The sequence below is a fragment of the Cherax quadricarinatus genome, chromosome 1 (assembly GCF_038502225.1).
Source record: "Cherax quadricarinatus isolate ZL_2023a chromosome 1, ASM3850222v1, whole genome shotgun sequence".
NCBI classification, from domain to species: domain Eukaryota; kingdom Metazoa; phylum Arthropoda; class Malacostraca; order Decapoda; family Parastacidae; genus Cherax; species Cherax quadricarinatus.
In genome coordinates, this window is record NC_091292.1 from 7,610,992 (window position 1) to 7,683,080 (window position 72,089).

A 72,089-nucleotide genomic window follows, 5' to 3' on the forward strand; every position below is an offset into this window, starting at 1 on the left:
GTTCCAGAGCTAAGGGGAATGTCCTATGAAGAAAGATTAAGGGAAATCGGCCTGACGACACTGGAGGACAGGAGGGTCAGGGGAGACATGATAACGACATATAAAATACTGCGTGGAATAGACAAGGTGGACAAAGACAGGATGTTCCAGGGAGGGGACACAGAAACAAGAGGCCACAATTGGAAGTTGAAGACACAAATGAGTCAGAGAGATATTAGGAAGTATTTCTTCAGTCATAGAGTTGTAAGGCAGTGGAATAGCCTAGAAAATGACGTAGTGGAGGCAGGAACCATACACAGTTTTAAGACGAGGTTTGATAAAGCTCATGGAGCGGGGAGAGAGAGGGCCCAGTAGCAACCGGTGAAGAGGCGGGGCCAGGAACTAAGACTCGACCCCTGCAACCACAAATAGGTGAGTACAAATAGGTGAGTACACACACACACACACACACACACACACACACACATACACCAAATTTACATTTTAAAAATGTTTATATGATCATAAACAATTTTCACAACGTAATGAAAATTTTTTTTTAGCGCGTCCTCATATACAATAATAATAATAATAATAATAATAATAATAATAATAATAATAATAATAATAATAATAATAATAATAATAATAATGAAAGATCAACAGAATAAAACCCAAACCTAATTGTAAGTTTTAAAATCGAGTAAAGTGATATGATGACATAATTTTTCCCAGTTGCTGTTTCACCAGGAATTTCAGAAGAAAATTTTGACGGATGGCTGGGAACATAAGTATTGACAGTTCTGAACTGCAATTAGCTGACAAGAGTTATCAGAAACAATAATAAAGAAAAATCAGAGCTTAAGCTGCCCCATAGCAACATCAGAAGCAAAATGATAAAAAACGATCAGGTTATCACCTAAACAGAAGAATGATAACACTCACAGGTACCAGAGATGAAGAGGATAATGAAAAAATAATTAAGTATCGGGGTGGCTGTGGTCAGTTGGTAGAGCGGTGGACTGTAGTTGGCATAATGCAACAGACATCCATAGGTCAGTGGTTCGAATCCGGGTCGAAGGAAATGATTTCCATCTGTTATCGGGGCCAGGAGCTGTGAATCGATCCGTGCAACCACAACTAGGTGAGTACAACCTGATAAAGTATCACCGTAGATACTGAAGACGGCTCGGTGCTATGTAAGCCATCTACATCTGCCTGCTGTTACTACATGCCAGTGATTTCATCGTGGTAGTAATATATAATATCGGATTGTAGTACTGTGACCACAAGCTAAATGGCTATACCCATGTCAGGCAGTATTATCAGACATTCTCGCTTCCCTTGTCACTGTTTATCTACTCCTCCAACCTAAACCGTTAAACTGAAATAATATATATATATATATATATATATATATATATATATATATATATATATATATATATATATATATATATATATATATATATTGTATGATTGATAACAGAAATATGCAAAGACAAAACTTAATATGTTTAAATGAATCAGTGATGCCTCAAAGTGCTTTCAACACTACCTGGGGATATGGGCATAAATTTTAAAGGTTCAGTTCATCGTGTCACTTGATGCCATTAAAACTGTGTTAGGACGCGAAATCACTTGAAACCTGCAAGTTAAACTGTGTGGATAACATACATAATTCATGTTAAGCGCTAAACTCATGTGGGTCGTTCAGCGCAAGACATTGTGAACGCTTGATCCTCCGTCTGCTGAGCGCAGACAGTCGCGTTTCCTATTAGCACCTGACTCACGAAATCATAATGACATCAATAACTACAGCAGTATTATAGCAGAGGAACTTCAGCGCAGCAAGAAGGCTGCCCCGAGGACTTCCTCCTGGTATAAACTCTACAACACAACATTACAGTTATATTACCGTGGCTTTCACATATCGCAGCAACGTCAGTGTTCAGGTGATCAATACCAACCGATCATTGCTTGGCATTGATCCCGGCGACATGTTAGGATAAGAAAAGCTCTTAGAGGTTGCAGTAAGACATTAGAATCACTTAGATGCCTTAGTAAACACAATAGAATAATTTGAAAGCTTCAGTAAGACTAAAATAATTTAGAATCACTCAGACACTTTACTCTGACATCACAATAACAGTATAGAGATTACAGCTCTAAAAATATGAAAATCAATTAAAGGTTGGCAATATAAACACCGATCTGGATTTTGAACAAACGAACAACAACAATCTTGACTCGGAACAAAGAAATAACAGCAATTTGGACTCTGAACAAAAAACAACAACCTGGACGCAGAAGGAAAAATCTGGAGGGTGAACAAATAATAATCAGGTCGCTGAACAGAGAAACAAAATCTAGACGCTGAACAATGAAAACAATAATCTGGACGCTGAACAGAAACAAGTCTGGACGATGAACAGACAATAGTAATCTGGACGCTGAACAAAGAAAGAACAATAATGTGGACGCTGGCTGTAGCATAAGAGGTGATGATAGTAACTGAGTGGTCATACACGACAGTCACGGAAGACGGTCACAGAAGACGGGAAATGTTTGTTGATACTCCAGTTCAATGATATTCCAGAGGTCAACGTCCATTAAAGAATCTCTTCAACATAACTGAATCTTCGTCATTCTGTAGACTGAAGTCTTGTATGTTTATATACGGAGAGAGAGAGAGAGAGAGAGAGAGAGAGAGAGAGAGAGAGAGAGAGAGAGAGAGAGAGAGAGAGAGAGAGAGAGAGAGAGAGAGAGAGAGAGAGAGATGGTCTCTAGGCACCATGATGGTAATGCTGGTGCAGTAGTAAGGATGAAAGGGAGGGTGTTGGCACCTGGAGAAGAAGTTGATATCCTTGGGGTGAAATTTGACTCCAAACTAACCATGAAGAACCATGTTGTAAATCTTGCAAACAAGGCAGCCAGGAAGCTTACAGCACTTCGCCGTATCTCGCATCTGCTTGACAGTAGGGGCTGCAAGATTCTGTGCGAGGCACAAGTACGCTCACACCTTGAGTATGCTCCACTTTCTTGGTTTGCCTGCCCCAATCCCTCTCATCTGCGACTGCTTGACAGAGTAGAGAACAGAGCAAGACGTCTCATCTCTCGCCTGGACCCATCCTGGATAGATCTGTCATTTCAGCAGAGCCTTCAACACAGGAGGGATGTGGCTGGCCTTACTGTTATGTACAAGGCCAATATTGTCAAAGTACCACACTTGGATCCACTTCGAGCACAGCGTGAAACAAGCTTTTATGCCACAAGACGGGCAGAAAGCAGCAACTTCACTCTGGCTGTACCCTTCTCCAGAACATCACTCCATCTGAGATCATATATACCCAGGATGACTCGAGTATGGAACACATTCGTACAGCATAATGATGTCAACGAGATAAAGTCAGTTGATCAAATGAAAATGCTGGCCCACAGATGGCTCCAACTTCATCCTGTTCCCTACTTGTATGTCTCATAACAATAAAAATGCTTTCGAATGAGCTGATGTAGGTAACAGCTCTTAGCTTGCCAATAAAGTTAGGAATCCTTAACCTGTAAATAGCTTGTCAATAAAGCTAGGGATCCTTCAAGGGAGGTAGGTGCTTTGCTGTCATTCAGAAGCTCTTAATCCAAGGAACTGAACCTTCTCTTGATCTAACCTGAATGCTTCTCATTCCCCAGGAGCTGTATAACAATAAATACTAGAACACGCTATTCTTCGTGAACTTCAACATGATTTTCTCTCTCTCAATTTTTTTTCTTTACACAGGGTTTGACAAGGTTAAGGCGTCCAGTAACTACAACCAGCTCCCACAATGCATAAGTCGTTGTCCAGCTAATAAATCCTTCAACCACATCTGTGTTGCACTTCTTGCCTCAGAGTTTCATGCCACTGTTCTCGTTATTCCACCACTTTGCACTTTAAACATTTTCGAAATTTTGAGTTCGAATAGTTTTGCAGAATTTTAAATATCTGAATATAGAACAAACAGAGAAGTCTCCTTACTCTACTGCTCGTCTCAAAAAAACACATGAAAATAACAAGAAACACAAACATTGCTATACTACTGTAAATGATATATATTATTATTATTATGTAGGTATGTACTAATTATATATATATATATATATATATATATATATATATATTTATATATATATATATATATATATATATATATATATATATATATATATGTGCAAGACAAGCCACGGGGGGGTGGAAATCTTTAGCTCAAGTACTTTCACACTTCTCAGTGCGTCATCAGGAGCTATGCATTGTCGCATTGTTAAGATCACCTGTCTGCGATTGTTTGAATATATATCATGACTAAATACACGTACATCCACACTCATATACATGCACACAGTATCGTGATATATACATGCACACAGTATATCACGATACTTTTCAAAACGGCTCGGCAAAAGCCTTTCAAAATCATTAACGATTCTTCATCAGTGTCAAACTTGAGAAAAAATGGAAGGTCTTAAGTTGAGGCAGCAGCTCCGAGTAATGTGGGTTCACTAGTTGTTACTTTTGACAAATATCTCGCAATGCAGTTAATTATCGCTATTAATAACACACAAACTCGGAAATTCCTTATATAAATCGTCCAATAATAAGCGTTGTACTTACCATTGTGTTGTGTGAAGGTTACCACTGCTTGGACTGACACGGTGATGGGTAACCTTAGCTAGCACAGGTATGTGCGTGTGTGAGCGAACAACTCTGTGGAGACAGTACGACTGAGCTAGGCGCAGGCACCCACCTTCAGGAGAGTATACCACTTTCTTGGCCCCACGCATGCGCACTGCCATGCATCCCCCTCTTTTTTTTCTTTTTTTTTTAGCAGAATGATATACATCAGCAATATGTTGGTCCCCTTATTCTGCATGGTAGTTACGTAGTGGGAACAGAAACTCGCTTTTTCCCTGTCATATTCCACCACAAAGGATGATTTACACAGTGATAAAATCGACTCCAGACTGAGAGACTGATTACCTCAAACTCCTTCTGATCTTCAACTATTCTTCTCTGTATTGGACTGAGGAAGCCACAGGTTGTCGAAATGTTTCTGCAATAAAGATACGCAATTATTGCACAAGTGTCTAATTCATCAGGAATAAATTGCGCTGCATACTAGAGGTCATCGCTAATTACCACCTCCTAGTCTCTTCCTTCTTTTATCTCGTCCAGTGGGTTACTAAACCTCTCATATTTGTCTTCAACATTGTTGTAGAGAGAGTTTGTCACTTTACATTTCTCTTCCGACCACAGCACCAACCTATTCAGGTCCATATAAACGCTTCCATAACCGGCTACAGATACCTGGAGACGGTCCGGGGGGGTCAACGCCCCCGTGGTCCGGTCTGCGGCTTTTTTTTTTATAAATTGGTGTCACAGTTGAAACTTGCGATTTTTTTATGTTTAAGATCATTTATGTAAATTATGAAGTTATATTGGGGACCTGGGTGTTATTCGGCTGGTGGGGGTCGCATCCTGGGACAAAATTGACCTGATTTGCCCGAAATGCTCTGCTTAACAAGCGGCTTTCTATATAGTGGTATGTCATTGATGTCAGCTAGGACTGTATACCTTGTACAAGTACTTGTAGAAATAAAATTATTATTATTACTATTATTATAATTAGAGAGAGAGAGAGAGAGAGAGAGAGAGAGAGAGAGAGAGAGAGAGAGAGAGAGAGAGGACTTCGAGGACAGCGTGAAGCTAGCTTTTATGCCACAAGACGAGCAGAAAGCAGCAACTTCACTCTGGATGTACCCTTCTCCAGAACATCACTCCATCTGAGATCATATATACCCAGGATGACTCGAGTATGGAACACATTCATACAGCATAATGATGTCAACGAGATAAAGTCAGTTGATCAAATGAAAATACTGGCCCACAGATGGCTCCAACTTCATCCTGTTCCCTACTTGTATGTCTCATAACAATAAAAATGCTTTCAAATGAGCTGATGTAGCTAACAGCTCTTAGCTTGCCAATAAAGTTAGGAATCCTTAACCTGTAAATAGCTTGTCAATAAAGCTAGGGATCCTTAACCTTGTCAAACCCTGTGTACAAAAAAAAAAGAGAGAAAGAGAGAGAGAGAGAGAGAGAGAATGAACTAAGTGGGCCACAGGAAAAACAAACAGCCAGAGAATCTTAAGTACTGCAAATAATGCTAATCACCTGTACAAAATGTCTGGAAAACCGCTAATTGAGACAGATGTGTGTGTGTGTGTGTGTGTGTGTGTGTGTGTGTGTGAGAGAGAGAGAGAGAGAGAGAGAGAGAGAGAGAGAGAGAGAGAGAGAGAGACCAGAATCCTCATTAACAATGACCTGGACTGCACACTCTACATAACACTGGTGAAGACGCAGGCTTAATAAAAGATGAGAGTCGCCTGTAGAGTCAGAGTAGAAAACAGCAACTCACTTGATAACTTCCGTAAGAAATAAACTCCATAAAGGAAAAAAATGAGGAATTAAATATATTTTCTCTTAAGAATAAAAGTTACAAGAAGATCTATACTGTCATTTTGTGTGACGTTGAAAAGGATGTGCAGGGTGATTTAGGAATGGGAAATGGTGTTATTACCTTCAGATGGATGACTTATTAGGTTAAAGCCAATCAGGTACACGAAAGTCATTAAGGCTGCATAACATGGATTAATAACTCAATTTATATATATATATATATATATATATATATATATATATATATATATATATATATATATATATATATATATATATATATATATATATATATATATATATATATATATATATATATATATACATATACCCTCTGTGTATAGATATTACTGCTCCCAGTGGATACACACCAAGAGAGTTATACTCCTCAGATCCTCAGAATATATACAATGTGAAATTTAGATTAAGGTCCCATATGTATTCTGTAAAGAATATATTTTTCCCACAGAGAGGTTAAGTAATGGAGTAAATTTTCGAGTTTTTGTAAGCACGGATACAATACATACATTTTAAAAACAAACTTTATTCTAAATATAAAAATTAATATATATACAAATTGTCTGTTTTTGTTTCCACATAATATATCTTTGGGAGCGTCCTCTCCCAGAACCAACAATGGTTGTTCCGTGACGTCTCTCATAACGGCTCACATACGTAACAATTGCAGCGATGCAAGGGGCTAACCAGTTTATTATGATTGTTCATGCTGTAAAACGCTAACTAGCTATTTGTAAATTAAATGGTTAACCTAACCATAATTTTTAAAGGGGTAGATCGGTAAGCCAGCGGAAGGCCTCAGTCAGATGACCTAAAATTCCAGCTGCGGGTTTTCATATAACTCGGACCCCATCAGGAAACACTTGTCCTCTTTCCTGACAAATCTTCCCCTACCCTTGTGGTTCTCTAGGATACAAGGTTGTTTTTGATGTGATGTTGCAAACTGAATATAGTCCACCATACAAGCTCCCCCCCCCCCTCAAAAAAAATGATCATAACTGAGGTCTGCCTTAATAAAATCACCCACTCACTAAATAATAAAATACAAAAATATGGGCACTAAAAACTTGTTTAGGTAAGACACATATGCAACAGTTAGGTATCTTTATTTCGAAACGTTTCGCCTACACAGTAGGCTTCTTCAGTCGAGTACAGAAAAGTTGATAGAAGCAGAAGAGACTTGAAGACGATGTAATCAGTCCATCACCCTTAAAGTTTTGAGGTGGTCAGTCCCTCAGTCCACCTCAAAACTTTAAGGGTGATGGACTGATTACATCGTCTTCAAGTCTCTTCTGCTTCTATCAACTTTTCTGTACTCGACTGAAGAAGCCTACTGTGTAGGCGAAACGTTTCGAAATAAAGATACCTAACTGTTGCATATGTGTCTTACCTAAACAACCTGTCGGTATTTTATACCATTTTATTGTTCACTAAAAACTTTATTTATTTGAATACAATACAAATAATTGTATCAGCAGCAGCAGCAGCAGCAGCAGCAGCAGCAGCAGCAGCAGCAGCAGCAGCAACAGCAGCAGCAGCAGCAGCAGCAGCAGCAGCAGCAGCAGCAGCAGCAGCAGCAACAGCAGCAGCAGCAGCAGCAGCAGCAGCAGCAGCAGCAGCAGCAGCAGCAGCAGCAGCAGCAGCAGCAGCAGCAGCAGCAGCAGCAGCAGCAGCAACAGCAGCAGCAGCAGCAGCAGCAGCAGCAGCAGCAGCAGCAGCAGCAGCAGCAGCAGCAACAGCAGCAGCAGCAGCAGCAGCAGCAGCAGCAGCAGCAGCAGTAGTAGTAGTAGTAGTAGTAGTAGTAGTAGTAGTGCAGCAGCAGTATTAATAGCAGTATCCGGTGGAGCGTTATCTCTTGTGCACGTTTTAGTTTCCTGAAGACAGCATCAGTGTGTGACCGAAATACAGAATACTCGTTATTTCCTGTTTTGTTGTCTCCCTGTGTAGTTGTGTGTTCCATACCAGTTATGTTCCATTTCTTCCCCTTTCCTGTTCAGTTTCCATGCACGCTTCTCGATACGGTATGGTGGTTCTGAACCCACTTCCTGTTCACAGTATTGAACCGGGTTGAATTATGACCGATTGTTTAGGCAAAATATGTAGAGAGGAAAATCCTGCTGCTAGGTCTGATGCCGTGCTCCTTCATTAATTAAGTGGAAGTGACCTGACTAGGTGGGTCACCGGGATAATCCGGGGGGACACATGGACCTGCTTCGCAAGGGCCAGTAGGCCTGCTGCAGTGTTCCTTCTTTCTTATGTTCCATTCCATCACTCTCCTATCAAACCCTCACTCTTGAGATGACCCGGGCAAGGACCCGTTCTGGCGAACCTAACTATACCTGTACCCTCTCTCTTCTTCCTTACTTCGTTCCACCATCTGTCTCCTCCCTCCCTCTCTCTTCCCACTCCTTGTCAACAAACACTCAAATCATACATGTTACGGTGCTTTGCGGTTTATAAATCATTCCTGTCACCTCTAGGTTTCCTGAGTATATCTCGGAGCCCAAAGGAACACTCCAGCTGTCGCGAGAGAAGTTTGCATGTCGTCGGTTTACGAATGTGTACTCCAGATGACGCTAACAAGGCATGCGTGCCGTATGCTCACGAACGAGCGTTTTTGCTGTCGCAAAAGAGGCTTGTGTGGCGTCGGCTCACGGACGAGCACTCCAGCTATGGCAAACAAGGCTTGCGTGACGTCGGCTCACGGATGATCACTCCAGCTCATTCAAACGAATTGAACTCTCGATAAAATATCCAACCCTCACCTAACCTAACGGTAATCTAGCACGTGATACCTAGTGTCTAACAACCACCGCAACACCTGACGCCCTAGCTGGCCCGTAACACTTCTTACTGAAGAAGTGCATGGGCCAGGAGCCAACTTGCAGGTGCTGTGAGCAGGGCCGCGGGAAGAGTCAACAGGACCTTCCGGGGAATGCTGAGCTCACATCCGTTTTCTTTTTAAACGAATACAAACGGGAAATGGTAACCTTTCCCATGAATGTCCTAAATATTTCGCTCCTAGAAGGTATCTTCATATTTCTCGTAAACTATCACAGATCTATTTTTTATTAATGTTAAAGCCTTCTTCACACAAGTAAATCATTAGATTGCATTTTCAGAAGGCGTTTTAACCAAATTTGGAGGCTGGGCGGTCCGAGGAAGGTATCCCCAGAATCCCATAACCCCAGCCCACTCTACCTCAATATACGTTAAGGAAGCCTCAGGCTCAGACTGCGAGAACAGAATAAACATTAAATCTAACAAGTATGCTGCCATCATAGGAACTGCAGTTCAACTCTTGACGCCAGTGAAAGTCTCCTGATTCAAGGAATTGGAGCTACCCTCCACTTCCATAATCAAGCCTGATTACCTACCTTTCCCTAGGCGATGTGACCCCCAATTAGCCAATCCTACACGATTTAAAGCCTTTCGACCACACAGTGGTCACTAAGGCTCCAAGAAACCTCTTTACTCACCTTATGGGCCCGACTTGCTTCACTAGTGGGCCCCGCCCACATGTGACGATATCTTCAATTGCTGCACCTCTCTTCTTCCACTGGCTCCAGCATAAAAGTCTTAGTCCTCGCTCCTGTTTTTGACTAATAAAGCCTGTTGTGCAGCGAAGAATCTCTCAGTAAAGATGCCTAGGTGGTGGTCGTATTATACCACTGATCTAATGGTAATTTCTGTTGCATGGAACGAGAGCCGTTTTCACCCAAAGAGTAGAGAATATCAGTGAAAGTGAATGGGGAAAGTAACTTTACTTTTCCCTCACGTGTATCAGTGGAAGTGTAATAATCACAGGGAAGCACCAGAGCATAGAGGAGCAATTCTCAAAGATGACTCAAGTATTAAGAATCTCTCCAGATAGTGAGGGTTTCTGGACCATCTATTATCCTTCACAGGGGAAAAGGTAGCCTTCAAGTGAGCAACCCATCCATCGAACCTCTACATATCAACACTAACCGATAACTCAGGTTTGGAAATTAGATTCTTCAATGATATATACCCCGAGAGGTGTTTGCCTCAGTGTATATACACTGAGATTTTGTTTTAATCCCAGTTCCAGGTATTAAAGCATCCTTAACTGGTGGTGCACAGGTGACATACAACCTTAAGAACCCTACTGGAATTATATAATAATAATAATAATAATAATAATAATAATAATAATAATAATAATAATAATAATCTTTATTCCTACAAATACATGTACAACGTATACAGTCCTAGCTGACATCAGTGACATACTACTATACAGCCGCTTGTTATGCAGAACATATAGGGCAAATTAGGTTAATTTTATTCCATGAGCTCCAACGGCGGCTCATCATCATCCATCGACACCATGCCTAACCCTTCTAGGGTAGGGTAGGTGCCTGAGCCGGAGCCTTTAGCTCATAAGACTGTCATTCCCATTTGCCCCCTTGGGGCGGGGATGGCAGACCAGAGAGGCCTAGCTTGTGGCTAGGCCTGGGGACAGTTGGTCCCAAAGATGAGGAGGTACTTGTGCCTCCTCCCATGGGAGACTTAGGTCTCAGACACTCCCTAAAGAGGGAGCCAAGGCCGGGCCACCACTTGGAAAAGGCCCGGGCCGGGAGAATACCGGCGAATCTTTAATAATAATATAATAATTTTATTCGACCCACATCAGTCGACTAACACCCAGGTGCCCATTTTACTGATGGGGAACATAGACAACAGGTGTAAGGAAACACGCCCAATGTTTCCACCCTCGCAGGAAATCGAACTCGAACCCTCGGCTTGTGAAGCAAGAGCTTCTGCCACCAATCTACGGGGCTTTAAAATTATATATGCATCCTTCAGTGGGATTTTAGCTAAGTTTCAAGAGAATCCAAAGAGGTTGGTTAGTAGCTTAAAAGGGTTGTAATCCTATCTACTACACGAGGGTTATTAAAGCTTTACGTAACCTATTCGTCATCAGTAAAGAATACTTTAAATCCTTAAATAGGGATTAATATAACCTCTCTATATTCATCGAGAGGTACACACCACTTGGTATATCCGTGACACAGAGGGTGTTGGGGGCCACTGATTCACCAGTGGCACACTGGGATTCGCACCACACATGAGAGAACACGGAGCTCGGAAAAGTGCTTCAGAACTCGAAGCTCCGTAAACCGTGAAGGTTCAACATGCATGTCTGATGTGTCTATGTTTGATCTGTCGCAGATTTACATCAGAAAGTGTTGCACTGAGTCTAATATACAGGTATTACTGGGAATACTGCTACTACTACCACTAATGTGCCTTCTATTTCTGCCTTTTATTGATCTTTCAACAACCCGGCCTTATCCCACCGAGGCAGGGTGACCCAAAAGGAAAAACGATGGTTTCTCCTTTTAAATTTAGTAATATATACAGGAGAAGGGGTTACTAGCGCCTTGCTCCAGACATTTTAGTCACCTTTCTTCTTGTAATAATATTGGTAGAATTACCGACAATAGGTAAAGTAAAAGGACACAAGTGCAACTAATGTGACATTTTATTGTGGCAACGTTTCGCTCTCCAGGAGCTTTGTCAAGCCGTTACAAACAGTACATGGACACAGAGGGTATATATAGGCTCAGAGTGAGGTGCAGTACTACTACTACTACTACTAGCAGTAGTAGTAGTAGTAGTAGTAATATAAGTTATAGCAGTAGTAGTTATTATTATTATTATAATAAAAAGAGAAGCGCTAAGCCACAAGGGCTATACAGCATAGTAGTAGTAGAAGTAGTAATACAATATGCTGAAACAATTAACTTGCACATGAGTAAATAGCTTTTATATCCTTTTACTCATGTACAAGTTAATTGTTCCACCATATTGTGTTACTACTGCTACTACAACTTATATCACTACTACTACTACTATCAGAGTTACATAGACAATAGGAATTTGGGACACCTAGGTCGCAAAAATGTCCCCCTTCGATACCAACAACTGTCATATCCACAAGTTGCTCTAGACCTATTAATTACAAATGAAATATATATCACCAGGAATGCTGGTAAATATATAAATTTGTGGACTGTATATTAAAATTAATAAGTGATTATATATACACACATTTACATAACAGAAAGAGAATATATCTTAATATCACACACCAATTTGACTGGAGATTAAAGTGTATCATACTCAGAAAACCTCACTAACTAAATTTATGAAAATAATACTGGCCAGAATTATAACACAAATCTATATAGCTTATCTGAGGTTCCTGGAGCTGTCTTGTCCAGTCGTCTGATATCTCAAGTTATACAGGAATGCACATCCAACAATTTCGGCTCCTATTTGAGAGGTGTCAGCCCAATTTTAACCTCTAGAGCATGAAAATTCTTCCCATTATTCACTAATGTCTGTTACTCAATTCAAACAAAAATGGTGAGTCTCCTCTGCATAGGCGCAGCTTCCCATTTTTTATAACATAATTTTTATTAAATACAGTATGGCCATCTATTTACATATAACTACTGTATTTCTGGAAAATACATACAGTATTTTCCACAACTACTACCACTAGTATTACACCTCACTGTAAGCCTATATATACCCTCTGTGTCCATGTACTGTTTGTAACGGCTTGACAAAGCTCCTGGAGAGCGAAACGTTGCCACAATAAAATGTCACATTAGTTGCACTTGTGTCCTTCTACTTTACATATTATTATTGTTAACATAAGCAACAGCAGCACAGAATAACATTAATAAAGCCTAGCAGGAAAAGATCGCAGAACCCATCAGAAACTTACGTTTTTTTTCAGCACCGAGTTAGTTCCAGGGAGAGCAGGAAGAAATAGATATACAAACAGAAACCAAAAAATAGGAAGCAAGAAAACCGCAAAGCCAGACAAATATTTGTAAATGGAAATTTCATTGGCATCCACAGAAGACAGGACGACCCTCCAAGATGATGTGCCAAGTCTTCCAGTGGGCTACTGACAACAATATGAGGTTCAATGAGGACAGATTTCATTTACTACAGTACGGAGGGAGTCGGGAAATAAAAGCAGAATCGGAGTACAAGACAAACTCAAATCACTCAGTAGAGTGCAAGTCTAATGTGAGAGACCTGGGAGAGATAATATCAGATCTCACATTCAAGGAACACAGCAATGTCATTATTGCAACTGCAAGAAAAATGATAGGTTGGATAACTAGTATTTTCAAATCAAGAGATTATTAATACTATTATTAGTATGATTATCACTATTATACAGTGCTAAACTCGTAGGGTTATAGAGGGCCTGTTGGGGAAGGGATGGAGGCATTCATGTTTAATTCAGGGAACTGGAGCACAGATCCGATTCCCTAGATCAACAGCTCTTCACCGGCATCAAGGAACCTTCCCTGAGAGGAAATCAAGAGATGTCAAGCCAATGATGATACTCATCAAGTTAATTGTTCTCTCTTGTCTGGACTATTGCAGTGTACTAACGGCCCCTGTAAAACATTTCTTCAACAACCTTTCTTTACGCAAAAGGGGGATTACGAGCTAATCTCCTGGCTGCCCATAAGAAGGAACTCAATACACAAATAACCCGCACATAAAAGAGAGAAGCTTACGACGACGTTTCGGTCCGACTTGGACCATTATTTGTGTATCGTTCCAGTCACGGTATTGTGCCTTTTTGTTATTTAAGGAACTCAATAAATTCCTCAAATAAGTTCCTGATCAGTAGGGCTGTAGTGCGTACGTTGTACTGCGGGCGGAGGCACAAATAACCTGATCAATTAGGCCAGTAACAAGGAGGTCTGATCTGGGACCAGGTCGCGGTCGGAAGCGACTGTAGAAAACGTACCGGCTACAGTTAACGCCACAAGAAAGTAAAGACAAAAATGAAAACAGAAATCCCACAAAATGAAACGAGAGAGAGAGAGAGAGAGAGAGAGAGAGAGAGAGAGAGAGAGAGAGAGAGAGAGAGAGAGAGAGAGAGAGAGAGAGAGAGAGAGAGAGAGAGAGAGAGAGAGAGAGAGAGAGAGAGAGAGAGAGAGAGAGAGAGAGAGAGAGGTGCACTTAATGCCTCTGGTTGATCACAAGACACCAAGTCCACGGAAAAACTTTCTCAAATAACAACACACCAGCACAACAGATCCTCGTAGGACAGTGATCCACTTGGCAGCAAACCACTTGATAGTGAAACTCAAGAGATGGTGTATCAGTGCGATGTGTAAACAACATTAATCCCCAATCTGGAAAGATATTCGACTGAAGAAACCTGGCAAAGGGCGGTGAAGGCGAGCTTTCTCGATTTTCCACTGGGCGCGAAGTCGTGAAAGTTGACACATCCGGATCTCTTGAGCTCTCCAGGAAAACATGCTAAATGAAGAGCTGACAAATGAGTCTAAGGTCCGGGACCATGCTAATGCGTGTCACTTGTATTTACCCGAAATGAATGAGGGCCCAGCATCCATTAACCTTGTGTGTAAGGAACCTGGGACGTGCTTGGAGAGAGGTAGGTGAAGAGGGGGGTAGGAATAAGAGAAAAGGGGATGAGTCCTACTCTAGTATTATTATTATTATAATCAAGGGGGAAGCGCTAAACCCGGAGGATTATACAGCGCCTGGGGGGGGGGGGGATGTGGAAGGCATTCAGGCTTAATTCGGGGAACTGGAGCACAGATCCAATTCCCTAAATCAAGAGCCCCTCACCAACATCAATCCTACTCTAGTAGTAGTTGCAACAGTCGGTAAACTATACTACAAGTCATCCGTGATAAATGAACATCTGGCATTAATTGCAGTCTGTGTCAAAAATTTAGGTCCAGCTCTTGCATTACTTTTTTTTTTTTAAATTCCGGTTGTACATGAGAGTTTAACATATATCTTTTGTGTTCTTTATCATGTATACCTCATGTATGCCTCTCAAGAGGCAGTAGTCCTGGGAACTCTCAAGAGGCAGTAGTCCTGGGAACTCTCAAGAGGCAGTAGTCCTGGGAACTCTCAAGAGGCAGTAGTCCTGGGAACTCTCAAGAGGCAGTAGTCCTGGGAACTCTCAAGAGGCAGTAGTCCTGGGAACTCTCAAGAGGCAGTAGTCCTGGGAACTCTCAAGAGGCAGTAGTCCTGGGAACTCTCAAGAGGCAGTAGTCCTGGGAACTCTCAAGAGGCAGTAGTCCTGGGAACTCTCAAGAGGCAGTAGTCCTGGGAACTCTCAAGAGGCAGTAGTCCTGGGAACTCTCAAGAGGCAGTAGTCCTGGGAACTCTCAAGAGGCAGTAGTCCTGGGAACTCTCAAGAGGCAGTAGTCCTGGGAACTCTCAAGAGGCAGTAGTCCTGGGAACTCTCAAGAGGCAGTAGTCCTGGGAACTCTCAAGAGGCAGTAGTCCTGGGAACTCTCAAGAGGCAGTAGTCCTGGGAACTCTCAAGAGGCAGTAGTCCTGGGAACTCTCAAGAGGCAGTAGTCCTGGGAACTCTCAAGAGGCAGTAGTCCTGGGAACTCTCAAAAGGCAGTAGCTCTGGGAACTCTCAAGAGGCAGTAGCTCTGGGAGCTCTCAAGAGGCAGTAGGCCTGGGAACTCTCAAGAGGCAGTAGTCCTGGGAACTCTCAAGAGGCAGTAGTCCTGGGAACTCTCAAGAGGCAGTAGTCCTGGGAACTCTCAAAAGGCAGTAGCTCTGGGAACTCTCAAGAGGCAGTAGGCCTGGGAACTCTCAAGAGGCAGTAGCTCTGGGAACTCTCAAGAGGCAGTAGGCCTGGGAACTCTCAAGAGGCAGTAGCTCTGGGAACTCTCAAGAGGCAGTAGGCCTGGGAACTGTCAAGGGGCAGTAGCTCTGGGAACTCTCAAGAGGCAGTAGCTTTGGGAACTCTCAAGAGGCAGTAAGCCTGGGAACTGTCAAGGGGCAGTAGGCCTGGGAACTCTCAAGAGGCAGTAGCTCTGGGAACTCTCAAGAGGCAGTAGGCCTGAGTGAGTTAAACATGTTAAGAAAGCATAGGGAATGAATGGATTTGTCACTTAAAAACAGAGTAGGGGAGTTAGTAGATGGGGAGATGGAGGTATTGGGTAGATGGCGAGAATATTTTGAGGAACTTTTAAATGTCGACGAAGAAAGGGAGGCGATAATTTCATGCACTGGCCAGGGAGGTATACCATCTTTTAGGAGTGAAGAAGAGCTGGAACTGATGGGATCATGACAGAAATGTTAAAAGCAGGGGGGGATATAGTGTTGGAGCGATTGGTATTTTTGTTTAATAAATGTATGAAAGAGGGAAAGGTACCTAGGGATTGGTGGAGAGCATGTATAGTCCCTTTATATAAAGGGAAGGGGGATAAAAGAGAGTGTAAAAATTATAAAGGAATAAGTTTACTGATCATACCAGTTAAAGTGTATGGTAGGGTTATTATTGAAAGAATTAGAGGTAAGACAGAATGTAGGATTGCGGATGAGCAAGGAGGTTTTAGAGTGGGTAGGGGATGTGTAGATCAAGTGTTTACATTGAAGCATATATGTGAACAATATTTAGATAAAGGTAGGGAAGTTTTTATTGCATTTATGGATTTAGAAAAGGCATATGATAGAGTGGATAGGGGAGCAATGTGGCAGATGCTGCAAGTATATGGAATAGGCAGTAAGTTACTAAATGCTGTAAAGAGTTTTTATGAGGACAGTGAGGCTCAGGTTAGGGGGTGTAGAAGAGAGGGAGACTACTTCCCGGTAAAAGTAGGTCTTAGACAGGGATGGGTAATGTCACCATGGTTGTTTAATATATTTATAGATGGGGTTGTAAAAGAAGTAACTGCTAGGGTGTTCAGGAGAGGGGTGGGATTAAATTGTGGGGAATCAAATACAAAATGGGAATTGACACAGTTACTTTTTACTGATGATACTGTGTTTATGGGAGATTCTAAAGAAAAATTGCAAAGGTTAGTGGATGAGTTTGGGAGTGTGTGTAAAGGTAGAAAGTTGAAAGTGAACATAGAAAAGAGTAAGGTGATGAGGGAATCAAATGATTTAGATAAAGAAAAATTGGATATCAAATTGGGGAGTATGGAAGAAGTGAATGTTTTCAGATACGTATTTGGGAGCTGACGTGTCAGCGGATGGATTTATGAAGGATGAGGTTAATCATAGAACTGATGAAGGAAAAAAGGCGAGTGGTGCGTTGAGATATATGTAGAGACAAAAAACGTTATCTATGGAGGCAAAGAAGGGAATGTACGGAAGTATAGTATAGCTTGGGTTGTAAATGCTGCAGCAAGGAGGCGGTTGGAGGCAATGGAGATGTCCTGTCTAAGGGCAATGTGTGGTGTAAATATTATGCAGAAAATTCGGAATGTGGAAAATAGGAGAAGGTGTGGAGTTAATAAAAGTATTAGTCAGAGGGCTGAAGAGGGGTTGTTGAGAAGGTTTGGTCATAGAGAGAATGGATCAAAGTAGAATGACATGGAGAGCATATAAATCTGTAGGGGAAGGAAGGCAGGGTAGGGATCATCCTCGAAAAGGTTGGAGGGCGGGGGTAAAGGAGGTTTTGCGGGCAAGGGGCTTGAACTTCCAGCAAGTGTGTGTGAGCATGTTAGATAAGAGTGAATGGAGACGAATGTTATTTGGGACGTGATGAGCTGTTTGAGTGTGAGCAGGGTAATATTTAGTGAAGGGATTCAGGGAAACCGGTTATTTTTATATAGCCGGACTTGAGTCCTGGAAATGGGAAGTACAATGCCTGCACTTTAAAGGAGGGGTTTGGGATACTGGCAGTTTGGAGGGATATGTTATGTATCTTCATACGTATATAAAGATGTAAAACTGTGGTTTTACATGCAAGCTGGGGTGTATGGAACTTCATAATACCTAACTCCAAAGTGGTGCAGTGAAATGATTTATTCAAGTAAGTGAATTGCCTGGAGCAAGTGCTGAAGATTTTTGCAATGCAGAGAATAATTAACAGACACGGTACATATGAAGCAGGAATTTGAAGGTGCTCAGCCTTGATAGTAGTGCAGTTTTTATGAATCTAAAGTAGATCTACCAATCTGATAGTAATGAGTCAAACAGCATTTGGTAATTTAACAGAATGTGAAGCTAAATTCAGGATGTCATCAGAGTCTCTTCTACGGGGATCCTCTTATCCTTTTTCCCAGGATGCAACTTGTACACAATATTTCACTTTGGGAAGATTATTATTCCTACCTGTCATGGGAGGTGCTAAACCTGCAAGGGTCAAATGGCAAAATCTCAGTTTAATGGACCCTGATTTAATAGATTTTGGGTTTAACTGACAAAATCTGTAGCTGGATAATATCCACAAATAATGGAATAAGTTCATAAAATCCAGAAGTGTTGGTTATTTTTGCAGCCTGCTGGGTAAATTTATTTTGAATTTAATGGACAGTCTAAATCCAGGAATGTCTATTATTGATATATTTTTTTCTTTAACACACAGGCTGTCTCCCACCAAGGTAAGGTAGGATTTTATCTGGCCACAAATTTTGTTGGTTAAGCCCAAAATCTGTTAAATCAGGGTCCATTAAACTGAGTTTTCACTGTACTTGCAGGAGAGGACAGGTCCACTTCCTTGGATCAAAGGCCCCTCACTGACATCAAGGCACATCCCATGAAAAAAGACTCTTGATAAGCTTAATAAATCATGATTTGACAAAGGTCTACCTTTATAATACAAGTTTGCTGTATGCCAAGCATCTTTTTAGCTCTTTTCTTGGCAAGATCTGCTATCCTACACACCTTAAGTCACAAGTATTACCATGTAAAGGAGGGCCCCACTTTACAGCACTTTGCTTTACAGTGTTTTGCTAATACAACAGTTTTCAATTACACTCACTCATCATTTATTCAGGCTACCTATAATAAATATAATCACCAATCACTATAAGCACATGTGTACTGTACATGCTCACTACAGTGGAGCATAACGATGAATATATGTTTATTTAGGTAAGTAACGTTTGTATGTGTATGTGACTAATCTACTTCACAATATTTCTTATGGGAACAAATTCTGTACATGAACATACTCATCATTAACTGTATATGATAAGTGTAAACATGTTATCAGACTTTTATATGCATTTGAAAGTGGAAAAAAGGCTTTGTTTCAGTTTAAAGTGATTTTCACTTTACAGCAGTAGTCCAGAACCTAACCGGCTGGGGTCTGCCTGTATTTAATACTTTTTTATACAGAACAGGAAAACAAAAAAGGAAGTTTTATGGTTTTTAATTTGCTAAAATATGCATAAAATTACCTCATTTACATTGCCATTGATTAATACAGTAGCTATAAGATGCTTTTTTTAAATATTATTTGCCAAAATATACAGTAATAATAATGAAAATGCTTAAAAATGAATCTTGCAAAAACAAAAAATGAATCTTTCATATAAAGATAATACAATAATAGATTTTATACATTCATAATAAATGGTGCTATTTACAATGCCTGCACTTTGAGAGGTTTGGGATATTGGCAGTTTGGAGGGATATGTTGTGTATCTTTATACGTATATGCTTCTAAACTGCTGTATTCTGAGCACCTCTGCAAAAACAGTGATTATGTGTGGGGTGAAAGTGTTGAATGATGATGAAAGTATTTTCTTTTGGGATTTTCTTTCTTTTTTTGGATCACCCTGCCTCAGTGGGAGACGGCCAACTTGTTGGATGATAAAAAAAAAAAAAAAAAAAAAAAAAAAATTAGTCCTTACTAGATTATCATGTAACTTTTTTTAACACATCAGCCATCTCCCACTGAGGCAGAGTGATGCAAAAAAAGAAGAAATATTTTCACCATCACTCACACTAAGCACTCTCTAGCCAGAGGCACACTGATACTATAAATCAGATGCCCCTCCATACTGCAAATATCCCCACCCCTCCATCAGTGTGCAGGTACTGTATTACAGTAAATAATGTATGTGTAGTTAAAATCTTGTTTTCAATAAAAAATTATAATTTTCATTCATAAGCTTATACTATATGGTATATATAGATTTTGACATTTAAATTTTATTGCAATATTTCTTTGGACCAAAATGGTGAAAATGTGAAAATGTGTCTCTGTGATAAAGCAAAGTTTCAGTGTAAGTTTGTTATATCTTTGGTGTTTAACATCTCTCTATCTTGGTGTTGAACACCTCTAAATCTTGGTGCTGAACACCTCTATATCCTAGTGTTGAACATCTCTATATCTTGGTGTTGAACAACTCTATATCCTGGTGTTGAACACCTCTATAACTTGGTGTTTGACAACTTTACATTTGGTGTTGGAAACCTCTATATCTCTGTGTTAGATGATACTACATCCCGGTGTTGGACGGCACTACATCCTGGTGTTGGACGGAACTATATCCTGGTGATGGGCAACACTACATCCTGGTGTTGGACGACACTACATCCTGGTGTTGGATGGAACTACATCCTGGTGTTGGACGGAACTATATCCTGATGGACAACACTACATCCTGGTGCTGGACGGAACTATATCCTGATGGTCAACACCACATCCTGGTGTTGGAAACGACTATATCTATGTGTTGGACAACACTACATTCTGGTGTTAGAAACGACTATATCTATGTGTTGGACGACACTACATCCTGGTGTTGGACGGCACTACATCCTGGTGTTCGAAACCTCTATATCTATAAGTTGGACGACAGTGCATCTTAATGTTGGACGACACTTCTTCCTGGTGTTGGATGACACTACATCCTTGTGTTAGATAACACTACATCTTGGTGTTAGACGCCTCTATATCATCCACATTATTCATGACCGGATTGTCATACCCATCGCTCCTGACAATGGGCTCATCCGCTGAGGAAAGATGACGAAGATGACAACAATATTAAATATATTAATAATTATAAAAACCTAAAAAACTATAAGTAATATTATTACTGCAGTAACCATCACAGTAATGGTCAGGGGTGGTGCCAGAATTTCTGTACTGGTGGAGATTAGGGGTGGCTGTCATGATGGATGAGGGCACTGGGAGACTTCTTTGGAAACAGCTGTATTATTACTATTTTCATCTGGTAATTTTAGAGAGGCTATAGGAATTTTGGGAGGGATGAAGCTACCCCCTTTCCCTTGGTGCCACCAATTCAAATTCAAAGTTTATTCTCTATAAGGATTACAATGCTGAGTTTACAGAATTTGGTTATTGTGTGGTTTACAAGTAGTAAAATAATAATTACAGAGTGTACCACTAGAACACCTAGCATGGCTAGGCATTTCGGGCAGACTTAGTTTAATTCTTAAATTTAAAATATTACAAATTATGAGGTAAGTTGGTATTATGGCTAATAGTATAAATGGTAATAGTATAAACTATAATAATACGAAATAATAATAACAATAAAAGTAGTAATAACATTTTGTTTAAAACATTTGATGTCTTTCACTGAGGTAGGATGACCTGAAAAAGAGGAAACACTTTCACCATCCCTCACCCTTATTACTGTCTTTCCAGAGGTGTATGTACATTACAGCTCAAATGTCTATCCAAACTGCAATATCCCCATTCCTCCAAAGGAGGGGTGATGCTGAATTTCAGAAGCACATTTGAATTGTGATGTAAGCACACTTCAGGCAAAACAGCTACTGAGTGAATAACGGTGAATGTGTTTCCTTTTTTCTGGGGTTACCCTACCTCAGTAGGAGACTGCTGGTGTGTTAAAAATAATAAAAATTATAATAATAATAATAATTGAAAGATAATAATACAATATTCAGATCTGATAGTAATGAGCCAGAGAATTTGATAATTTAACAATGTAGAACTGGATACATGTATTTCTAAGTATACTAGCAATATTATAAGTTCGTGTATTTTGAGGCAGAAAGCAGTAACATAATTCACACATAAAAAATCTCAATTTTTTTTTTTTTTTTTTTTTTGCAATTTTTAGGGAGAAAGGGAACTTACACAGCATTTCCCTTGCCAAAGCTCTTGGTATGTGCTTTTTCAATCAGAAATAAAAAAAAAATGTTCCAGTCCACTTACCATTATCTTGGACTTTAGGTCTCCACTGATTCTTGTAGACAAAGCAGCCTAGAGTGAAGCCAGCAGCGATGACAAGGGCAGCGATTAGACCCGTTATGAACTGAGTCTGTGAGAAGGAAAGAGAAGAAAGGACAGGAAAGAAAAGGGAAGAGTGGGGAAAAAGAATAAGATTTCTTTCAATTTAAACAACTTCAGCAAAGAAATAAAGTGTCTTGCAACTGCCGATGAAACCTGTAAACTTTCAAAGAATTAAGTGGGAAAGAACAAATACAAAGAATTAACAGTAACAATAAATTTGATGAATCAGAAGTAGAAATTACTGAGATATTTAGTAGAATATTTTTACAAATATTTTTAAAAGAAAATATTTTAAATTTAATAAAAGACTACTACAGTATACAGATGATATATAAGAAGAAATATATAATCTTATGAATATGTTAGTGGATGAAAAAATTAAGAAAAACACCTTACAAAAATTATAAGTAAATTATTAAAAGACACATGCAACTGTAGAGGAATCTCAGAAAAGATTCGTCATCCACTGTAACAGTATGGTAAATAAATTTATTCAGGTACAGTTACATACAAGTACAATTATCATACATAGTAACATATAAGTACTTAACGATTATGCGACCAGTGCGTTTGTACGTGTATGTTTGGGGGTCTGAAATGGACTAATCTACTTCACAATACATCAGTATGGCACCTGAACATACTACCACCGGGGGTCCAGTGTATATAAATTACCAAGGATAACCCCCAAAAAAGTGGTGGCTAAAAACATTTCAAGTGTCTTTGCTAAGTGAAATCATAGAGCAACCACCAGCACTATAATGAGGCACATAATTGGAAGGAAGCCTATGACTTTTACTGAAGCCAAACCTGGAGTTTATGTAATACCATATGGAGTATGTGAGAAAATATATATAGGAGAAACAGCTGGGGGACATACACACCCATGTCCACGAACATATATGTAATCTGCCTACCATACAGACAATGTGGAGTAGCCACGACCACTTGACAAGGTGAAATGAAGCAAGACTTATCATTAAGAAAGAAAATTTGTGAAGAGTCTACAGTCATCTGCATTACCAATACAACTGTACAGAACACAGGAAGATTTAATAATTCCAAATTATTAGCCAAATTGATTTTAGGCCATCAGGTCACAGACATCAGATGTCGCTGAAGATTTTGTGCATCCTTTCTATACTACGCCTGACCTGTACGCTACTAGATATATTGGTAATTTATTTTTCTGTATCAGATTTATAAAGTCCCTGGTTGGCAAAACATTTCCACAGTTAAGTGACCTCACACCACATAAGTGTCTTTAAACATCTGTTTCATATTGACACTCATAAGAAAGTATGAGTACATTTTGAAGGAAATCCTATGGCTATTTTTCAATTTATTGGTCATGTGCTAAAGCAACAATTTAGGGGTTGTATGCCAAGTACAATAACAACAGGCACAAAATAAATGTAAATAATCAATGTTATTCACTAAGTGGCTTGAAGCAAAAACTTTGTATAAGTGAATTATGCAAATCATCAAGTATGTGGATTACAGGATTTAACTGTACAGTAAAATGCTTACAAAACTTCAGGAATACTTTTCATTATATTGATGGAAAATGCTAACAATTCATGACATAATTTAGACTTAGAATGGCATATAATGTTCGAATTTGGTGTTCATACTTAAAGACACACAAACAAAATAGAATCACTCCATGAACATGCAACAAAATGGATTCTAGAGTAAAGAAATACAAAGTACAAAGATTGAAGGTATCATAAATTATTTTATTAGAGGACATATAAGTCATTAAAAGGATATGAAAAAAAATAGTGAGGAATTTCTAAAAATAGTACACTATAGAGAATACAAGGCCACAATTACAAATTATAAAGAATGTGATGTAGAAATGACAATATAAAGTACAGTATTGTACCTATTCACAGGCTCTAAAAAGAGTTTAGTAAGTGCCACAGCCATGTGAAATGTAAAATACAGTACTGTATATACAGTGGACCCTCGACCAATGATATTAATCCGTTTCAGAGAGCTTGCTCTTAGCCGAATTTATCGTTAGCCGATTTAATTTTCCCCATAAGAAATAATGGAAATCCAATTAATCCGTTCCAGACAGCCAAAAGTATTAAAAAAAATTTTTTTTTTTACATGAAATATATATTTCCCTACAAAGAAAACAATGAGACATGCACAATTAATATATAAATAAATAATAAAATGACACTTACCTTTATTGAAGAGTACTATTGATCAGTGACAAGACAGTTTTTCTTGAACACTCTGGGATTTTCAGAGTGATACATGAGTAAAGGCTTCACTTTGCAATCCCCACTAGCATTACAACAAAACATGAGAGTTAGCCTGTCTTTCATAGGCTTGTGTCCTGGTGTTTAATGAGATTGTTTGGTGATGCTGCAAGCGGGGTGTGAATTATAAACGTCTTCGGAGGCTTCTTACTTTATTGAAAAGTCGTGGTGGGTGCACAGGCTTGTGTGTTGTGCCCATGGCCCGGGCAGGGCCATCCCACAAGAGAGAGCTAGTAGGCCTTGTGCCTTCCTGCTAGGCCGCTGTGTGAGAGAGTGAGAGCGTGTGGGACCAGCTTCCCACAGACCTGGAGCAGGCCCAGAGGGCAGCACCTTAGTGGCGCAAAATATGAACTAAGCTGGCAGACAGCATAGACTGTCTGTGCAGACAGTACAGGCTGTCTACACTGGGAGTGCCTTTTCCTCCTGAGTAATGTAGGTCCTGTTTGGCATTTTCTTCCAGAACAGGCCTGTTTCGTCACAATTGAACACTTGTTGGGGTTGGAATTCTTCAGCTTCGCCATGTCTTATCACACTATGTATGCCACTACGATTCTTAAATCTCTCAAACCAACCTTTGCTGGCCTTAAATTCACCAATATGAGCACTAGTTACAGGCATTTTTTCCTGTTCACTTGGGTGTTAGTCGACTGGTGTGGGTCGCATCCTGGGGGAGAAGATTAAGGACCCCAGTGAAAATAAGTTAGACAGTCCTCGGTGACGCACAGACTTTCTTGGGTTATTCTGAGTGGCTAACCCTCTGGGGTTTATTGTTTCTCGGATAATTGTTTCTCCTTAAGCCACACCAACAACACTCTCTCCACATCTTCGAGTAGTACAGCTGATGGTGGTGCAGCAGCAGCTGATGGTGGTGCAGCAGCAGCTGACGGTGGTGCAGCAACAGCAGACGGTGGTACAGCAGCAGCTGATGGTGGTGCAGCAACAGCAGCAGCTGACGGTGATATAGCAGCAGCTGACGGTAGTGCAGCAACAGCAGCAGCTGATGGTGGTGCAGCAGCAGCAGACCGTGGTACAGCAGCAGCAGACCGTGGTACAGCAGCAGCTGACTGTGGTACAGCAGCAGCTGATGGTGGTGCAGCAACAGCTGACCATGGTATGATAGTATTTTAATAGTATTTCTCACCCTTTTTACCACAGGGTTGGCACTAGAAGCTTTCTTTGGGCCCATGGTAGCTAATTTAGCAGTTACAAGCACTAAAAACAATGGAATAATACATACAAAATATATCGCATGCATGCGTGAAACCGTCCTCCCTGGCTTGTAAACAATGGCACACTAGCTGAAGGCAGGGCAGCTGAGGCGCTCAGGCTGGACGGAAAGGTGGACACGTTCGGGATGAATGTCCTTACCTGAGTTTTTCACTGTTGGTCGAGCCAATATTTTTACGCAGAAACACATCGTTAGGCGATTTTATCGTTAGACGATGCCAGCGTTGGTTGAGAGTCCACTGTACATGTAAAATACAGTGGTACCTCGAGTTTCGTACAGCTCCCAGTTGAACAATTATGCAAGTGTACTATTGTGTTTTTGCAAGTGTATTTTTGGGGGTCAGAAATGGACTAATCTAATTTACATTATTCCTTATGGGAACAAATTCGTTCGGTAATGGCACTCGAACAGCCTTCTGGAACGAATTATGGCCGAAACTCGGGGTACCACTGTAAACTGTTATAAGATGAGGATACATCAGAAGCAAATTTATACAGCCTCTCCTCACTTAACGACAGAGTTCCGTTCCTGAGACTACGTCGTTAAACAAATTTGTTGCTAAGTAAGGAGCATATTACAATAGTAGTGAGTTTGTGTCAACCATCTTTGATATTGTTTTAATGTCACCTTTGCACCATTTATAACATTTCTGGTATATTTTTAAATGTTTATACAATAGTGTACTGTATATTGATAAAAAACAGAATAGAAGAAATCAGCTCTAATATACAGAGAGCCCGTTGCAAGTCTTAGGCATCAGTAAATGAATATGTCGCTCAGTGAGAAGAGGCTGTATTCATGTAACAAAATAACAGGTAATTGCGTACACAAATAGGCACACTTTTAAAAATTTATAAAGGCTTGCCTTGAAATAGCATGGGCTATAAGGAAAGACTAGAGGAGCTGAATGTCACATCAATGGAGGAGAGATTAATAAGATATATGGTCACAATACAGAAGATACTGTCATTAAAGTACAGCCAGAGTACATGTGATAGATACATTCTTTAAATGTTAGGGACCAGAATAAGGAGGTTAATACACAAATGAACCATACTGACAGTAGGAAGATCTTTATCAGTGTGACAGCAGTGGAAAAGTTGGAATGCAATACAGCACAAAGCACTGGAGGCAAAATCCATACATGTATGCAGTTGTAAATGTAAATTCTAAATGAGAGAACTGAATGAGTTAGAGAAATACTACTACTACACTCAAATAACAGTTATGAGGCAAGACTCATATAAATTTATATGCCCACATATACAGACTACTCTACCTCTATGAATTCACCTACAGTATAATTATATAGTACTATAAGCATACCTCACATTTTATAGTATACTACAATACATCACTCTCCTTTAATACATTAGAAATCATTCTTGCTTATAACCCCTAACATGTGCAATTAAGACATAAACATGAAGATAGTACATGTAGAAAGAAACTAGGTATGCAAAAGTAGTAAGGTAACATATGTACATATTACTAGAAATGTAAAAGTACAGTATTCTGTTAGGAGAACATATAAATACATGTATACTGTATGTAAGATAACACACAGACTGCTTTTAAGAGCAGTGGAACCAACTATCCTCCCAAAAATTTGGCTTTTACACAACTTACTCGATAGACTTCACTCCAGAGGTCAGTAGGAGGAAGGGGGCGGACACGTACGGAGACGGGGTGGCCGAACATGCTTCCGTTTTGTTTTCTCATGCACAGGTGAGTCCCCTCGTGGTGCACCTTGATAGACTGTAAGGCACTGATGTTGTCAGTCAATAGTAAGAATAATGATAACTAGAGCAATATTAATAATAATAATAATAATAATAATAATAATAATAATAATAATAATAATAATAATAATTTTTTTTTTTATCACACTGGCCGATTCCCACCAAGGCAGGGTGGCCCGAAAAAGAAAAACTTTCACCATCATTCACTCCATCACTGTCTTGCCAGAAGGGTGCTTTACACTACAGTTTTTAAACTGCAATATTAACACCCCTCCTTCAGAGTGCAGGCACTGTACTTCCCATCTCCAGGACTCAAGTCCGGCCTGCCGGTTTCCCTGAATCCCTTCATAAATGTTACTTTGCTCACACTCCAACAGCACGTCAAGTATTAAAAACCATTTGTCTCCATTCACTCCTATCAAACACGCTCACGCATGCCTGCTGGAAGTCCAAGCCCCTCGCACACAAAACCTCCTTTACCCCCTCCCTCCAACCTTTCCTAGGCCGACCCCTACCCCGCCTTCCTTCCACTACAGACTGATACACTCTTGAAGTCATTCTGTTTCGCTCCATTCTCTCTACATGTCCGAACCACCTCAACAACCCTTCCTCAGCCCTGTGGACAACAGTTTTGGTAATCCCGCACCTCCTCCTAACTTCCAAACTACGAATTCTCTGCATTATATTCACACCACACATTGCCCTCAGACATGACATCTCCACTGCCTCCAGCCTTCTCCTCGCTGCAACATTCATCACCCATGCTTCACACCCATATAAGAGCGTTGGTAAAACTATACTCTCATACATTCCCCTCTTTGCCTCCAAGGACAAAGTTCTTTGTCTCCACAGACTCCTAAGTGCACCACTCACTCTTTTTCCCTCATCAATTCTATGATTCACCTCATCTTTCATAGACCCATCTGCTGACACGTCCACTCCCAAATATCTGAATACGTTCACCTCCTCCATACTCTCTCCCTCCAATCTGATATTCAATCTTTCATCACCTAATCTTTTTGTTATCCTCATAACCTTACTCTTTCCTGTATTCACCTTTAATTTTCTTCTTTTGCACACCCTACCAAATTCATCCACCAATCTCTGCAACTTCTCTTCAGAATCTCCCAAGAGCACAGTGTCATCAGCAAAGAGCAGCTGTGACAACTCCCACTTTGTGTGTGATTCTTTATCTTTTAACTCCACGCCTCTTGCCAAGACCCTCGCATTTACTTCTCTTACAACCCCATCTATAAATATATTAAACAACCACGGTGACATCACACATCCTTGTCTAAGGCCTACTTTTACTGGGAAAAAATTTCCCTCTTTCCTACATACTCTAACTTGAGCCTCACTATCCTCGTAAAAACTCTTCACTGCTTTCAGTAACCTACCTCCTACACCATACACTTGCAACATCTGCCACATTGCCCCCCTATCCACCCTGTCATACGCCTTTTCCAAATCCATAAATGCCACAAAGACCTCTTTAGCCTTATCTAAATACTGTTCACTTATATGTTTCACTGTAAACACCTGGTCCACACACCCCCTACCTTTCCTAAAGCCTCCTTGTTCATCTGCTATCCTATTTTCCGTCTTACTCTTAATTCTTTCAATTATAACTCTACCATACACTTTACCAGGTATACTCAACAGACTTATCCCCCTATAATTTTTGCACTCTCTTTTATCCCCTTTGCCTTTATACAAAGGAACTATGCATGCTCTCTGCCAATCCCTAGGTACCTTACCCTCTTCCATACATTTATTAAATAATTGCACCAACCACTCCAAAACTATATCCCCACCTGCTTTTAACATTTCTATCTTTATCCCATCAATCCCAGCTGCCTTACCCCCTTTCATTTTACCTACTGCCTCACGAACTTCCCCCACACTCACAACTGGCTCTTCCTCACTCCTACAAGATGTTATTCCTCCTTGCCCTATACACGAAATCACAGCTTCCCTATCTTCATCAACATTTAACAATTCCTCAAAATATTCCCTCCATCTTCCCAATACCTCTAACTCTCCATTTAATAACTCTCCTCTCCTATTTTTAACTGACAAATCCATTTGTTCTCTAGGCTTTCTTAACTTGTTAATCTCACTCCAAAACTTTTTCTTATTTTCAACAAAATTTGTTGATAACATCTCACCCACTCTCTCATTTGCTCTCTTTTTACATTGCTTCACCACTCTCTTAACCTCTCTCTTTTTCTCCATATACTCTTCCCTCCTTGCATCACTTCTACTTTGTAAAAACTTCTCATATGCTAACTTTTTCTCCCTTACTACTCTCTTTACATCATCATTCCACCAATCGCTCCTCTTCCCTCCTGCACCCACTTTCCTGTAACCACAAACTTCTGATGAACACTCTAACACTACATTTTTAAACCTACCCCATACCTCTTCGACCCCATTGCCTATGCTCTCATTAGCCCATCTATCCTCCAATAGCTGTTTATATCTTACCCTAACTGCCTCCTCTTTTAGTTTATAAACCTTCACCTCTCTCTTCCCTGATGCTTCTATTCTCCTTGTATCCCATCTACCTTTTACTCTCAGTGTAGCTACAACTAGAAAGTGATCTGATATATCTGTGGCCCCTCTATAAACATGTACATCCTGAAGTCTACTCAACAGTCTTTTATCTACCAATACATAATCCAACAAACTACTGTCATTTCGCCCTACATCATATCTTGTATACTTATTTATCCTCTTTTTCTTAAAATATGTATTACCTATAACTAAACCCCTTTCTATACAAAGTTCAATCAAAGGGCTTCCATTATCATTTACACCTGGCACCCCAAACTTACCTACCACACCCTCTCTAAAAGTTTCTCCTACTTTAGCATTCAGGTCCCCTACCACAATTACTCTCTCACTTGGTTCAAAGGCTCGTATACATTCACTTAACATCTCCCAAAATCTCTCTCTCTCCTCTGCATTCCTCTCTTCTCCAGGTGCATACACGCTTATTATGACCCACTTCTCACATCCAACCTTTACTTTAATCCACATAATTCTTGAATTTACACATTCATATTCTCTTTTCTCCTTCCATAACTGATCATTTAACATTACTGCTACCCCTTCCTTTGCTCTAACTCTCTCAGATACTCCAGATTTAATCCCATTTATTTCCCCCCACTGAAACTCTCCTACCCCCTTCAGCTTTGTTTCGCTTAGGGCCAGGACATCCAACTTCTTTTCATTCATAACATCAGCAATCATCTGTTTCTTGTCATCTGCACTACATCCACGCACATTTAAGCATCCCAGTTTTATAAAGTTTTTCTTCTTCTCTTTTTTAGTAAACGTCTACAGGAGAAGGGGTTACTAGCCCATTGCTCCCGGCATTTTAGTCGCCTCATACGACACGCATGGCTTACGGAGGAAAGATTCTTTTCCACTTCCCCATGGACACTAGAAGAAATAAAGAAGAACAAGAGCTATTTAGAAAAAGGAGAAAAACCTAGATGTATGTATATATATATGCATGTGCGTGTCTGTGAAGTGTGACCAAAGTGTAAGTAGGAGTAGCAAGATATCCCTGTTATCTAGCATGTTTATGAGACAGAAAAAGAAACCAGCAATCCTACCATCATGCAAAACAGTTACAGGTTTTTGTTTCACAGTCATCTGGCAGGATGGTAGTACTTCCCTGGGTGGTTGCTGTCTACCAACCTACTACCTATAATAATAATAATAATAATAATAATAATAATAATAATAATACAGGTCCCTCACTTACAACGCTAGTGAGTTCCTGCAATTTTTTTTAACCTGAAAATTTGGAACCTGTAGTTTAGTTCCTCATTTATATCCATGTTAAAATTTAAGATGTATTCCCAAGCCAAAATATACAATATCTAATTTCATATTTTTAACTAAAAAAATTTCCCCAACTTTTAACATTCCTTTTCAACTGAAAATAATATCAAGCAATGTTTTAATAATGTGTACATGTTAATTAACAAAACAGAGGTTCAAGACAGTATGCAGTACAGTATTTACAGTGAATACCGTTAATGTCTTGCTCACTAGAAGTTATATTTTCACAGCAATAAGAAGTTTCACCATTTGTAAAGGTGAGTATGTTTGTAATTATGTACTTGGTTCCAAAATGCTAATATTGTATGTTTGGATCATCATTTATTGGGGACCTTCTGTGAATCATAATCATAATCATAATAATAATAGTAATAATAATCATAATAATAATAGTAATAATAATAATAATAATAATAATAATAATAATAATAAAATGCTGTAATTACAATTACTCCTATAACTATAGCTGCTGCTACTAATAAAAATTATCAATAATTTTATTAAAATTCTCAAAAAAATAATTTTGATGTAAGGAAATGGATTTGATTTTCAACAAGAGCTTGCATCTATTACAAAGAAAGGTACCAGCTATTTGAAAAGCCACTAATTATTCAGTCCACTGGTTACTATGTAACAGCCAGTTAGTTATCAAAGTTACCATTAAAGAGCTACAAACCTGAAAAATCTACACATCAATTACTGTGTGTTTGCAGTAGCAAGTTTAAAATGCAGTGAAATCTCATATTAATGGACTAACATGGAGGATAGAGGTCTCCTGTAATGCTTAAATCCAAATGATGAGGTTGTTTTCCGTGCCTGTAACTAGAGGGGAATATTATGGAAATAAAGGACAAAGGATTTTTGTCTGTTAAATCTGAAATCCTTATGTGCTAAAGTTAAAATATTTAGATATGGAACTGACTTAAAGAACACAGCCTCAATATATATGTACAGTACAGTAAAACACCTGTTTCTGCAGATTCGGTTTCAATCATGCACAATTTACCGTGGTCTAAAAATAACCCTTAATTTTGCTTAACCCGTAAACGGTCCAAACGTATATATACGTTTTTTCAACATTTGAAAGTATGTAAAAAAAGTAGATCTTTTTTCTTTTTTTACATTTGAAAACATGTAAAAAAAACTTTGATCTACATTTTTTTTTGTTATATTTAAAAATACGAAAAAAAAAATGTAATCTACTTTTGGAGCACTACGCATATGAGCGTAGATCTGCTTGGACCGTTTTTTTTTTATTATTATCACACCGGCCGATTCCCACCAAGGCAGGGTGGCCCGAAAAAGAAAAACTTTCACCATCATTCACTCCATCACTGTCTTGCCAGAAGGGTGCTTTACACTACAGTTTTTAAACTGCAACATTAACACCCCTCCTTCAGAGTGCAGGCACTGTACTTCCCATCTCCAGGACTCAAGTCCGGCCTGCCGGTTTCCCTGAATCCCTTCATAAATGTTACTTTGCTCACACTCCAACAGCACGTCAAGTATTAAAAACCATTTGTCTCCATTCACTCCTATCAAACACGCTCACGCATGCCTGCTGGAAGTCCAAGCCCCTCGCACACAAAACCTCCTTTACCCCCTCCCTCCAACCCTTCCTAGGCCGACCCCTACCCCGCCTTCCTTCCACTACAGACTGATACACTCTTGAAGTCATTCTGTTTCGCTCCATTCTCTCTACATGTCCGAACCACCTCAACAACCCTTCCTCAGCCCTCTGGACAACAGTTTTGGTAATCCCGCACCTCCTCCTAACTTCCAAACTACGAATTCTCTGCATTATATTCACACCACACATTGCCCTCAGACATGACATCTCCACTGCCTCCAGCCTTCTCCTCGCTGCAACATTCATCACCCACGCTTCACACCCATATAAGAGCGTTGGTAAAACTATACTCTCATACATTCCCCTCTTTGCCTCCAAGGACAAAGTTCTTTGTCTCCACAGACTCCTAAGTGCACCACTCACTCTTTTTCCCTCATCAATTCTATGATTCACCTCATCTTTCATAGACCCATCCGCTGACACGTCCACTCCCAAATATCTGAATACGTTCACCTCCTCCATACTCTCTCCCTCCAATCTGATATTCAATCTTTCATCACCTAATCTTTTTGTTATCCTCATAACCTTACTCTTTCCTGTATTCACCTTTAATTTTCTTCTTTTGCACACCCTACCAAATTCATCCACCAATCTCTGCAACTTCTCTTCAGAATCTCCCAAGAGCACAGTGTCATCAGCAAAGAGCAGCTGTGACAACTCCCACTTTGTGTGTGATTCTTTATCTTTTAACTCCACGCCTCTTGCCAAGACCCTCGCATTTACTTCTCTTACAACCCCATCTATAAATATATTAAACAACCACGGTGACATCACACATCCTTGTCTAAGGCCTACTTTTACTGGGAAAAAATTTCCCTCTTTCCTACATACTCTAACTTGAGCCTCACTATCCTCGTAAAAACTCTTCACTGCTTTCAGTAACCTACCTCCTACACCATACACTTGCAACATCTGCCACATTGCCCCCCTATCCACCCTGTCATACGCCTTTTCCAAATCCATAAATGCCACAAAGACCTCTTTAGCCTTATCTAAATACTGTTCACTTATATGTTTCACTGTAAACACCTGGTCCACACACCCCCTACCTTTCCTAAAGCCTCCTTGTTCATCTGCTATCCTATTCTCCGTCTTACTCTTAATTCTTTCAATTATAACTCTACCATACACTTTACCAGGTACACTCAACAGACTTATCCCCCTATAATTTTTGCACTCTCTTTTATCCCCTTTGCCTTTATACAAAGGAACTATGCATGCTCTCTGCCAATCCCTAGGTACCTTACCCTCTTCCATACATTTATTAAATAATTGCACCAACCACTCCAAAACTACATCCCCACCTGCTTTTAACATTTCTATCTTTATCCCATCAATCCCGGCTGCCTTACCCCCTTTCATTTTACCTACTGCCTCACGAACTTCCCCCACACTCACAACTGGCTCTTCCTCACTCCTACAAGATGTTATTCCTCCTTGCCCTATACACGAAATCACAGCTTCCCTATCTTCATCAACATTTAACAATTCCTCAAAATATTCCTTCCATCTTCCCAATACCTCTAACTCTCCATTTAATAACTCTCCTCTCCTATTTTTAACAGACAAATCCATTTGTTCTCTAGGCTTTCTTAACTTGTTAATCTCACTCCAAAACTTTTTCTTATTTTCAACAAAATTTGTTGATAACATCTCACCCACTCTCTCATTTGCTCTCTTTTTACATTGCTTCACCACTCTCTTAACTTCTCTCTTTTTCTCCATATACTCTTCCCTCCTTGCATCACTTCTACTTTGTAAAAATTTCTCATATGCTAACTTTTTCTCCCTTACTACTCTCTTTACATCATCATTCCACCAATCGCTCCTCTTCCCTCCTGCACCCACTTTCCTGTAACCACAAACTTCTGCTGAACACTCTAACACTACATTTTTAAACCTACCCCATACCTCTTCGACCCCATTGCCTATGCTCTCATTAGCCCATCTATCCTCCAATAGCTGTTTATATCTTACCCTAACTGCCTCCTCTTTTAGTTTATAAACCTTTACCTCTCTCTTCCCTGATGCTTCTATTCTCCTTGTATCCCATCTACCTTTTACTCTCAGTGTAGCTACAACTAGAAAGTGATCTGATATATCTGTGGCCCCTCTATAAACATGTACATCCTGAAGTCTACTCAACAGTCTTTTATCTACCAATACATAATCCAACAAACTACTGTCATTTCGCCCTACATCATATCGTGTATACTTATTTATCCTCTTTTTCTTAAAATATGTATTACCTATAACTAAACCCCTTTCTATACAAAGTTCAATCAAAGGGCTCCCATTATCATTTACACCTGGCACCCCAAACTTACCTACCACACCCTCTCTAAAAGTTTCTCCTACTTTAGCATTCAAGTCCCCTACCACAATTACTCTCTCACTTGGTTCAAAGGCTCCTATACATTCACTTAACATCTCCCAAAATCTCTCTCTCTCCTCTGCATTCCTCTCTTCTCCAGGTGCATACACGCTTATTATGACCCACTTCTCGCATCCAACCTTTACTTTAATCCACATAATTCTTGAATTTACACATTAATAATTTACACATTAATAATGATGCCAAGGCACAATAGTAGTGATGATGGTGGTGCTTTAGAGCCTAAGAGAAGCTGCAATGTGCTTCCCATCAGTGAAAAAGTGCTAATTCCCCACTAATTGTGCATAATTTATCAACTGAACTTTATCATAGGTAAGTTTGAAAATGAAAAATTGCTTATATAGGGTTTGCTACTATAGCAATTATGGGTATCAATGGTAGGTCTTGGAATGTATCAGCTGTGGATACAGGGGGACTACCGTATATGTATATCAACAGGATAAATGCATACTAGACTGAAAGTAAATTTATATGACCAATTTTGAAATACTGACTCAAAAACTAAAAAATTTTTAAAGCTCAACCTCACTGTCTTTCCAGTAGGTAAGTGTCTTAACCCTTTCAGTATCAAGACCCCTGATCCTTAACTCACTCTCAGTTTTGAAAAATTTAAAAAAAATAATCTCATAAAAAAAAAGATTTTTTTTCTTATGAAATGATAATCTTTTTCCGATGGTAATGACCCCAAAAGTACAAAATTTGATGGAAAACTTATGAAATTATGCTCTCGTGACGTTAGTGCTCTCGGTGATACTTACGTATCGGTGATTTCCTCCACTTTGAGCCCTATTTTCAGCCAATTCCATTGTTCCAGTCAACTAAAATCATACCTATTTCATTAGAACTCCATTTGTTCTACCGATTGAGTACAAGATACTGCCCATTTACTGATTTCGGTTACCCAATAGTGGTCAGAAATTGGCATTTTGGCCAATTTCACACAAATTTCAAAAGATGCCAATTTCAAAATAGGGTCCAGAATAAACAAGGCAGACATTCCTGGTACTAAAATAACATTTTCTCTGTTCATTAGTCACGGTTCCAGGCCCCTCTTATATTACTCTTGCTTTCTATTTTGAATTTTTATTCTCACAAAAAATAGAAGATTTACTGTTATGCAGACTACTGCATTATTATAATAATTGTATAAATAATGTCAACCCATTCGTGAATGCATATTACACTAGCCAGTTGGACACGTATTGGACAGTGATGTCATTTATTTACTCTAGAACATCGGCAACAATCGAACATTTCCGCTACTTTGAGGTCAATTTCAAGGTGCTTTTCATCGTGAAACCAATCAAAACCATCTTCGTTTCTGTAATGTATTTTCCAGTCTATCAAATGAGACAAAGAAAATGAGAATACAACCATAAATTATATTTTTTTATTATCACACTGGCCGATTCCCACCAAGGCAGGGTGGCCCGAAAAAGAAAAACTTTCACCATCATTCGCTCCATCACTGTCTTGCCAGAAGGGTGCTTTACACTACAGTTTTTAAACTGCAACATTAACACCCCTCCTTCAGAGTGCAAGCACTGTACTTCCCATCTCCAGGACTTAAGTCCGGCCTGCCGGTTTCCCTGAACCCCTTCATAAATGTTACTTTGCTCACACTCCAACAGCACGTCAAGTATTAAAAACCATTTGTCTCCATTCACTCCTATCAAACACGCTCACGCATGCCTGCTGGAAGTCCAAGCCCCTCGCACACAAAACCTCCTTTACCCCCTCCCTCCAACCTTTCCTAGGCCGACCCCTACCCCGCCTTCCTTCCACTACAGACTGATACACTCTTGAAGTCATTCTGTGTGTATCAGTCTGTAGTGGAAGGAAGGCGGGGTAGGGGTCGGCCTAGGAAAGGTTGGAGGGAGGGGGTATAGGAGGTTTTGTGTGCGAGAGGCTTGGACTTCCAGCATAATACACAGGAAATTCGTGGTTTTAAACCAAAAACATGGTGAGAGTTTTTTTATTTATTATGCACTGTATTCTGCAGGATTTTTTTTATACTGCACACACTGACCACGCAGACCCATTCTTTCATATGTAGGCCTACCAGATTTGAAGGCACAAGAATTTTGGTGTAGTACTACGGGACTGACACTGGCTCTCAAGCTGCGGTACTAAGGGACCGACACTGAAAGGGTTAATATTAAATTAAGTTAATGCCACAAATAATGCACAACAGTGCCAAGGAAAGGTACTTAAACGAGCTAAAACAGGCTAGCTGTATGTAACTGGCATACAACACTGATAAGATGAAGAATTAGACACATATGCAACATCTGGGTATCTTTATTTGTAGACTTTTTGCCAACCAGTGGCTTTATCAGTATAAGGACATAATGTGAAGCCTTATATACGAAAGATGAGGTAATCAGTTTCTCAGCCTAGGAGTTAGTGAAAAGCACCATAGTCTTGAAGGAAGTGAAGCACAGTACATATAGTATAAGCCTGATGCTTATGTACTGGCGAGAGATGAAGGATGTGTAGCAGATGAAATCATTGTCACTGGTAGGCTGGATTCCCCAGTGGAAGTAGTTTATACCCAAGGAATGGGCAAGCAGTAAACAAGAAGGTTGTGTAGATATCCCCTGTATAGTTAGCCCTCCACTCTCGCAAGTTCCACTTATGCAAGCTTCAAACATTCGTGAATGCCCAGCTGCATTATTTATTGAACCATGACATGTATATACGATATTTTACGATGTTTTCATGTGTTTTATGGTTGTTCGTGGTTCAATAGGTTAATGAAGCAGTACTGTTAGGCTAAGTAAATGCTATTATTATATTTCCCTACACCATATTTGCGCAACAAACATTCGCGAATTTTCGAGATTTGTGTGGTTCTTGATCCCCTAACCCTCCCGAATGTGGAGGGCCTCCTGTACCAAGAATCCATGATGTTGCAATGTTTGACAAGTTGTACATAAATGGTGTAATATAAGCCTTCACATTATGTCCTTATAGTGTACTGATAAAGCCACTGGTTGGCAAAACGTCTACAAATAAAGATACCCAGATGTTGCACGTGTCTAATTCTTCATCATGTTGGTATTGTATACCATTTACGAGCAACTTATCAAACACTGATGACTGAAAAAAACGGACACTAAGTATCAGTACCTTAAATATAATGCTGCCATTGGGGAAGACGGCAAGTTCTTCATTGGTGTAGAAGACAGGCAGAGCATTTTTCACCCCATGCAGCAAGAAATAGGCCATGTCACCACCTCCTGGGCAGTCCAGCTGGTACTGTAAAGGCAAGAGAGGTTGTAAGTAGCTCTAACGTGGTGACAGCCAGGGTAAGATTTTTTTAGTAAATCTATTCATGGGGTTTGCTCAAAACTGCATTAAATGGTGTGAAGAGGTTTGGATGAAATATGTATACAGTAATACTCTGAATATGACTTCCACTACTGTTACCATTATTGCTGCTACTACTACTACTGACATACTGACAAAACCTTCATTATGTTTGGGAACAGAACAGGCATTGCCCAGCAGAACATAATGATTGACAACACTCTAATTGCTAAACGTAATGAGGGCAAATTCCTGGCCTTCCACCTTGACACCAACCTGAAATTCAGCACCCATATCCTGGAGTTTACCTGGAGAGAGTTCCAGGGGTCAATGCCCCCGTGGCCCAGTCTGTGACCAGGCCTCCTGGTGGATCAGAGCCTGATCAACTAGGCTGTTACTGCTGGCTGCACGCAATCCAACGTACGAGCCACAGCCCGGCTGGTCAGGTACCGACTTTAGGTGCTTGCTTGAAGACAGCCAGGGGTCTACTGGTAATCCCCCTTTTTTTCCATGTGTATATAATCATGTATCTCTCCCGCCTGGGTTCCAGGGAGTACAGGTTCAGGAACTTCAAGCGCTCCAAGTAATTGAGGTGTTTTATCTCCGTTATGCGCGCCGTGAAGGTTCTCTGTACATTTTCTAGGTCAGCAATTTCATCTGCCTCGAAAGGTGCTGTTAGTGTGCAGCAATATAACTAATAACAAAAAACATATCCAAAACAGTTGGGATCCTCTCCAAGATACATTACTACATACCACAATCAACCCTACTCACACTATACTATTCACTCATCTATCCCTACCTCACCTATGCTATTTATGCCTGGGGATCAACAGCAGCAATTCGCCTAAAGCCGATAATAACCCAACAGAAAGCCGCAGTAAAAATGATCACACAATCTAATGCTAGACTAGAGAGAGATATATCAAAAGAGATATATCATAATCTACACTTGGAAAATTCTGGAAGGAATGGTCCCGAATCTGCACACAGGAATCACTCCCTACGAAAGTAAAAGACTGGGCAGGTGATGCAAAATACCCCCAATTAAAAGTAGGGGCGCCATTGGTACACTAAGAGAAAACACCCTAAGTGTCCGGGGCCCAAGACTGTTCAACAGCCTCCCATCAAGCATTAGGGGAATTAATAAAAAAAAACCCTGGCTGCCTTCAAGAGAGAGCTGGACAAATACCTAAAGTCAGTGCCGAATCAGCTGGGCTGTGGCTCGTACGTTGGACTGCGTGTGGCCAGCAGTAACAGCCTGGTTGATCAGGTCCTGATCCACTGGGAGGCCTGGTCATGGACCGGACCGCGGGGGCGTTGATCCCCGGAATAACCTCCAGGTAACCTCCAGGTAGACAACCCCCCCACCACTCTTCAAAGACCTAAACCTGCTCACTATACAGAATATTCACACCTACTACTGTGCAACCTACATCTACAGAACCATAAATTTTAATATTAACCCTGAACTAAAACACTTTCTTGATAGTTGCAACAGGACCCATAGGAGGGTCAGGGGAGACATGATAACGACATATAAAATACTGCATGGAATAGACAAGGTGGACAAAGACAGGATGTTCCAGGGAAGGGACACAGAAACACGAGGTCACAATTGGAAGCTGAAGACACAGACGAGTCAGAGAGATATTAGGAAGTATTTCTTCAGTCATAAAGTTGTCAGGCAGTGGAATAGCCTAGAAAGTGACGTAGTGGAGGCAGGAACCATACATAGTTTTAAGACGAGGTATGATAAAGCTCATGGAGCAGGGAGAGGACCCAGTAGCAACCGGTGAAGAGGCGGGGCCAGGAGCTAAGACTCGACCCCTGCAACCACAAATAGGCGTGCACACAATACCAGACACAAAAATCTCCATAACATTCCTCGTGTCCGGCTAAACCTCTACAAAAATTTGATGTACATAAAAGGACTTAGAATCTGGAACTCTACCTGAAAACTCTAGAACCACAAACTCGACTGTGAAAATTTGTCTGGGCTGCCTCCAAGTGAGTCGCCTACCCTGGCAAACTCTGTTGACACCGAGCTCTGAGATGGGTACCTCAGCCTCACAAGTGGCTTATAGGACAGATTTTTTCACAAATGATTGGTATTGCAAGAAACCTCGCCTGCATGCACGTATAAAGGACTAACTTACTTGGTGTTGCAGCATATATCCTGATCTTCAACTTCCTAAGCCTAGCTTTAGCCCCCTTGGACTTCCCCTTGGGAACCACGTGCAACCGGGAGCATTAATTCCTGCAATATTCAATCGTTATTAGTGTCCTGCCTGCACCTCAGAAATTCCTATATCCAAGAGGGTATGTATCCCCTAGTATAACTATGCAGACTCAGACGCTAGCTTCAGACGACTCTGAGACGCTGGTACTTACTGGGCATACTCTCTCTGTAGCACGCCGAGCCCTCAGATAACTCAACTCACGATCTCCTAAGTCACTGGCCAGATCCTACGGGAAAGGGTGAATATCTCGTCTTACTGTATGGGCTGATGGAGGAGATCATCTACGGTACATCGAGGTGTCTCTACCAGATTTCCCCAGGTCTCAGATGTGAAGACACGTGGGGGCGCCGCCTGATGTTCACGGCACGTCTTGTCCAGTCGAAGTCTATCGTAAGAAGGACGCTATTCTGTCTTTGTGACCTGCGCCCCGCCATTCAAGCTAGGGCTGCCAGTTCTCCCTAGCTAACTTATCCTAATGTTTGCCTACATTATCGGCCTATTACTACCTATGTTAAGGTCTTAGGTCTACTCTATCATTATCTACAGATGCCTTAGTAAACCTAATATTAGTGTATTACCAGTAAACCTACCTACTCCTTCCCTGAAGAGTAAATCTATAAATTAAATAAGCTTACCAACCGCCAACCAGAGAATGCCTTGCTTGTTTGGGAGGGTTTAAGGGTCGCTCGGCTCAGACGACCAGACGCTCATGCTGGATCTGAGCTGTGGAACTATTTGGACCAAATAAATTTCCACATCCTCCCGCCGGCGAAGGTAGGCGCTAAGTCTAGATCAAGTCTGCCTCCCGCAGGCCCCCCCAGTGGGCCCTGGACTCGAGCGCCGTTCGACGGGTCGACCGGCCGCTCAGCTCACTCAACCTCTGGTCTGATTTCTCATGTCCCGGTCCCACCGTGTGGACCTCGAGAGGCAAAAGCCTGTTGATGGGTCTTATAGTCTCGACACCGTTCATTCTCACTTTCACCATTCTCAACCGCCCAGCCTTGTCTGGGTGGGTTGACACTACCAGGCCAAGAGGCCAGTATGCCCTCGGCGCCTCGGATTCTACCAGCACCAGGTCCCCTTCACTTAGCATCATCTTATTCGCCTCGGGGTCGGCACCATAGAAATGTTCCCGCAAGGTTGTCAAGTAATCCCTGCGCCACACCTGGTTCCATTTGTCCAGGATGTTCACCAGTCTGTTGTGACTCCTGTGCAGTTCTTCATTGATGGGGGGACCATCTGGCCCATAATAATCCAGCTCCTTGGAAGACTGACTCAAAATTGCGGGGAAGGGCTCAATCCTTCTTCCAAACAGCATGTGATTGGGGGTGAGAGCTTCTTGCTCGTCAATCCCATTTTGTACGTAGGTCAGAGGCCTGTTATTAACTCTTGCCTCTATCTCAACTAACACTGTCCTCAGTTCATCACAGCTCACCCTCCTGCCGTGCAAGACCTTCCGAATGCACCTTTTGACTGTGCCCACCATGCGTTCATAGAATCCCCCTTGCCAGGGTGCCCTGGGAGCTATGAACCTCCACTCGCACTCTATTCTCTTCAGGTGTTCTCGTACTTCTCCGTTGTCCCTAAGATTCCTGAAAACTTTATCGGCCGCCCTAAAGCTTGTGCCATTGTCCGAGATAATCAATCGCGGGCACGAGAATCTGGCAGTAAACCTCCTGAACAACTTCACGAAAGTCTCTGTCGTCATATCTTCTGCCAACTCCAAATGCACCGCTCGAGTAGTGGCACAGGTAAACAGGCAGACATATACTTTCTGAGGGCCCTCCTTAACATCTCCTGGGTTCTTCAATGTGATAGCCCCCGTATAGTCTATTCCTACAGTCTCAAAGGGCCTGTCACTATGTACCCGCTCCTGAGGCAGCGGTGGTGGACCTGGGTAGGGTAGGGTCCTCCCATCGTACCGCCGGCAGACCGTGCAACTCTTTAGCACCCTTTTGACGGCAGCTCGACCCTTCAGTACCCAGTAATTCTGACGTAGGCAGGTGAGGGTATCTCCAAACCCCCCATGTAAGGTCCTCTGATGGGCATCTTGTATCAATAGCTCTGTCGCCCATCCCTCCTTTCCCAGCAGCACGGGATGTTTGGCCCCATAGCTGAGCTCAGAGTTTTGTATTCTTCCCCTGCATCTTATTAGCCCCGCATGATCTAGGAACAATCCCAATGAGTGAACCAATTTGCTGTTCCCTGAGTCGTCATCGTTGGACACGCGTCCTGACGCCATAACCTGCTGCCGGGTCGCAAGTACTTCCAGCACTCCTGGAAACCTCCCCCTTTGGTACTGCCTTATCCAATATTCTCTGGGACCCACTAGAGACAACTGTCGACCCTGGCTTACCTTGTCATGCAGCTTCCTCACGAATCGAAATACCATTTCCGTGACTCCTATAAGTTTTCTCCACGAGGAGTAGCGCCTGGGGTCAAATAATTCAGTGTCGTGTTCCCCCGCGAAATGTACTATGCTGCTGATTGTCTCCACGAATTTCTGCTCCGGCCAGCAATCCCTTGCCGGTAACCAGTCTGGGCCTTTGAACCAAAGCTCGCTTTTACTCAACTTTCTGTGTGTCACCCCTCGGCTTATCAGGTCGGCTGGGTTTTGATCTGTAGGCACATACAGAATTGTTGATGTTGACTGTAGTTCCCGTATCTCCTTTACCCGATTCCTGACATAGGGGAGCTTAGACCTGTCATTCTGGACCCACTGTAAGGCCACCTCCGAGTCTGTCCATACATAGGTGTGTGTCACCCTCAGATTACTTAACACCTCCTCTACGTACTTACCCAGTCTTGCTCCCAGCAACATCGCCGTGAGCTCTAGCTTTGGGATCGAGCAATCCTTCAGGGGTGTCACCCGCGCACGACTGGTGACCAGATTGACTTGGTCCCCGGCCACCAAATACGCTACTGCCCCATAGGCCCTGGAGGAGGCATCACAGAAGACGTGCAAGTCATAATCCCGCCCGGTGCACCCGATGGACCTGGGGAATGTGAACTCGTGCAATTCCGCTAGGTCTTTGTTAACCAGATCCCACTCCTGGCAGACTGTTTCTGGCAGTGGGTCGTCCCAACCTAGGTTCAGCTCCCAGGTCTGTTGTACTAGCATCCTCCCTCGAATGGTGATGGGTGTCAACAAACCCAAAGGATCGAAGGCAGTCTGCACTTTGCTCAGCAAAGACCTCCTGGTCAGCTTCCCTTCCCCATCAGGCTTCCTCTTTAGCCTAAGTCTGTCTTCCTTGACTTCCCACTCTAGTCCCAACACCGATGTTACCTCAGGCACTGAGTAGCCAGTATAGTCATGTTCCACCATGCCCCGCAACGTTGGATTGTTTGTCACCCATTCTCTCAATGGCATGTTAGCTGAGAGCATCTCCTGATTAGACTCTCGGTAAATATCCATCAACAGCCTTTCATCTGAGGTGGTACCCTGCATGTTGTCTACATAAAATAGGGTCTTCAGTAATTCTTTAAGCGGGCTGTTACAGTTCACAAGGTGGTAGTCTATGGTAGCCTGTAATAGGAATGGTGAACTAGTGGCACCAAACAACACTGCCCTGAATCTATAGGTATCATACCCTTGCTTGGGCATCTCCCTGTTAGCCAGCCACAAGAACCTTGTGTAGTCCCTATCCTGTGGCTGCAACCCAATACGTAGGAAGGCTTTGCTAATGTCTGCCGCATAGGCGTACTGTTCCGTCCTGAATCTCAACAACACATCTGCTAATTTCTGCGTCAGGGAGGGCCCTGTGAGCAGACAGTCGTTCAACGATGGCTCTCGGGGACTCGCCTGCGAGCTGCAGTTGAAGACTACTCTGATGGGAGTGGTTACCGACTCCTTGGTGACTGCCATGTGTGGAAGATAATGGGTGTTTTCCCCAGGGCTGGCATTGGGCACTTTCTCGATGAACCCAAGGGCCAGCTGTTCCTTAATAATATCATCATATTTCCCCACCAGACCCTTCCTGGTCAGGCTGTTCACCAATGAATTCAACTGACCACGTGCCCTCTTGAAATTAGTGGGCAGCGTTGGGTGGCCCGGTTTCCATGGGAGTCGCACCCAATACTGCCCGTCCCTGAACTGCACATGGTTCAAGTAATCTCGATACGTCTCTTCGTGTTCGGGGGGCGGCTGGTCACCTTTAATCCCTACTACATCCAGGTCCCATAGTTTATGGACCGGCTCACTGTCGGATATGCCAACTTGCGCCTCTGACAGGCCTTCGTGCACACCAATCTGCATCACCAGTACAGCCTCAGTCGCTGTAATACCAGAGCCCTCCTTTCCCGGGGTCGCAGGGAAGTGAGCTGGTATTCTGCCTCCTACGATGTACCCCGCTGGAGTCCTGTACAGGCCCACACCTTCCTTGATAACCCTTCTCGTAGACACGAACTCGTCTAGGTAATCCCCTCCTACCAATATGCCTACATTACTAACATTGTCTGTAGCAATGTCTGGTTCTGCTAGCTTCACACCCAACTCCCTCAAACGTTTGACTGCTTCAGCCAGTCCCCTAGTGGTAATGATATTGGGCAGCCTCTTCACCATCAAGGCTGAAATTTCCCGTCGATGCCCGGCTAACCTGACCGTCACATTGACTACTGGATAAGACCTGCGTGGGACTTCCCCACCAAACCCTTCCACCTTCATGTCAACTTTACCAACTGTCTCCAGCTTCAACCTAGTGGCTAGACTCTCCGCTATGAAGGATCTCTGTGCCCCACTGTCGAAGAACAAACGGGTTGTTTCAGACTTCTTCCCGTTCGCGACCACCGCCATTATGGTGGGCAAGGCCACCGAGCCTTGAAACTGCTCACCAGAACAAATTCTCGGTGCCGTACTCACCACACTCATCGTTACTTCTGACTTGTTCTTGCTCTCCGCCCTTTCTTGCGGTTTGCTCTCCTTAACTTGTGCTAATCCGGCATCATTAGGACACAGTGCACTGTGGTGCTTTCCCTTCCGGCAGCCCCGACACTCCCTGAGCATGGTGTTACAGTCCCTGGCAAAATGTTCTCCACAACACTTGAAACAAAGTCTCAACTCTCTTAGCCGTTGAACCCTTTGGTTATAGGTGGTGAAGCTTGAACACCCTGAACTAGCGTGTTCTTCATCACAAAACACGCACCGTCTCATACTGGCCGCTTTAGTGGCTTCTCCCTTGGCCCTGTGGGTGGAGGGTTCGCCCTGGGCATAATACGTGCCTACTTTAGTGGGAGGTGGTTTAGGTCTATCTCTCGAATGTCTGGGGAAGTCGACCGACTTCTCCTTGGTAGGTAATTTCTCCCCCTGACCTATGCTCAGGTGAGATATGAGATCCCCTAACCCTTCAATAATTTGGCTTATCGTGAACCTATTCGTCCGATATTTTAAGTGTAACTCATGCACTGTCGTGCTAGCCAGTTTCCTCTGAATCACCTGGCTAAGGACCCATTTTGAATCATTCTCACCATGCAGATCTCTGAAACTATTGGTCAAGCTCATAATCTCAATACGGAACTTCTCTAGACTTTGACGGTCATGTCGGCAAGCCTCTAGATCCAACAACCGATAAAGTATAGCTACCTTTATCTCCTCAGTGTTGCCAAACATGTCTTCTAATTGGTCTTTGGCATGTTGGTAATTAGCGTCAGTAATCGGGTAGTGCCGGACCAGATCTAAGGCTTTACCCTTGAGTTGCGACCGCAAATACTGCAACTTGACGGCATCTGACAAATCATTTCTGTCATCTATCTGGGCTCTAAACTGATCCCAGAAACCAATGTACTCTGTTAAGGTTCCGTCAAACGTTGGTAAATTCAGCTGGGGCAACTTGGGCAACATATTGACAGGTGTGTGGTTGTTTGGGGTACCTGCGGTGTTCAACACCATCCTTGGAATACTAGCCTTTAATGTACTTAACTTATCTCTGTACATATTCATCTCCTGGTGACAATCTACATCATCCTTAGTGAATTCGTCCATAGCCTGCTGAAGACTTCCCTGGGATTCCTCATCCTCAATAGCCTGTAGCTCATATGCTGAGAATGCTTGTTCATAGGCTTCCCACTTTTCCCCCAAACTCTTCAAGCAGTTCTGCAAATCATCGCAGTCTACATTACTGCGTTGGCAAGTAGCCTTGCACCTGTTACGCGTTCTGTTCAGATGCCCTTTGTATGCTGCTACTGATCGTTTTAATTTTGTTAGCACTGAACCAGACTCTCCTGAACCCCCATCTGCCATTGTCGAAGTTTAATGAGGAGTGTGACACTAATTGTACTTTACCCAGTCCACCCCACAGCACGTCACGGTGTTAGGTGAGAATGAACGAGTCTTAAGGCTTCTCAACAAGCTTAACAATTCCCTTTGTTATATTGACTCTACTATGAATCAAAAATGTACACTGTTAGCTCTCAAATCCCAATCAAAATGTGTATCGATGTGAAAGCTTAATCTAGCACTCAACTGTACAATGCCAGCAAATAATTACAGGACTTAACCTAGTCTCAGGTATAATTCACAAATCCCACATTAACATGAATCAAAGACAATGAAAATCACACACTAATAGGGCAGTATACAAATTAAAATCACTTGGTTAACACAAGCAAATTCAACAATTCAACTTGTGAAACAGTAAATAAATAATGTATGTAAACAGCTTGGCCTAACTGTGCCCAGCTTACTCTGTTTAGCGTGGATGGTTGGATAAGGTAAATCCTAACCTAGCTAGTGTGCTATAACTTAAACCTGGCTTTATAACTCCCTGTAAATAATAACTAGGTTAAATCTGTCCTAGCTACTATAACCTTTTGTAAATATTGCACAAGCCTAGCCTAACTGTGGCTACCTTGCAAATCCACTGTAAGTAATTAACACACAAGTCTCCTACTCTGGATTACTTGTAATCACTGTAAATAATTAAATTCACAAGCTTCTCTAGCCTACCTGGCCTGCCTGTAAATTACTGCAAATAACAACTTCTGTGTATAGTCAGCTTGGCCTAGCCTCTGAGTAACTTTGACCTAGGTGTGCTAACTTAAACCTAACTTTTTTAAACTGGTTCCTAACTGTGGCCTAGCTATGATAGCTTAACCTGTGGCCTAGCTATGATAGCTTAACCTAACTTTGTTAAACTGGTTCTTAACTGTAGCCTAGCTATGATAGCTTAACCTAACTGTGGCCTAGCTATGATAGCTTAACCTAACTCTGTAAAACTGGTTCCTAACTGTGGCCTAGCTATGATAGCTTAACCTAGCTATTCCACATCCGGTTTTCGAAGGACCACTTTTGTGAAAATTTGTCTGGGCTGCCTCCAAGTGAGTCGCCTACCCTGGCAAACTCTGTTGACACCGAGCTCTGAGATGGGTACCTCAGCCTCACAAGTGGCTTATAGGACAGATTTTTTCACAAATGATTGGTATTGCAAGAAACCTCGCCTGCATGCACGTATAAAGGACTAACTTACTTGGTGTTGCAGCATATATCCTGATCTTCAACTTCCTAAGCCTAGCTTTAGCCCCCTTGGACTTCCCCTTGGGAACCACGTGCAACCGGGAGCATTAATTCCTGCAATATTCAATCGTTATTAGTGTCCTGCCTGCACCTCAGAAATTCCTATATCCAAGAGGGTATGTATCCCCTAGTATAACTATGCAGACTCAGACGCTAGCTTCAGACGACTCTGAGACGCTGGTACTTACTGGGCATACTCTCTCTGTAGCACGCCGAGCCCTCAGATAACTCAACTCACGATCTCCTAAGTCACTGGCCAGATCCTACGGGAAAGGGTGAATATCTCGTCTTACTGTATGGGCTGATGGAGGAGATCATCTACGGTACATCGAGGTGTCTCTACCAGATTTCCCCAGGTCTCAGATGTGAAGACACGTGGGGGCGCCGCCTGATGTTCACGGCACGTCTTGTCCAGTCGAAGTCTATCGTAAGAAGGACGCTATTCTGTCTTTGTGACCTGCGCCCCGCCATTCAAGCTAGGGCTGCCAGTTCTCCCTAGCTAACTTATCCTAATGTTTGCCTACATTATCGGCCTATTACTACCTATGTTAAGGTCTTAGGTCTACTCTATCATTATCTACAGATGCCTTAGTAAACCTAATATTAGTGTATTACCAGTAAACCTACCTACTCCTTCCCTGAAGAGTAAATCTATAAATTAAATAAGCTTACCAACCGCCAACCAGAGAATGCCTTGCTTGTTTGGGAGGGTTTAAGGGTCGCTCGGCTCAGACGACCAGACGCTCATGCTGGATCTGAGCTGTGGAACTATTTGGACCAAATAAATTTCCACATCGACCATCATTTTCAAAACTACCGTTAAAAAACGTCATATCTCCTTAACACACCCCATCATCAGCTAACCAAATGAAAAACCACCTAATTCTCATATTTTTCATCATGAACACATCCAAAACAATATAGTCTTACTCTCGTTATCTGTAATTCCCCCTATTTACACATACACTCACCCAAATGATTGTAAAGAAAAAATTCTTAATATACAGCTATTGCATATTAAATCTAAAGTTAGTGCTAAATTTGCCTAATATACTCTTCCAATATAGGAACTATAATAGAAACAGTGTATCATGCCAAGACAAATCCAATCCCATTACTGAATAAACTTACTAACTTTACCATTTGTAATACTACCTCACTATGTAAGTCTAATTATGTATGTATCTTATAATGTATGTTCAAATGTAATGCTTCATAACCTATGTCAATATAGAGTACGAATTAGTATTAGTCTGCCCGAAATTCCTAGGCATGTTAGTGGCCTTCTTTGTAATTAATATTTTATAGCATGTAAACCATACACTGTAAGCTTTACAAGGAAATAAACATTGTTACTGTCATTATTAATACTGTTACTACTACTTTTACTACTGTACTATTACTACTACAGTATTATTATTGCAACTGCTACTATTACTAGTAATACTAATAATAATATTGATGGTTGTGATAATAATAACAATAATAATATTATTATTATTATTTTTATCGTGTTAAACGTCATAATGGTAAATGCTTACAAAGGTGTTCTCTTGGGTCATGAAAGTGGCCCGGGCAGAGGGTGCCAGGAAGCCCACAAGAAGCAAGAGGGCCAGGTGGCACTTCATGGTCAAACCTGCGGCAAGAATCATTCACTGAGTAAACTGTCTGACAAAAATAGTTAATTTACATTGGAAATTGCACAGACAATTAGAAAAGTAATTCATAGATGTTTCGCAGAACAATACTGTAGGAAAATAAACGATGTAATAGCATTAAGGTGTAGAGATAACACAAAAAATAGGATAAAAAAATAAAAAGTCTTGGTCGAAATGGAGAGCTGCCCTTCCCTTTTCCTAGATCAAAATCTGATTGCGTTTCTTAGTGGACATAACAATTTGGTTCATTTTGGAGACATAAGATGGGAAGAAAGTAGTCGAGCCAGAATGATTTCATGAGTTAGTGTTGTATGACTCGTACGGGTTTACCGCTAGTTTTTGCTAACAATACGAAGAAAATACGTACTACAGAGTACAAGCGACAGATTACAGCAACAGATCCAACACAAAAATAATTAAGAAGTATGGAAAAAAATTAAGCTGCGTAAAGTGCATTAAGAGTGGTCATGTAACAGTATTTGGTGTGGGAATACCGACGAATTAGATATAAAGCTTAAGTCAGGATTTCAATCGGGGGGGGGGGGGGGGGGGGGTGAGCTTTAAAATAAGATGCGGAAAAAATCGAAGATATTATCTTTAAAAACATGATTTTTTAAGTATGTGAAATTAGTTGAACTATCGTTCTTGTGGGCGCTAGTCAATATAATGGTGTAAATTAGCCATTAATTAAAACAAAGGCATTTGCCTCTGGGGGAGGCTTAACTCCCTTAACCCTTTTCTTTCCCCGTGGCTGCAAACTTAATTAATTCAGACTTTTCGCCTGTACAACTGGGGTGTCACCGTGCGTGCTCAGACAGGGCACAGTCTTTGAGTATGGCTGTTCAACGAGTTGACTTCAGATGGGCAGGCTGCCGGAAACCTGGAAAATGGTGAACCTTGTTCCACTGGAAATCACCAAAAGCCTGGTTAATCAAAGGCACCATTAGCGGGAGAAGGATCGAGCCTCCATCTCTGCATGCGCTGATTAACCCACACAGGTCTAGTGCCTCATGCAATACAATATAATGTTCCAGTAATCAAACAATGAAGTCACTGAACTATAATCTAGTATCACTTATATTTATAATTTCCCCAATCGAGAAGGCAGTGAAAAAGCAAATGGAACACTTGATGATGATTATTATTAATAATTATTAATCCAAAGGGTAGTAACCCAGGTTAACTCAGTAAGGGCAACTGCCGTCAGACCAGCTCATTTCCACTGGGATCTTTTAATCATCTCGCCCAGGATGCGATCCACAACAGTCGGCTATCACCCAAGTACCTACTTACTGCTAGGTGAACAGTGGCAACGGGCATAAGAAAACATGCCCAACGTTTAAACCCTTCCATGAATCGAACCCCGATCCCTCAGTGTGTGAGCTGAGGCCGCTACCAGCGGAAACCAAGGTACAAAACAGGAAATCCTTCTCACGAGCTTGCCGGAGTTTTAAGACAGAATAACAAGTAAAACAGGAAAGGCAGGACTAAGTGAACTATTTTCCTGAAATATGAGAAAGATCTCGACACTATACCCCACAAGAAATTAAAGGTCCCAAATAAAAAAGCCTTTTAAGACTTTACTGGATAATAGGTCACTCTATTGAACATAATCTTACCAATACTGTAACTACTACTATTATTGGTTACTACTATTACTGATACTACAACCATCTTCAACACCTCTGCTAACACTATCACAGCTGTTATTACGCATTCTTTCACAAATATTACTCTACTACAGCCTCTAATGTTATTTCATACACAACCACATTGACGAGTTAGAGCCTTGTATCTCATCCAATTTGTTTTAAAGAGATAGAGGGAGGGGATGGATGGATGGAAGATTAGATTTTGCCACCGAAGTGGCTGGTAATATGGAAGAAGGGAATGGAGGTAGGTAAGGCAGGTATGACGGAGGGGAAGCCTGAATAACATCCTTCAACCTTGATACCGTGGTCAAAACATTGCTTCACTGTGACTCTACATAAACAATCATTCAGCCAGCACGTCAGGCAGCCACCAACCAAACAAGCAGGTAGCCAGTTAGACAGCCAACCTGTCATCATCCACACAACAGGCAATACATCCATCTATCCAGTTAGCTAAGCAGCCAGACGTCTATCAGTTCACGCAGCCAATTAACCAACCTTGGGCCACGGATGTTAACACATTAGAGAACAATGTCAACATCCGAAGTCCAACCAGTTACCAGGAAAATCAGATGTATTGCCGGAGTGAAGGCAGAAGTTTTCATAAGGAAAATGAACCCTTTTTTGCAGATTCTTGGACAGCCGAGTTTTGATAGCTACGTAGGACTGCGAGCCACTATCACAAACAGCCTGATTGACCAGTCAATAAGGAAACTTCGTCTCAGACCGGACTGCAGGGATAAAAGAATCCTCGAAACCAGTCACAAGTACGACATAGCCAAGCATCCATCCAGACAGCTAAACATCCATTCATCCATCCAGTCAGCCACAAAATAAACATTACCAGTCAGGCCCTGAAGGCTCAAGGTCACCTGAGCAGTTTTAGTCATTCCTGCAAACAATCCATGTGTGTTCAGATAATGTAATTAATTTTTTAAACCATTACCTGGAAATGGATTCATATTATTATTATTATCATGGGGAGCGCTAAACCCGTAGGATTATACAGCGCAAGGGAGGGGGGATGGAAGGTACTCAGGCTCGATTCAGGGAACCGGAGCACAGATGCAATTCCCTAGATCAAGAGCCCCTCACCAGCATCAAGGAACCTTCCTTGAGGGGATTCATGTTATATATAGCCTTTAATGTAGGGTTTTTGAAGTCACCTCTAGTATTATTTTGCATTTTTTTTATAAATTGTATCATGTAGAAATAAAGATTATTATACCGTTATTATTTTTATTTGTACTGTGGTAGACGTTTTCTGCCTTTCTATACGATCTTCGTGACTTCATGTGTAACCCCCATGTACATGTAACAAACTCTGCCGGAAGGTAACTTATGTAGGCTGCCGTGACTAATGAATCCTTGACGACATCCTTATTGCCTCACTGAAGTTTCCCAGATCATGCTGACACATTACTTAAACGTATTAAACCCATCGTGTGTGATGGTATGTGCCAGGAATTCCACCCTCTGTGATGGAATATAACAAGTTTCCCGGAGTGATGGAATATGACAGGAATCCCATCGTGTGGTGAAAACACAAAGAAAAACATTTTTGCCTGGTGTTAGGTAGTAAACATTATTAGCCCTTAATTTAACCTTGTGAAGTGTTATATACTTCAGAGTAGCTGCACAACATGGTGTTTATAACTTGGTGATAAATAACAGAATGTATATAGAATGTGAGAGTGCATCACTACTCCTATAACACTCACCTGTTACAGGTAGACTTCTTGTGTTGCTAAAACTCTCACTTGTTTTCACGGCTTTCACACGAGACAATGTGATGCTTGAGTGCTGTTGAAGGTCAGGGAGTCGTATCACTTGGGTATTTTTATCCTGGTGAATTAATAGGTCGAGAACGAAATAAACAGTGGGTTTTCGTGACAGGATAGAATGTGCGTATACTCCCCACCGAAGTCTGGCGCACACTGACTTGAAACACAAGGGTTGGCTGGACAGCGGGTACCACACACCTCACCTTCCACTCCTATACACATTTTCCTGCCTCCTTTTCACACCTCTATACACCACCTCCTCCTCTTCCCCTTTTCCCTGTAAATCACCTACCTCACCCTTTCTCATATTCCTTATATACATCGCTTCCCTCACCCTTATCCATATCTCAATGGAAATAAATCACACTGACTTTTTTTTTGGTTATCCTAGGTTCTCTACACATGTGCTGCTATGTATGATAATCTATGTAACTGTATTTGTGTATACCTGAATAAACTTACTAATCCCCCATATACACTTCTTTTCCCAGATTCTCCTCCCACTTTATTTTATACCTGTTTCTGTCAGAGTAACATTCAGCCACAGATAACTTCCTCCTCCTCTCTCCCTCATCTTCCCTTTATGCCAGTAAATGGTATTGAGCCAAGAAATTTAAGCATACCTTCTCTCTCCTGGATCAATAAAGATACCCAAGTGTTGCACATGTGTCTAATTTATGCATTATTTGTATTATGCTCATAGATTATTTTGTTGATTTTCTTTGAGTGGACCCCATCCACTGTGCCTTGAAGAATGGACCCCATCCACTGTGCCTTGAAGAATGGACCCCATGCACTGTGCCTTGAAGAATGGACCCCATCCACTGTGCCTTGAAGAATGGACCCCATCCACTGTGCCTTGAAGAATGGACCTCATCCACTGTGCCTTGAAGAATGGACCCCATCCACTGTGCCTTGAAGAATGGGCCCCATCCACTGCCTTGAAGAATGGACCCCATCCATAGTGCCTTCAAACGTTGATCCCATCCACAGCATCTTTTAAGAGTTTATCCTGTCTACATTGTCTTCAAGAGTGGATTCAATCCATGCGACTTTCAAGAGTAAACATGATCCACAAAGCCGTCAAGACCGTAGTACTCTGCGAGAGTACAGACTGTACACTTGTACTGTAAACTCTGTCTACTGCAACTTTGAGACTAGAATCTGAACACCTTAAAGAGTGGACTCTGTTCACAGTGCCTTCAAGAGTAAAGTGTGCATGCTAGCTTCAAAAATGGACTCTCAACAATACCTTGAGATGCAAATTCAAACCACAGCACCTTCATGTTGTACTTAATACAACTTAGAGAACTCGTAGCTCCTTCAAGAGTTGAATAGAGTATATTGTCTGTCCACTGCACCTTCAAGACTGGAGTTAATACACACTTGAAGGCATTGTTGATTCCATCTACAGTGATTTAAAGAGTAAACCCCATCTAGAGTGCCTTCAAAAGTTAACCTTATCCAGAGCACCACCAAGAGTGGTCTCTGTCCATGGCAGCTTCCAGATTGTACTTTTCATACTCATCAAGGCACTTTTGGCTGTGCTGTCACCCACCATTACAGCATTGTTCGACAAATCACTAGAAACCAACACTCCCGACAGTACTACACACAGCAAGGGTTGCTCCAATGCATAAAGGTGGTGACCCAAGCAATATGAATAACTTACCATTGTTATCCAAATTTTCTGAAAATTTAATCTACAAGAGATTATACTCCTTTCTAGCCTCACTTAATATACTTAACCCCTGCCAGCTTGGTTTCAGAGAAAATAAAAGCACAAATGATGCAATTATAAAAATGCTAGACTTCCATTATACAGTTCTTGAAAATAATGAATGTCCACTAGGCCTCTTTATTGACCTTAGGAAAACTTTCGATACAGCAGACCACAACATCTTGTACCTCAGACTTGAGCATTATGGTATCAGAGATCATGCATTTGCATATATATAAACCCCTACCTTACCAACATACATTAGTACGTTTCTCAAGGGCTCAACCTCCTTGGCCCTATTCTTTTCCTCATTTACATCAATGATATTCCAAATGCATCTCATCACCCTAGATGACAACTTTTATCTCCCACCCTAATTCAAGTTCAATAACACCGTTAATGAAGAACTCCTAAACATATCAACCAGGATAACTGTCAGTAAACTCACGCTTAACATTAACAAGATGTTCTACATGATGTTTGGGAACTTAGCTACAAATGTCCAGCTAAACATTATGAATAGTGGTTCTCCCGTTGCAAAACAAAATGAAGGAAAATTCTTAGGTCAGTTCCTTGACAGCAACTTGAAATTCAAAACCCACATTTAACACATAAATAAATGTATCCAAATTAGTTAGCATCCTCTCCAAAATACACTACTTATGTACCTCAAACAGCATTACTTACATTATACTACTCACAAATCTATCCCTACCTCACCTACGCTATATGTGCCTAGCGATCCACTACAGTAAATCACCTTAAGCCAATAACAGAACAAAAAAGTGACTATACGTATTGTTACCCAGTCTAGTGCCAGCAAACACACTCCCCCACTCTTCAAAAATCTCAACTTAATATACATAAAATTCACTTCTAGTACTGTGCATATTACATATACATAGTTGTAACAGAACTCATAGGCATAATACTAGACACAAAAATCTCAATATTTCCAGTGTCCGATTCAATCTGTGTAAAACTCAATGTGCATAAAAGGACCTAAAATCTGGAACTCTGCCAGAAGACTCCAGAGTCTTTCAGCTGCCAGCTACAGTTAGAGAACACTTCCTTACTTTAATGTGATCCTGACAACAATTTATGCTAACAATTCTTGAAACCTGTCTTTCATCCAATAGTCCCCTGTTCTTGTTCCATAATTCTTCCAGCTCAGGTACTTAGCTTCATCTTTAAAGAACCACTAATTAGAATTTTTTATTGAATTAATGAATACCTGCAACATAATTTAGTTTTAAGGCTGTCCAAAATGCCTTGTATAATAACGGGCTTTCTATAGCTTATACATATCATTTACCCTAACTGCATAATGTAATGTATTCCACTTCACTGAAATAAAGGTTACTTGCTTCTTGCCACGCCTTGTGAAAGGTCATTATCATAAGGAGATTGACCTTGAATAGCGGCTTTAAGTGGCAGTCTAGCCATATAACTATCCGAATTTTCAAGGGCATTCTGTCGATGAGCCAATTTTAGCAGCGGTCTAGTAAGCACTAGAGATATCCATCTTCAGTGGTAATAGCCTAGCTATCACTAGAAATAATGTTTTTTAGTGGTAGCCCAGCTACTACTGAAAATCCCCATTTTTCGGCAGCCCTGGCTGACACTAAAAAGTAAACACCAGTTTCTAGGCACAGGTGCACATTGGTACAATTATCATACTTGAGTAAATTACAGGGAAAAAAGTGTTTTCAGTACATATCACTAATATATATTTATCGAGTTGGAAACTGTGTCCAATTGATAAATATGTGTCTTTATTTAAGATTGAAAGCTTACTCATGGAAAAGCATCGAGGTTGGTTAACGGGGATTTAACGCCCATTGACTACAAGGTTTTCTATGTTTTTTTGTTTTTTTTTATTCGCCGGTATTCTCCTGGCCCGGGTCTTTTCCAAGTAGTGGTGACCCGGCTTCTGAGTATGATACACATTAATCTCCAGTCAAATTGGTGAGTGATATTAAGATATATTTTCCTTCTGTTATGTAATTGTGTGTATATATATAACCATTTATTATTTTTAATATACAGTCCACAAATTTATATATTTACCAGTATTCCTGGTGTATGTATATTTCATTTAATTAATAGGTCCAGAGCAACTTGTGGATATGACAGTGGTAGGTATCGAAGGGGGACATTTTTTGCGACCTAAGTGTCCCAAGTTCCTACTTGCCTAACTGATAAATAATAGTTATCAATGTTCATTTACTGTTGTGTATATAATTATACATCCAAGTAAATGCAATTTTACACATTTAATTTGCCCGTTGGTCCTTCTTGAACCGGAGGTAATTAGTGAAGTCATTAATTGGTTAATTACTTAATAATTATATGTGAAATGACAGAAGGAGGTGGATGTTAAGTTCACAAATTTACTTAATATGAAGTGGATTATAATTATTACAATATTAATTTTGATAAGCCAAGTCTGGCTAAGTTTATATTATTTGTATAATACTAATTTGATAAGACAATTCTGGCCAAGATTTATATCAGTATATGTGTAATTGATAAGAAAAGTGTGTCTAAAGATTATATTGTGTATATTAATTTTGCTATGCCAAATTCTGGCAAGGATTTATTAATTTGTGTAATATTATTTTTTATGAGCCAAGTTTGTATTAATGTACATTTAAAATTTATATTACAATTTTTACATGTAATTGCTTAGCTCAAGTAGCTAGAATTTATTTAAAGGTAAGTTGTACTATTTACTTTTATAAAGTGCATAATTTAGAACATAAGAACATAAGAAAGGAGGCACACTGCAGGAGGCCTGCTGGCCCATACTAGGCAGGTCCTTTACAATTCATTCCACTAACAAAACATTTGCCCAACCCAATTTTCAATGCTACCCAAGAAATAAGCTCTGATGTGAAAGTCCCACTCAAATCCAACCCCTCCCACTCATGTACTTATCCAACCTAAATTTGAAACTACCCAAAGTCCCAGCCTCAATAACCCAACTAGGTAGACTGTTCCACTCATCAACTACCCTATTTCCAAACCAATACTTTCCTATGTCCTTTCTAAATCTAAACTTGTCTAATTTAAATCCATTACTGCGGGTTCTCTCTTGGAGAGATATCCTCAAGACCTTATTAATATCCCCTTTATTAATACCTATCTTCCACTTGTACACTTCGATCAGGTCTCCCCTCATTCTTCGTCTAACAAGTGAATGTAACTTAAGAGTCTTCAATCTTTCTTCATGAGGAAGATTTCTAATGCTATGTATTAATTTAGTCATCCTACACTGAATGTTTTCTAACGAATTTATGTCCATTTTGTGATACGGAGACCAGAACTGAGCTGCATAATCTAGGTGAGGCCTTACCTGATTAGTACATAATCAGTGTTATTAAGCTGAATTTAATACATTGCATCATGGCTGAAAATGAGGAAATTAATATAGAAGACAAACATATGGAATATAGAGCAAAAAAAGCTTCACTGAAAGCTAGGAAGGGGCATGTAACAAAAGCATACAATAAATGTTTGGAATTAATGAATCAAGAAACTGTGAATACTGATGATTTAAAATTGTATCTAGATGCTTTAGGCAATAGATATGATTTATACAAATTATATTACAACAAATATGAAGGAGATTTATTAGTAAACTGTGTAGATGAGACTGAAGTAGATCTCATGATTAATCAGTATTATGAATTAGAGGAAAAGATTCTTTCTTGTAAAAGTCAGGCCTTGAATAAATTAAAATGTGTAAACCAGGCAGTTAATCAGTCTGCTCCAACAAATAATATGTCTTTGCCAAAACTCCCAGAACTATGTTTACCTGTATTTAATCCTGGTGAAAATTGGGAGGAATTTTGATCAATTTTTAAAGCAGCTGTGCATGACAGGAGTGACCTAGACTGTGTAACTAAATTATTTTACCTCAAAGGACAGGTAAGAGGAGATGCTTACATACTCATACAAGCCTTTCCCATATAGTCATGTGTAAAGGTCTGTATGATAATGTTGACAATAATGATAATGTTGACAATCCTGACACAACAGTAGCTAATGTAAAAATTGCTGCTAATGTTAATAATGATGGTTTTGCTGAAGTAGCCTTACCTGTGTTACAGGTAAAAATTGATGATAAAAGGCATAAATCAAAAAATGTAACTGTATTATTAGACCAGGGATCCCAGCATACTTTCATTAAACGTAAATGTCTTGATGGTATGAAAGTACAGATGGGAGATCCCACAACTTTAAAATTATCTGGTTTTCTCTCGGATAAAAGGGCTCAATTGTATGACACTGTTTATGTAACTGTCAGGTTGGGCAATGAGAAAAAACGTGTTAATGCAGTAATTGTAGATAGACTTCCAGAGAAAATATCTACAGTAGGGCTTAGTAAAGCTACAGAAAGACTCTCACATAATGTAAATTTAGCACCTTCTGGTGTAAGTGATGATTCTGTAGGCCCAATAAATATTTTGATAAGTAGTGACTATTATGCCTCCTTTGTAAAGGGTATGGTAAAGAAATGTGGTGTCACCCTTTTGAAGACTGCAGGAAGCCATGTAATGTATGGTAGGATTCCTCGTAATAATAATTCATGACTAGAGGAAACTACAAATACCATAACTGTGTGTCTTACTCATGAAGTTGTACCCCAGTATAATTCTTCCATAGAGGATGGTGTTGAGCCAGTGCATAAATTGTGGGAATTAGACAGCATTGGAATATATGTAAATGAAGAAAGTCCAGACGATTCTTTTACTCAGGAGCAGCACCTGAAAGATGTAAAATTTGAATCTGGACAATACTGGGTACGACTTCCGTGGAGACTGAACCATCCAGAATTGCCCACTAATTACAGAATGGCATATGGGCAGTTAAAAGCTCAGCTCCGCGAACTGAGTAAGACACCAGAATTGTTAACTGCCTATAATGATATAATTGCTGAGCAGTTAATTGACAAATTTATAGAAGAGGTACCTCCTGAGCAAGCCAAAATTTATGGTCACTATTTGCCACATCACGGAGTGAAGAAGGATTCTAAGACCACTCCTCCGAGAATTGTGTTAAATTGTAGTGCCAGGAGTAACAAAAATGTGCCTAGTTTAAATGACTGTTTGATGACAGGTCCGTCGTTGATGGAAAAATTAGGAGATATCTTATTAAATTTCAGGATGAAAAATTATGCCTTTACGGCTGACATAAGCAAAGCTTTCCTAAGAGTGGGTTTACAAGAGGCTGACCGAGATTGTACCCGCTTCTTATGGCCTGAGAATCCTATTGACCCCCTTAGCCCTCTGAAAACCTTTCGCTTTAGGAACGAATTATTTGGTGCTACATCCAGTCCGTTCCTACTTCAAGCGACGATAAATGCACACCTTAAATGTACAGGAAGTCCATTGAGTAAAGTAATGAGCAAATAATTTTATGTGGACAATTTCCTGGGTGTGACGTCAACTGAAGAGGAACTGTTAATGACTTATGGCGAGGCTAATAAAATAATGCAAAGTGCAAATATGCCTCTGAGAGAATGGAATGGTAATTCGTCCAAATTGAAGGACAAAATAAGTAAAGATTACCCTGGAGATGAAGTGCCAAAATGTAGTAATGTACTGGGTTTAAATTGGGACACTGAGAGAGATTTGCTAATGTTAAAACCTAATAATTACAGTGTGCCCAATAAATTAACTAAGAGAGTTTTGCTTGCTGAAGTTTCCAAATGTTTTGATCCACTAGGTTTAGTGTCACCCCTTACTATAAGAGGGAAATTATTAATTCAGGAAGCATGGAAACTTAAATGTGCTTGGGATGAAATTCTACCTGAGGCATTCATTAACAGGTGGGATGAATTAATTGGTGATTATGAAAAAATTCCAATGTTGGAGTTCCCATGCCAGGTGGCCAATCCAAATGGGAAAAATGTACTCCACATTTTTTGTGATGCTTCAAAATTGGCATATGGAGCAGTTGCTTACCTTCAATGTAATAGTGTTATTTCTCTTGTTATGTCTAAGGCTAAAGTGTCTCCAATTAAATCACGTACCTTGCCTCAGTTGGAATTAACAGCCATTTAGGTTGGTGTCAAATTAGCTAATTATATAAGAAATAAGTTGCAGGAGGTAAATATTAGCAACACTGTAATTTGGTCTGATAATGAGGTATCCTTACAATGGATTTGCAATGGAAACAGTAAAATTGTGTATGTACAAAACAGAGTCACTGAAATTAATCAGATGCAAGAGTTGTATAATAGTATGGGTCAGCATATGCTAACATTTAATCATATACCTGGTGAGGAGAATCCAGCTGATTTCTTGTCTCAAGGTTTACCTTATGCTAAATTTGTAAATGCTGTATCATGGGTTAAAGGACCGAGCTGGTTGGTAAATAAAGCTAATTGGCCTGTACAAAAGGCGGATATTACTCTTGTTGAAATTACTGTGACCACTGCTCCATTTGTTTGTCCTTCCTTAGCCATTGATATAAATAGGTATTCTTCTTTACCCAAACTAATCAGTGTAACTAAGTTGGTGTTTAAATTTCTAAACAAGATGAATATTTCATTTAAGTTTTCACATCCTCTTGAATATTGGATAAAGAGGGTACAGGAGGAAATCTATGGAAATGAGATTAAATTGATGATGGAAAGAAAAATTGTGAAAGGTTCCATAATAGAGAAACTGTGGCTGTACTTAGAGAACAATGTAATTAGGTGCAGAGGTAGGTTACAAAATGCTGAATTGGGTGATTATGCTAAACACCCTATCTTACTGCCCAAAACTCATCATCTAACAAATTTAATTGTTCTAAATGCCCATAAAAATGTAATGCATGGTGGGGTACAAGATACCTTAAATTGTATTAGGGAAACTTTCTGGATTCCACAAGGATGGCGAAGTGTAAAAAGGGTGATTAAATCTTGTGTAATATGTCGCCGTGTGGATGCCAGATCCTATATGTACCAAGGTCCTCCACCATTGCCAAATGAGCAATTTGAGTCGTTTAGTAACGAACTCCGCCCGGCTGCAGTGTGGAAAATACTGTACATATTTTCCAGAAATACAGTAGTTATATGTAAATAGATGGCCATACTGTATTTAATAATATTTATGTCATAGAAAACGGAAAGCCTGCGTCTGGGCAGAAAGACTCGCCATCTTGGGTTTTGAATTTGTATTAGAAACGTTGTAATGGGAAGAATTTTTCGTGCTCTAGAGGTTAAAATTGGATTGACACCTCTCAAATAGGAGGCGAAATTGTTGGATGTGCACTCCTGCATAACTTGATATATCAGACGCCTGGACAAGATAGCTCCAGGAACCTCAGATAAGCTCTCTAGATTTGTGTATAATTCTGGCCAACATTATTTTCATAGATTTAGTTAGAGAGAGGTTTTCTGAGTATGATACACATTAATCTCCAGTCAAATTGGTGAGTGATATTAAGATATATTTTCCTTCTGTTATGTAATTGTGTGTATATATATATATATATATATATATATATATATATATATATATATATATATATATATATATAACCATTTATTATTTTTAATATACAGTCCACAAATTTATATATTTACCAGTATTCCTGGTGTATGTATATTTCATTTAATTAATAGGTCCAGAGCAACTTGTGGATATGACATTATTATTATTATTAAAGATTAGCCGGTATTCTCCCGACCCGGGCCTTTTCCAAGTGGTGGCCCGGCCTTGGCTCCCTCTTTAGGGAGTGTCTGAGACCTAAGTCTCCCATGGGAGGAGGCACAAGTACCTCCTCATCTTTGGGACCAACTGTCCCCAGGCCTAGTCACAAGCTAGGCCTCTCTGGTCTGCCATCCCCGCCCCAAGGGGGCAAATGGGAATGACAGTCTTATGAGCAAAAGGCTCGGGCTCAGGCACCTACCCTACCCTAGAAGGATTAGGCATGGTATCGATGAGTGGTAGGTATCGAAGGGGGACATTTTTTGCGACCTAAGTGTCCCAAATTCCTACTTGTCTAGCTGATAAATAATAGTTATCATTGTTCATTTACTGTTGTGTATATAATTATACATCCAAGTAAATGCAATTTTCCACATATATATAATATACATTTATTTATTTATTTCAACTTATTACGTAGTTTAAATAAAAACTTAATTACTTACAATGTTGTGTTTTCTCTAATTTACTATAGTTAACCATTGGATAAATTCAATTTTGTTTTCTGTTAATGAAAAAGCAGTGTAGAAAACGTGTTTAGGTTTAGGTATAACTTATAGAATCTACATCCTTGAAGAAATAAATTTATTGATGCGCAATTGCACAATTTTAAATGATTACAGTTGACTTATATTGTAACACATGTGTAAGTTACCGAGGATAATCAAGAAAAATTAAAATAAATGACTTAGTTCCACTGGAGAACTTGGGTATACTTTATGGGTAATACCAATGAAAATAAGTCACTGTGACCTTATTGGGTTATCCTCGGTTCTCTTCACATATGCTGCTATGTATATTAATCTGTGTAACTGTATTTGTGTGTACCTGAATAAATTTATTTATCTTCAATATTAAGCATTTCCAGGATAAATTACATTAACAGAAAATAAAGATAGTTAATGCAACTGAATCTAAATCATATTTACAAAGTTACTCACAATCAGAGTTAGTAATATACTGTTGCAAATTTAGAAACAGAAACCAATTTATTACTAGGGAAAGTGAATACAATTCGGTAAAATATACGATTTGTTCGTATTTTTAACCCGGAGGATTAGTTACCCATGATACCCAGTGAAGTCTGTGTGTCACTGAAGACTGTCTTGATAAGATAAGATTTTGTTCGGATTTTTAACCCCGGAGGGTTAGCCACCCAGGATAACCCAAGAAAGTCAGTGCGTCATCGAGGACTGTCTAACTTATTTCCATTGGGGTCCTTAATCTTGTCCCCCAGGATGCGACCCACACCAGTCGACTAACACCCAGGTACCTATTTGCTGCTAGGTGAACAGGACAATAGGTGTAAGGAAATGTGTCGGAATTTCCACCCGCCGGGAATCGAATCCGGGCCCTCCGTGTGTGAAGCGGGAGCTTTAGCCACCAGACCACCGGGTCTGCTATTTTGGATTCTTTTAATGTTTTCTCCTAGGATGCGACCCACGACAATCGACTAATAAACACGTCTACCTACTGACTGATAGGTGAACATGATCAAGAGGTGTATATAAAAAATGCCTAACGTTTCACCCGTGGTAGGATCGATCTCAAGTCCCTCATTGTGAGAACTGAGGGAGCTACCAACTAAGCCACGAGAACCTACATTAAATAGTCAGGCCTCAAACGTCTACTACACAGCAATAAAAGAGTGGAACGAGTTGCTTGGTGATATCAATCTCAGCATGAGCACGTTCATTTAACCAACAGAAAAATTGCCTAACGAGTAAAACCACAGAAAAAGAATGTGATTTCTTGAGTAGTTAATATTCATAACACTATTGTGTGCAGCTGATTTTCTTTCTTTTTGACACTCGTGCAGGTAATTCTTTATCGTGTATTTGATATACTCAGTTTACTGTCATTTGATAACTCAAGTGTGTTATTTTAATTATCAAACTACCAATAGTCAACCAAAATATTTATAAAAGGACTCAAGCACACACACACACACACACACAGCTAAGGGGAATGTCCTACGAAGAAAGGTTAAGGGAAATCGGCCTGACGACACTGGAGGACAGGAGGGTTAGGGGAGACATGATAACGACATACAAAATACTGCGTGGAATAGACAAGGTGGACAGAGACAAGATGCTCCAGAGAGTGGACACAGAAACAAGGGGTCACTCTTGGAGGTTGAAGACTCAGACGAGTCACTGGGATGTTAAGAAGCATTTCTTCAGTCATAGAGTGGTCAGGAAGTGGAACAGTCTGGCGAGTGATGTAGTGGAGGCAGGAACCATACATAGCTTTTAGACGAGGTATGATAAAGCTCATGGAGCAGGGAAAGGACCTAGTAGCGTTCACTGAAGAGTCGGGGCCAGGAGCTGAGTATCGACCCCTGCAACTACAATTAGGTGAGTACACTTAGGACATTTTTATCGGATCCATTGTAAAATGTTCTAACTTACTCACATGTGTAATTTCATCCATAAAAACGAAAGGTGCTCAGCTGAATCTTAACATTTTATATAAGAATATTGAAATTGGAAACATTACTAATAGTAACAGATTCCTTATCTTCCTCTACAGTCTACCTACCTACCTGGAGTGTATTGCTACGCCCCATCAACATTAACATCGTTGAAATTAACTAAGAGTCCTTGTACCTGTGTACCACAATACCTTATTAATATGATCCTCCGTGTGTACAAAGTATGTGTTGATACAACTGACGTTTAAATCACTTGTTTCTCTGGTGTAACATTTATAACAATCAACTGGAATTATATAGATGCCAGCATTAATCATGTGTCCTAAAAAAAACTTTTTTTTTTACATACGAGTTAATGCTATTGAAACTATTTATGGTAATATTCACATCATTATTGGAAAGAAATTTGACTTCGTCCAGTAAGAAAATTTAATTTCTAGTGTGAAAGGTTTTCCTCGCTTTAGTCCCAAAATAGTTACCTGTTGAGGAGTGGTAATTTAGTGACTTAAATGAAAAGTAAAAATAATATTTTTGGTTGGTTAATGGGGTTTAAAACCTATCGACTAAGCGATGACCATTAAGCTTACATGTAACCTGTTCACAACCAGTCAAGAATATTTTGATCCCTAAAATAGGTATCACTGATGTTAAAGATTAATAAATTTAGACTGATCTAAGAGAAGCTGGGTAAGATTAAGGTAAATTATATTATGTTCGTGTTAGAAAACTTAGTTTAGTTAAAAAATTGTATAAATTCACAGAAAGATATAATTATAAAAACATATAAGACAGTTTTCAAATATATATTTTTTGGGGCAGCTCGGTTTATTTGATTAAAAAAGAAATTGGTTTGTTCAAATTCTTATTCCTTAAAACACGCACACACACACACACACACACACACACACACACACACACACACACACACACACACACACACACACACACACACACACACACACCGCCTGACGACACTGGAGGACAGGAGGGTCAGGGGAGACATGATAACGACATATAAAATACTGCGTGGAATAGACAAGGTGGACAAAGACACGATGTTCCAGGGAGGGGACACAGAAACAAGAGGCCACAATTGGAAGTTGAAGACACAAATGAGTCAGAGAGATAGGAAGTATTTCTTCAGTCATAGAGTTGTCAGGCAGTGGAATAGCCTAGAAAATGACGTAGTGGAGGCAGGAACCATACACAGTTTTAAGACGAGGTTTGATAAAGCTCATAGAGCGGGGAGAGAGAGGGCCCAGTAGCAACCGGTGAAGAGGCGGGGCCAGGAGCTAAGACTCGACCCCTGCAACCACAAATAGGTAAGTACAAATAGGTGAGTACACACACACACACACACACATACACACTAGGTGAGTACTAGGTGGGTACACAGTGGTATTTCTGGTATATGTGAATGACATGATGGAAGGTTTAGACTCAGAAGTGTCCCTGTTCGCAGATGATGTGAAGTTAATGAGGACAATTAAATCAGATGAGGATCAGGTAGGACTTCAAAGAGACCTGGACAGGCTGGACACCTGGTCCAGCAACTGGCTTCTCGAATTCAGCCCAGCCAAATGCAAAGTCACGAAGATCGGAGAAGGGGAAAGAAGACCGCAGACAGAGTATAGGCTAGGTGGCCAAAGACTGCAAACCTCGCTCAAGGAGAAGGATCTTGGCGTGAGTATAACACCGAACACGTCTCCAGAAGCACACATCAACCAGATAACTGCTGCAGCATATGGGCGCCTGACAAACCTGAGAATAGCGTTCCGATACCTTAGTAAGGAATCGCTCAAGACACTGTACACCGTGTACGTCAGGCGCATACTGGAGTATGCAGCACCAGTTTGGAACCCACACTTGATCAAGCACGTCAAGAAATTAGAGAAAGTGCAAAGGTTTGCGACAAGGTTAGTTCCAGAGCTAAGGGGAATGTCCTACGAAGAAAGGTTAAGGGAAATCGGCCTGACGACATTGGAGGACAGGAGGGTTAGGGGAGACAGGATAATGACACAAAATACTGCATGGAATAGACAAGATGGACAGAGACAGGATGTTCCAGAGAGGGGACACAGAAACAAGGGGTCACTCTTGGAGGTTGAAGATTCAGACGAGTCACAGGGATGTTAGGAAGCATTTCTTCAGTCATAGAGTGGTCAGGAAGTGGAACAGTCTGGCGAGTGATGTAGTGGAGGCAGGAACCATACATAGCTTTTAGACGAGGCATGATAAAGCTAACGGAGCAGGGAGAGAGGGAACCTAGTAGCACTCGGTGAAGAGGCAGGGCCAGGAGCTGAGTCTCGACCCCTGCAACCACAATTAGGTGAGTACAATTAGGTGAGCACACACACACACACACACACACACACACACGCACTCAGGTGCCATTACCAGGCTGACATTACCGTTACCAACACAGGTGGCCAGTCTGACGTTTCAGAATTTAAAAACAATTTTAATCCAAACAGTTACGCGGAAGCTATCGGGAAAAATAAAAAGTAAACTAATTCTCGCCAATAAGGCTATTGGATGGTCGAGAGGGGGGGGGAGGAAATTGGAAAAGGGAGAAATAGAAAATTCTTTTTCCCTCCTGATCCTCTCTGGAGGATCAGTTGTAGACACTTTTCCTCTTTCGTGGATCAAACCTCATTTCTTACGTGATGACCTCTACTGGTTTTACTGCTATCCGTATATATATATATATATATATATATATATATGTGTGTGTGTGTGTGTGTGTGTGTGTGTGCCGAAGAGGTAAAATTTTCGATTTTAGATTAATTAGCAATGCTCTTCTTGCCGAATAAGGCAAGTGAAAATTTGTGTATACAATAATTTCGCAAAAATCATTCTGAACCTAACGAAAAAATATATTTTATTATGTTTGTTTATTATTAAATTATTGTAAACTTATCTAAAATATATTTAGTTGGATTAGGCTAAATTAGATTGCGTTTATTCTAATAAGGTCAGGTAAGTTGTCTAAGGTTCTTTTGGTTGAGAATTATTATTTTTTACATTAACATAAATGAAAAAAAATATATCTTTAAACGTATAAGAGAAAAAATTATAGACAGGACTTAATTTTTAATGAGTTCTTGCTAACTGACCAATTTTACCTATTCGGCACGATATATATATATATATATATATATATATATATATATATATATATATATATATATATATATATATATATATATATATATATATATATATAATTGGTCGAAGAAGTGTATATAAGCTCAGGAAAGTATGTAATCATTCCTTTTCTGTTATTCCATGGAAAATATCTATCCTTCCGTCCGCCTCCCTCTCCCCACAAACACACATCTGGCAAATTACGTGGGTGGGGAAGCTATATTCACAAAGGTATGTTTAGTGCGGCGCTTTGGTTTAATTAAAGTATAGGTTTTCGATAGATATATCCCTCTCTCTCTCACCCCCTCTGAGCGCTGCTGCTTGAGTCCTCCCACCCAACACATGCCATCAGAGAACTTATTAAAGGAAGAGGAATTTTAGGAGGTGTAGAGTAAGAATGGGGTGTGGTTGAGAGAGAGAGAGAGAGAGAGAGAGAGAGAGAGAGAGAGAGAGAGAGAGAGAGAGAGAGAGAGAGAGAGAGAGAGAGAGAGAGAGAGAGAGAGAGAGAGCTCTTTAGCCTGGTAGCTAAAGCTCTTGCTTCACACGGGGAGGTCTTGGTTCGATTCCCGGTGAGGGTAGAAACATTGGGCGTATTTCTTTACACCAGTTGTCTATGTTCACCCGTCAGTAAAATGGGTACCCGAGTGTTAGTTGACTGTTGTGGGTCGCATCCTGGGACAAAACTGACCTAATTTGCCCGAAATGCTCTGGATAACAAAGGGCTTTCTATATAGTAGTATGTCATTAGAGTCATCTAGGACTGTATGCCTTGTACATGTACTTGTAGTAAATGAAGATATTATTATTATTAATAACCGAACGTAATACATGCATACACTTAGAAAACTGGAAAAAGAAGCAAAACAAGCACAGAGAGGCGGTCTGTAAGCCAGGGTAAGACCCTGGTCAAATGACCAAAGTCTCCACTGAGAGAGTCATCACAAGAATAAGACCAGCATCAGCAGAGATTTTTCCACTTCTGGCAAACAAAACACCACAGAGATCTCTTTGTCTCAGTAACTCAGAAGCTCCACAGTGATAGTAGAGTTAAATACTTACCTGGACGCTTATCGCGCAACAGCAACTGTAAAACTAACAATTATAGCATATGGTGCGTAGCTATTTAACCCAGAAAAGACATGCTAAGGCCGTCCATAGGATGGAGAGTGGGAGCCGTTTCGGCACCTACTCCTTTTTTTTGGGGGGGGGGAATTATCTATCGAAATCGGTTCCACTCGGGGTTACAGCTCCCTCAAATTGGAATCAGAACTGTCTAGATCATGACCGTTTAGGGTGATGCGTCTGGGTGATGGGAGGCATGGTGTATTACCCTTCTTAGTGTAGACACTGCATATCACCCTGGGTGTAATTCGTCAGGGCGAATCATGCTCCTGTGGCCCCACGTTACTTGGTGTAGGCCAGGAAAAAATTATATGTTGCCCTGTTAGCGGAAATCCATTTCGCTAGGTTGATAACTGCGACCTTACACTGGTGAGTGTAGGCAGACAGCGTGTGTATCACCCTGTTAGGTGATCCTTCTCGTTATTCGTGTTGCTCCGTCTCGTTATTCGTGTTGAAGCTAGGGAAGGTCCCCTCAGCTTCACCAATCAATTCTGGCTATTTGAGTTGTCATTTTTTCACATACACTTTCACTGTATTTTGCACCGAGTCTCAACACCTGCAAACACGATGTCCCTCTCTCCCTCTCTCCCTCTCTTTGTTTTTCTAAGAATATTTGATACAATATACTGTTTTTGTGTTTATTTTTCTTAACGCCCCGCTGCCACACCTGGACTTGGTGACCAAAATAAATCACACTTGCTTTATTAGGCTGTCCTACACTAAATATACAGAAACATATTGAATGAACTGAGAAACTCTGATAATTCACAATATTTGACCCGAGAATAATTGTACACATTGTAGTAATCTGTAAGTAAGGTTGCAAACATTTCGCTTATTATCTCACATATGCCTCTGATTTATTAATTTTACCACTGAACTTATTGTAATTTATGTTTCTATGTAAATATTCTTTTTCAGAAGCTGAAATGTTGGTTCTGAATCCAGCCCGACCGATTCTCTTCGCCTTTTGTATATTGATTTCCAGGTTATTTCAGTCTGGTAACTGTGTGAGGAACTGAACTGTGAAGCTTCGTGTATTGGTTACAATTTTTTTTTGTTAATAACATTATATCTCCTTGTATAAAAGTATTCTTTCCTGTTCTGTGTCTCTTTTGCATATGCTATATTCATATTGCATTTTTCATATATTTTATTTACATGATTCCTTTGTGATGTTTTTGGCCAAGTGCGTATGTGTACGTGTGTATGTGTGTATGTGCGTATGTGTGTGTGTGTGTGTGTGTGTGTGTGTGTGTGTGTGTGTGTAGTAGATGGTCAGAGTTAATTTATAGTGTTGGTACAGTGTAGATAAAGCCTCGGTTGGCCGCTCTGTGTTTTCAATATCGAACACATTACTTGCCGAATATTTAATGCAAATTTATATTGTACAATACCGGTGACACACGTGAAATAAATGAACACCGAATAAATACAGAAAAAGAAAGGAAAAATGTAAATGTTGTAAATTGGTTTTGGATGTTAAACTTTTTACGGTCTCCTTTAGCAGAAATGTTCACTATTTCATATATAATTTACCCCTTTAATCGGAGTAAATGTGATGCTAGTCCGAGGCTCCCCTTCCAGGTTAATGGAGCTACTCTCCCTTTCCTTGGATTAAAATTATTTCTGATTTTTCATGGGCTGTTTGACCTCTACGAATGTAGCTCTTATGTATTAATATAAAAGTAATAATAATAATAATAATAATAATAATAATAATAATAATAATAATAATAATAATAATAATAATTTCCTCTTCCTTCAAACATGATCTGTACTTTTCGTTTTATTTTTGTGGCTTCTAGTATCTCTTCCTTCTCTTTCCTCTCTTTCCCTTGGTTCCTCTGTTCCCTGTTCTTTCCTTCGATCGTCCCTTCATCTGCTACTGAGACTCCCCTTTTACCCTGTCCAACAGTAATCAGGGTCATTATAAGGGAGGACCATCAAGCGGCCCCGACAACTGGTCATTAAGCTGGTCATTCCAGGGTCTCAATATTCTGGTCACTGGAACCTGATCACTGATCGTTGAAACTTGGTTACTGTGGTTGGAACCTCTTCTCTGGTGGCTGAAGCCTCTTCAGTTGTGGTTGCAACCTCTTCACTTGTAACCGAAGCTTCTTCACCGGCCGCTGGAACCGGTTCACTGTTG

At 40.5% G+C, this 72,089-nt stretch overlaps 2 protein-coding genes across 2 annotated transcripts in view; both read right to left on the bottom strand.

Annotated features, from left to right (window-relative positions):
• Window positions 1-4,750, bottom strand: part of LOC128686749 (uncharacterized) — a 19,983-nt gene extending 15,233 nt beyond the window's left edge. Inside the window, exon 1 of the mRNA XM_053773789.2 lies at window positions 4,625-4,750. Within this exon, the coding sequence (XP_053629764.2) occupies window positions 4,625-4,627 (3 nt within the window). The 5' untranslated portion in view covers window positions 4,628-4,750. The remainder of the gene's footprint in view (window positions 1-4,624) is intronic.
• Window positions 4,751-19,645: 14,895 nt separating this feature from the next.
• LOC128686758 (uncharacterized) lies at window positions 19,646-53,976 on the bottom strand. The gene is made up of 6 exons (XM_070091740.1): window positions 53,746-53,976; window positions 50,256-50,350; window positions 38,785-38,913; window positions 27,660-27,788; window positions 22,449-22,554; window positions 19,646-21,256 (listed from the first exon to the last, which is right to left on the bottom strand). The coding sequence occupies exons 2-6, from the start codon at window positions 50,340-50,342 to the stop codon at window positions 21,168-21,170; spliced, it is 540 nt and encodes a 179-aa protein (XP_069947841.1). The 5' UTR covers window positions 50,343-50,350; window positions 53,746-53,976; the 3' UTR covers window positions 19,646-21,167.
• Between the last annotated feature and the right edge of the window lie 18,113 nt (window positions 53,977-72,089).

Excerpts from the sequence above, each read along its gene's own strand:
- LOC128686758 (XM_070091740.1), bottom strand. The coding sequence starts at position 50,342 with ATGAAGTGCCACCTGGCCCTCTTGCTTCTTGTGGGCTTCCTGGCACCC. Across the intron at positions 38,914-50,255 it reads TGACCCAAGAGAACACCTTT|TACCAGCTGGACTGCCCAGG; the intron begins GTAAGCATTTAC and ends TTGCCTTTACAG. Across the intron at positions 27,789-38,784 it reads ATGGCAGCATTATATTTAAG|TCTATCAAGGTGCACCACGA; the intron begins GTACTGATACTT and ends AGTGCCTTACAG.